Consider the following 72089-nt stretch of genomic DNA (forward strand, 5'->3'; position numbering starts at 1 on the left):
TTTTCACTTCTTGTAGGTTATCCACAGGGCTACGATCCGCACATGGTCATTACTCACTCCTGTGGACGCCAGGGAGCCTATGGTTACTGGGTGTGTTCGATGAGAGATGATAACACAGGGTATCTTCAACCGGTTTAGATGACGTCATGTTAATAGGATAGGTGTTTAGTCATCTATATTTTTTGCCATCTCCGGCTTGGGCATGAGCGATGCCTTGTATCGTTGATTTTTCTTTTTACATCAGACTTATTGGACTCAGCTGAGACTTATTTTAAATTTTAATATATGACTGTATGCATCTCTCGATGCAGAGGCCGGGACTGAGCCTCCTTTTCTAAAAAATCATCAAGGCTCCTACTTGGCTCCATTGTTTGACCATTGGCCAAAATGACGAAGCTTGCCAAATCACACCACCCTTCCTCAGGTCGCTTATGCTATACCACAATTATACTGTATGGGAGTAGATTTCTGTAGACGTGCAGTAGCAGTGATGATCTCTTGCCCGTGTGAGATTGCGTGTGTGTGCTTGCCCCTCTTTCTTTCTCGGTTGGTACACACAACCCGTCTGGACTCTGCGTGCACTCGAGATATCTTGCATCTGGATAAGTCAGAGATGAGTCGACGGCGGGCACGAATAATTGCCGCTGCTTACTCGTACCACGACGACGACGACAACGACGATGATGATGCCGTCTCGCCGTGGCGTCTGCGAGGCTTGCGATCATCCTAGGCGAAAGGCGAGGACGTCACCGGCCAACCCGGAATTCACCACGCCCGACAGCGGACACCGTCCACGCCACCACTTCACCTCTCTTGCCTTCTCGTACTGGTGCGATGCAGCATCGATGTTCCAGGCCATTTTTACTTTTATTACTCGCTCAGTCAAAGTAACCAACGCATCTATATAGAGAAACCAAAAGCGGAAAGAAGAAAAGGGAAGGCCAGACCAAACAAAGGCGTACGGGAAGATGAAAAGCCCGGCGCTCGCCGCAGGCACTTGCGTGCGAAAGTACCCCCGAATCCTCTTTGGGCCACGAGACCGAGACGGACACCTTCGTTTGGGTGGATCGTGATCATCACAACATGTAAAACAGACCCTTCAAATCCGGCCCCTCCAACGTTTATGTACACTGACCGGTCATGCCTTAAATAATAAAGTAAACATTTGGATACTTTAAATTTCATATCTCGAATCCATACAACTCATGCAACTACTACGTTCACGCACACACGTCGTCCGGCTACTCCGTCACTGCTAAGTATATCATCGGACTGGCATGTTTGGCTATGGTGGAGATGATCCACGACTGCCCTTGTCCTTCCCGGCGCCCTTGTCATCCTTGCCGCGCAAGTACCGGTCGAAGACGCAATACGGATCGAGTCGGGGCTGTTCTCGCCGCTGCTGACTTCCTTCTCCTTCTTCGGTGGCAGTCCGCCATTTCATGGATCGCCCGATTCTGCTCGCGGGCAAGGGCGCGCGTGTTCCGCCGTTGCCGTTTCTTCAAAATGCGTGCGCAGATGGATTCCTCCTCTTCGGCCGCCCGTGCCCCCGCATCAACCGCCTCCGTGAGATAGGCCTCGGCGATCCTTATCCTCTCCTTCCCACATCGGGCAGCCCGTTCTCGATGGGACTCGAAGTCCGCGGGCCCAGTCGATGGATCCACCCGTCTGAACATGGATGATCCCGCCCGAGAGGAACCGATCACCCTTTGTTCGGACCCTGTGGAGTCGCGGCGGACAAATCCTCCCGCCGGTCAGGCATTGTCCTTGCGCAAGCGGCGGAGTGCAATGCGAACCGCCATTACCTCCTCCACTCCGGACGGGACGACCCCCAAGTCGACGGATCTGGACTAGTCAGAGTCGGATCCACTAGTGGCCCTGTCGGAGAAGGTGTGAGATCACCGGAGGTGAGCTTGGGTGGCGGATGGTAGTGGAGTGAAGTGGCTAGGATTTGATCCGACCAATGGACGATGCCATATATATGTGGGGTCGATGTGGGCCAGTGTGGGCCAGGTGGACGTGGCCTGGCGTGCCCGAGCTCCCCCATATACGTTCCATATTTGGGCTGGAAATGGGGGTTGCCGGTCAGCCCGGGCGTTTGAGGCAGGTTTGAGAGGCCCATATGAGTCGATTTTTTGTGACTGGGTAGTGATCGAGCGGCCTCCCCGGGCATTTGAGGAGGGTTTGAGGGATCCGGTTGTATATGCTCTCATGATGCTGATGATGGGCACCTCGTCCCAGTAAAGCTTGGGAGGCATTCGCGATGACTCTTCTCCTCCCATTTTGATAAAATTCAGTCTTTTGACTCTTTTGACAAATTTAAGCATGGTAATTAAGCGGTAATGGAACTTGGGTATTCCGCTTTAAGTGGTAGTACCTCTTTCGGGGGGCGGTAGTACCTCTTCAAATGCAGTGGCAATACTGCCATGTACGGTACTATCAACCACTCTGTCGTACTGCACTAGCCCTGCCTCCCGTATCTTCGATAAGCGGTAGTAGGAGCGGTAGTAGGTGCGGTAGTACCGCTTGGTCCGGTACTACCGCCCTGTCTCTGCGGTATTACCGCTTGAAGTTCTACAATGCGTGTCTAAGCGGTAGTACCGTTCCGTTTGTGTGGCTCTGCGAGCACATAATGGTTGGATTTGCACTATCACTATATAAAGGGGTCTTCTTTCCCAAGTAGACTCACCTTTTATCCCCTCAAGTTGCTTCTAAGCTCATTTTCTCTTGTTGATTCTAAGCTCATTTTCGTTCGATCTCTCTCCCTAGTCATATAGACTTGTTGATTTTTTTAGGGTTTTAGGGAAAAGCCTCAATTTACACTTTCACCAAGAGAAATTTAAGCCCCCCACTAATCCTTTACGGATCTTGTTACTCCTGAGTGTTTGAGATCCGTAGATGGAAGAGGTCACCTCGAAGGCACAATTCATTGTGTCGAAGCTTCATGGTGGTGTTGGGAGCTTCCAAATAAGTTGTGGAGATTTCTCCAACCTTGTTTGTAAAGGTTCGGTCGCCGTCGTTAAGGACACCACTAGTGGAATCAAGGTGCATTGTGTGAGGGAGTGAGGAGAATACGGTGACCTTAGTGGCTTCTTACGGAGTATACTGTCTCCATACCGCTCTAATGGTGGCATACTTCCCTCAAAGGGAAGGAACTTCGGTAACGCATCCTCATCTTCAATGACTCAACTTGTGGTTACTTCTTACCTTTACTGTGTGCAAGAGATTATTGTGTTGTATCCTTTGCTTACTTGCTAGTTGTGGTTGTTAGCATAATATATGTTGTTCACCTAGTTTCATATCTAGACAACATTTTTGTTGTTAGCATAATTTATTAAAAAGAGCTGAAAATTAGATTTGCCTATTCACCCCCTCTAGTCAACTATTTCGATCATTTCACTAGGGTTATGCAGGAGCGAGTGAGTGAGTCAGGCTTCACTCCACATGCTAGCGCCTTGAAGCCCTAGCTAACTCCGTGCCAGCAACTGTGATAAGACGGAGAGGGGTGATGGTGGTGGTGGTGACAGGTATTCTTCGAAATGACTGGACGTAGGTGGCACGTAGACATTGAATCGGGTTGAAAGTAAAAGTCGTCAAAAAGTGGCGAAATGCTCCCAAAACCAATTCATTTGAGTTTATAATACACGATTAAATTTACATGTATTTCCACAATAAACAAGATTTTTATATGCATGTGTAATGTGAATATTATTTTTCAGCCCATCTCACAACCAATTAATAACCACCAAGTTTCAGAAAGTTTCCAAACACGTCTTTTAAACTGTGAAGGAGGGAATACCTTTTTCTCATGATCTTAAAATGCCTTAATCAAAATGGTGTGCTCGTCAATCCATGGTCATGGAATTTTCATGCATACACGTACATGTACACGACCACGACACCATGCGTCAATGGCGACGGTGTTGGCGCACATCAATGCATGCGCACGCGACGGCTACAATGCGACTTTTAGTCCCACGATAGGCTCATGCTACGAGCCGACACCTGGGAATGGTTATTAGAAAACCGGGTGTAACGGTTCGGTTATTATTTTGGGTTTGATTGGTTTAGGTTTTACTGAACTGAGTTTTTTTAGTTTGGTTTTGGTTTGGGTATGTGCAGAAATCAGTTTGGGTATAGTTGGTTCTGGGTTTAAACGGTTGTAAATTATGGGTCAAAACCGGTTTCTAGGCATTGGTTATGTGCAATAACCAACGATGACTGAGAACGAATATCTTTGATCCGCATGCATGTTGTAATGCACTAATTATGTATTATGGGGAAATACCACATGAAAATCGGAAGTGTTTGCTTGTGCTTTGGCTAAGTAATCTTGTTTTAATACACTTGTTAGTGAGCTATTCACACGTGAGCATTTTTTCTGCCTTTTGTTGTGTGTTGACTTTATCTAAAGGATAACTTTGTTCAAACTGTTGTAGATGCATTATGCCTTTTCTATCTCATTTGATTCTTAACTTATCAATTTGTGTAATTATATGTACATTAAAGCAAACCCATAGTTATGTATTGGTTTTAAACTCACTGTTATGTATTGGGTATAATTGGTTTTGGGTGAAAAAAATAATGAGTTTAATTTTGGTTGGGCTGAAAATGATATTAAATGGGTATGATTTAAGTTTGATTTTGAGAGATAAATATATGAGTATGATTCAAATATGGTTCATGTATGAAACCGTTCTCAGGTTTAGGAGCCGTTGCTTTTCTTACTAGATTTCTTCGTACGTTGTACGTTGCATTCGATCGAAGTTGATGTGAAGACGACGGCGTCGTCGTGAGAATCCATTCGCGTTGTTGTACCAGCACGCGGTAGGTGTTGCTCTGACCAGGCCATTTAATTGTAACCGCGTACCACATTTGTGCGCATAGTTGTTGCTTGAATTATGGGTTGCAAGTTGACCGGCCTTAGTTTTGCATGCGTAGCCGTCGTTCGAATTTAGAATTGCACGAGTTGACTGGCTTCTGCATGTACTATTCTACTACACTTGGCATTTGGAATTGCAATTTGGCAGATTTAAGTACTTGCATGCATCCGTGTGTTTAGTTGACTCTCGACATTACAGATATTCTTGCCTTGGAGAAGCTGGGATGAAACATGATCCTATACCTAGGACGGCTTTAGTTTTTCTTCAGACGCATCAAATGTTCGAATCGTACCACATCCGTTACGGAGATAGTAGATGATGGCTTAGGGGATGTGTGGGCACAAATTTCTTCAACACCAGCATACTGATATTGCATGCTAAAGGCAGTAGACATTCGGCTCAAGTTTTCTCCACGGGTGACGCATGAGAACAGGAAACTACCAACGTCACGGCCCACAAATTTAACCTTCCCACCAAGTGTGGATGATCTCAGGTCAACGAGGGGCATGGCATGGAAACTACCCATCATCCAAGTGTCCGGCTTAAACAAAGCATTGTGACAAACAATGACACACACACGGACACGTCACGCCGTCGCCGTCGTCACGGTGTGAACCTTGAAAACTTCAGTGCTCGCTCCACAACAGTGAAGTTTTCCACAAGCGAGAAAGCAGCCAAGCATGCGTATCCTTGTCTCTCCCTCCCTAGTCGTGTTGACTCATCAAAAAACCACTTGGCTGTGATTGGGTACTGGTTAATCTGGCGTGCATTAGGTGCGTCTCAACGGACGGCTCATAAAGAAGAGTGGTTCTCACGTGCATGCACAGCCGTTTGTCCCATTAGATCGTAGATTTGGTCATTAGTTTTGATCGGTACCGGTAGGATGGAGTTAGGATCCGCTGAGGTACAACTAATCAAGAGGAAACCTGTGCCGTGTACTGTGGATGCATGATTTCCATAGGCGGCACACGTTCAAGTGTGGTACACCAGAAGCTATCGGATTAGAGCATCTATAACCGGACCCTTCAAACTTTCCTCAAACGTCCGGTCAGGCCATTCGGTCACTGTCCGATCACAAAGATTCGACCCAGACAGATCTATCAAACATGACTCAAATGTCCGGGTTGATCGGCATCCCCTATTTTCAGCATAAATATGGGATAACTATGGGGGAGCCCGGACATGTCCGGGCACGCCTGTATCCTCGGCGTTGTGTGAACGCCGCGTGACGCCGCTTCGGGGTTGGGGTCGGCTATTTAAGCCGGTCGGCGCCCCCACCCCCCAGCCCTAGCACATCCGCCTCCTCCCTCTTCTTCGCCGTCACCCGATCACTTCCCTCTTCATGCCCGTCAGCCATGCCACCACATAGCCGGCATTACACGATCCAACACCGTCTCTTCCTCCTTCAGCAGGTCTGAATCCGAAGGGAAGCGGGGCTACCTCTGGAACCGAAGGTGGATTTCAATGAGGGGAAGGAGATGGGGGAGGAGCCCGAGGAGGAGCAACAAGCGTCGGAGGAGGAGGCGCCTCCACAGGAGCCGGAGAAGGGACCACCGACGTTCGTCAATCTATGGCTGGAGCAGCTGGCAATCCTCAACTCCATCCGCTCCGGCTCGGCTGCGGTGGCCAGGCGTCCGATGCAAGAAGCACGGGTGGCGCAAGAGGCGGCGCACGCGGCTCAGGCTCCAGCGCAGGCGGATCAGGCTCTGCGCAAGCCATCTCTGACGAGGAAGAAACTTAGTACACTATTTAATACGTAGGATATATTCTGCCGATAATTCAATCCGGAACCCGACCTCAGATGCACCCGGTGAACAATAAAATCGAAAAAATCAGATTTGTTGTTTAATTTTATTTTTTTGGTAAAAGGCACATGAGTGTGCGATGTTCGTGCCAAATTTCAAACATTTGAGCATTTGAGCAGCTATCAGCAAAAAGACAAAATCAAATCAAAATATTGCAAAACATCGAACTTTTTCACAGATCCAAATTATCTTTTTTGCTGAGACCTTCCCATATTACCAAATGTTTTTAAATTTGACACGAACATCACGCATTCAATCATCTTTCATCATAAAAAAAATCATATTTTTTTTAGTATTTTAAATAATTTTACTGTTCATGTCCAGGCTCATCTAAGCCCGGTAGCCAAATCGTGTTGTGTGAATACAAAAGATGAAATACGAGAGAGTTGAATATGAAGAGAAAAAATTGTGACGTGATTTGAGGAGCGAATTTACAAGGTCCCGCTGTAGAGGCTCTCACGTAAGTATTGCATGTCGACACGAGTGCATTTAGAACGCACGAGTTTCACCAGTACTTGTTACAAGAATTCTAGTGGTCCTCCGGGAATTTTTCGGGGTTTCAAACGTGGAGATATCGTACTGCTTCGCTCGTGGCACAGCAGCAAAGGAGTGTTTGCTAGTTTCTTTGTGTACCAATAAAGATAGCCAAAGGCGTATTTTTCATATCATCACCACTCATCGTATAGAAATAACTTATGAGACTTGCATATTTATTCATCCATCAGGAAAGAGCTGATTTATTGTGTATCGGCTCCATTGTTGTTGGATCCGTGCATGGCATGGGCGTAGACGATCTCAACAGGCAGATGCTCAAGTCTGTGTGAGCTCATCCGTGTGACTGAAAACTGTACTCGGCCACTTGTCCCCTTGGTTAAATATACTTCCTCTGTTTCTAAATATAAGTTTTTCTAGAGGTTTCACTAATAGACTACATACGAATGTATATAGACTTACTTTAAAGTATAGATTCAATCATTTTGCTCCGTATGTAAACCCCTACTGAAATCGCTTAAAAGATTTATATTTAAAAACAGAGAGAGTATAAATTAATTTATTCTCAAGGCCAAAATGAGGAAGCTTGCCAAATCACACCACCCTTCCTCATATCGATTATTTGCGGAGAAAAGAAACCAGTCCTGCACGGCAATGCAACCGCACAATTGTACCCGTATGGGAGTAGATTTATTGTACATGTACAGCAGCAGTGAAAATGCCGTGCTTGCATATCTTATCTGCACTGCACGTTCGGATAAGCCAGAGACGAGTCGAGGGGGCACGAATAATTGCTGCTGCTGCTGCTGACTGGGATGACGACCACGATGATGATGGTGCCGTCTTGCCGTGGCGTCTGCGAGGCTTGCGATCATCCTAGGCGAAATGCAAGGACGTCACCGGACTCATCGCCGGCCAACCCCGAATTCTCCATGCCCGACAGCGTCCACCGTCCACGCCACCACTTCACCAGCAATGGCCCGGGTCCTTTTTACTTTTACTACTCGCTCGCTCGTTCGCGGATTTTTTCACTGTTTTGATCCTTAAGACGTAAATTCATCACAAAACGAACTGGGTTCGAAAGTATTTCACGTTTTGACCCTTTTGAAAACGCCAGAGACCGTGGCGTTGCAGGACTTAGCAGAAACGCCAGTCTACTTGACGTTGCAGGCCTCATGTGCAACGCTAGTCTACTGGACGTTGCAGACCAAAGCTGCAACGCCAAGGGGGCTGGCGTTGCAGACCAAAGCAGAAACGCCAGGCTCACTTGCGTTGCAGGGCTCATAAGTAACAGGCCCGCGGCCCCTTCCTCCACCTCCACTTCTTTCTTCCTCCTCTTCCACGAAAAAGCTCTCCCTCCTCCTCCAGACCCCCCCCCCTTCGATCTTCCTCCTCCCCCAACCGTTTTGTTGGTTCTTTGAGGCAAATCGAAGAGGCCGGTAAGCTCCTCCAATCCCTCCAATTAGTTTTTGCAATGATTTTTTATTTGTGTAGATTTCTTTTGCACTAGGTGTACGTATGTTTTGAAGTAAAATTTATTTTGTGATTGTTAATAGGTGTAGTTTATGGTGTCTCTATGTGTAATTTTTGGTGGCTATATGTATAAACTAGATTTTGTTCATATTATCCGCATAAGGTTTATGCCTAGGTTTAGTTCATATTATTCGAAGAGGTCCGTAATAATTTTCTTCATATTATTTAGGATGTTTCGTCCCGACCAATATCCGGGTCTTGATGACTACTATGAGCAGAAGCATCGTGCGGTGCTAGTTGAAAGAGGAGAGGTAATAATGATTTTATTGATGATTATTTTCATATACTCCATGATTTGTATATTTTCACAAGTTGAGCCCATTAACAAATTATGCCTTTGTTTGTTTAGGTTCCTCCACTACTTCGTTTGAGGGGGCACAACCCCAATGAAACTCTTGTATATGACCCTCGTTACGAGCCATATTTTAGAAGAATGGATCTTCTTCAATTTGTGCTCAACTTTAAAGGCACACCACCATGGTTGAACGCCACTGCCCTAACAGCACTTACGGATCGATGGAGGCCGGAGACGCACTCTTTTCACCTTACTCTTGGTGAGATGAGCATAACCTTGGAGGATATTGCTATGATCTCCGGGCTTCCTATCGAGGGCAGGGCTCTTACAGAGAAGGTTAGGGCCGCCGGGTGGCGACAACGGGTTGCAGCATTGGTTGGTGTTGAACCCGAGCCATGGACTGATGAAACTAGGAAGGATCCTAGGCCATCCGGTGTGTTGTTCTCTTGGATACAGAGACATTTTCACAGATGCCCAAGGGATGCTAGTCCGTTTGTTGTGGAGAGGTTCGCGAGAGCTTATCTCTGGAATCTTTTGACCCAAGTGGTGTTTCCGGATGGCACTGGGGACACAGCCTCATGGATGTTCTTGGATCCGCTTCGTGACTGGGATGTGAAGTGGAGTTGGGGTTCAGCGGCACTAGCCTTCTTGTACCGTTAGGTATGGCTTAATATCATGCATTTTCATTTTATTCAATGGGATATGACGCATTTTCATTTTATTAAATCTGTAGTTGGATGGAGCATGCATGAGGAGTAAGCCGACGTCCTGTCTTGGAGGTTTCGTCTGGGCCCTACAGGTTTGGATGTGGGAGCGTATCCCTGTTGGCCGGAACTTCAGCCTTGCTCCAGAAGAACCCTGGAAGTACCCGTTTGACGGGGACGAGGAGCGATACCCCACTATCGCACACACATGGGCTAATGTCCAATGGACGAGTATCGCGGCTATGGGGCAGTATAAGGCATACATAAGCGAGCTTGACATGCTAACTTACGAACAGGTAAATGCTTTATCAAATTTGCTGATTTTTTTCATGGATGGTTGAGTGACTTGTTGTTATGTAGGTTAATTGGAGGCCGTACACGGTACTTAGGCAGTATCCTCTGAGCAACATGTGCCTTCGTGACCAGCATCTTTGGCGTGTGCGGTGCCCAATGATATGCTTTTATGCGGTGGAGTGGCATCTTCCTCATCGTGTTTCAAAGCAGTTCGGGGTACAACAACGCACCCCGCCGGATTACGTCGAGACAAGTGTGAAGCTACATAAGTGAGTCTTTTGTATCACGTGTTTCTCCTGTTGATCAATGTCTAACATGAAAAAATGAAACTGATGTAGTATTCTAATGCTTTGTAGGACAAACCGGCAAAGCAATAAGTCTGTCATCAATTGGGAGGAGCACCACATTACTTGGGTGGACATGTGGAATGCTCAGAGACAACATCGAGTTGAAAATGATGAAACACCAGACACTAACGAGGCGGCATACTTAAGGCATTTGGAGTGGATGCGTACAGAGTACAGAGTTATCCATAAGGCTGCCTGGACTCGTTCCGATTGCTTGGACTTACTGCCGAGTGAGACTGCTGATGCTGCATTCAACAATTCAATTAGGGAGACAGTTGGAGCGCATCTTGACTATGGTCCTCTCCTTGACCGAGTGGTACGTCCCTCCTTTAAAATATAAACAAGTGTCATTTATTCGTGGATGGTATGTCACATGTGTTTTATCCAGGGCACAGAGCTATGGAGATGTATCAACGAGAGTAACGTGGTCCTTGCCCGTGCCCCATGTCCACAAACGGACGGACTTGTTAGAACTACTCTGCAGGTTTGATGCCTTGTTAACCTTTGTTTTGTCATACCTTTGTTAGCATATTAACATGTCATTATCTTTTCCTTGCGCAGAAGGTCGCCAATCGGTGCCGCACACTAGCGGCTTTACTTTCTTGCCACGGTGTTTCGTCCACCGATGTGAGGGCACGTGCGCAGTACACGATGGATGTGCAGTCTTCCGCTCGTCCGTCTGCCAGCCGGCCACGGGCCTCTTTCGCTCGTCCGTCTTCGAGTGGAGCACATGTTTCTTCTAGCCGAGCACATGAAGAGGAGATTGAAGAAGAAGATGAGTCCGACAACGAGGCCGCGGATCAGGACTACATTGAGTTTGGGGCTTCGCAGATGGAAGATGCTCCGCAGTCAAGTCAACCCACTCAGCCGACGGAAGCAACGCGTCGAGCTAGCTCAAGGAACATCAGACGTCCTGGCTGGCAGAACACTCCAGAAGGCTACGTTACTAAAGGCAAGATGGCTGCAAAGAGAGGGAGGAAGTGAGTGTTATGATGTTGTCTGTTGAACTACTATGTTTTCTGTTGAACTATGTTGTTTGTCGAACTACGTGTGTTAAACTATGAACTATGATGTTATGCTGAGTCTTATGATTTCAATTATGGTGTTATGCATTGAATTATGGTGTTATGTTTTGATGAATGGTGTTATGCTGAGTCTTATGATTTAAATTATGGTGTTATGCTTTGAATTATGGTGTTATGTTTTGATGAATGGTGTTATGCTGTGAATTATGGTCTTACGACTTAAACTATATCCTATGAAATATGTTTGTTGATCAAAACAGTGTTAAAATCTTGTTTTGGGGTACTGGACTAAGGAAACGTCAGGAAGCATGGCGTTTCTGGTTGGGTCTGCAACGTCAGAAGGTCTGGCGTTTCTGCGCTGGGTGCAACGCTGGCCAGGACCCCAGCACTGCGGTACTGGACTAAGGAAACGCCAGTGAGCTTGGCGTTTCTGCTTTGGTCTGCAACACCAGCCCCCTTGGCGTTGCAGCTTTGGTCTGCAACGTCCAGTAGACTGGCGTTGCACATGAGGCCTGCAACGTCCAATAGACTGGCGTTTCTGCTAAGTCCTGCAACGCCACGGTCTCTGGCGTTTCCAAAAGGGTCAAAACGTGAAATACTTTCGAAACCAGTTCGTTTTGTGATGAACTTACGTCTTAAGGATCAAAACAGTGAAAAAATCCGATGGATTAGTCATGGAGAAATCGAAGGTGGAAAGAAGAGAAGAAGAAGAAGGGAGAGAGAGACGAAACAAAGGCGCAGGGGAGGACGAAAAGCGCGCCGCAGTTGCCTGCGAAAGTACCCCCCGAATCCTCTTTGGGTGGATCGTCGTCGTCATGATGGCGATGATGGACGGGCACCTCATCTCCACCCCCATAATAAAGCTCGGGAGGTTACGGTCACTCCTCCTCCCGTCTCATCCGCCTCCTCCCATACTTGCCACATGGCTACCCATGGTCATTTTCTAACCCGCGCCATGTCTTGGAAAGAAACCTGTCAGGAGCTGGAGCTTGAGAAAAAGACTAGTAGTACAAAAGAGAGAGCTGACCCTGACCTAAATGACCGAGTTTTACAAATGTTTGGCACAAGATTGAAAACCCCCCACCACAATTGGGTCCAAGTTTTCAATTTTTCAGAAAAAAAATCCCAACAGAAAACACACATTTTGGCGGGTGTTAGATGGCATCCCACCAGAAAACACACATTTTGGCGGGTGTTAGATGGCATTTGCACAACTATGATGTTTTTTTTGCAATTTACTCAAACGGAGGCGGCCGGCACAGGAACCGAATCATGCCATGAAACTTGATGATAATTTCCTTCATCCCTTTTTAAGATTATAGTACCATGGTTTCTGATCTACTGGCAGCCCTACAACATCCACAAAGGGGAAGATTCCGTGGTAGCTGAAAGATAATCATTGCGGTGTGCACTCACTCAAGAGGACGGCTTTATCAGGTTGTTGTTGGTTACTACACTGCATCAGATGCTACTACACCCTACAACAGCTGCCCATTGGTTCAGGGTGAATATCAGCCCGCCTTTTCGCTTTAGCACTCAATCCTGCTTTCAAGGGGCTTCCACATCAAGCATGTAATCACACCATAATGCTACATCACCAGACAAAGCTCAGTGCAGAATCAGCCGAAAAAGGCGACCGTTTTGTTCTTCGAAAACATTTGTCATTGCACATCAGTAGCACAGTTTATTCCAACAAACAGCAGGAGACCAACTCACATGCACATCTCACTAAACACTAATGCATGCATGCCTGTGTACAGGCATGCATGCTTCTGCCAATCAGCCACCAGACTCATCAGATGTCTGCCTTGGGGTTTATGTATTTATTCCTTCGGTTCCGTTGTGCATCTGCTGAATCTGGCGCTTATCAAGGGGGTTGAATCTTCTAACTAGTACAACAGCCCCGCTTCGACGCTATCCGGGCAGGGGCGCGCTGTTTACAGCCTCTTCAGGCTCTTCTTCCTGGCATCCATCTTCTTCTTCTCGGCTGGGATTTTGGCAGCAGGCGGCCCGTCCTTCTTGTGTTCCGCTGATGAGCCTACAGAAAGATCACAAGGAGCTGCGTTCTGATCCTGTATGCCGAGAACTTTGGTTGAGGTGGAGGTGGATACTTGTGCTGGCGCCGCCGATGGTATGTTCTTGCTCGGAACAGTGCTATTGCTCTGACCCGTGTTTAGAGCTGTTGTTGACTCGCAAATGGCTCCAGTCTTGGACTTATTCTTTTGCTTATGTGCATGAATGCCGGTGTACAGCCTGCAGAAAGGAGCAGGGGGAAATCATCAATGCCTAGGTTAAAGCTCTACTTGACACTTCAGCACCATCTTTGATCTGATCTGGCAGAAATGGTAGCCATGAGATTCATGACCATGTGCCAAAATTGCTTTGTACGAGAAGATCTGCGAGCATCACACTAGGATTGAAAAATACATAGTCGAAGGTTGACCTTGCAAGGCGTGCATACTCCTCGTAGTTTTCAAGCAGCATCTTTCCAGCTTGTTCATTAAGGGCAGATTCGGGAAATGGTTCGATCAGAAGGCATCTTACTACCTGTAGGACATGAAAAAAAGGAGCTCCTAGTTAGTGTCCCGCATGCTGTGAGAGCAGACGGAACTTTATTCTCAGGCCATAGCTATCATGCAGTCCTTTTAAATCTAAACTCAGTAATCTCTTACAAAGAGATCACACATTGCTCTCAACAGAAGAATGGCGAATTGTGCGGCAGCTTTAGCTCACCAGCAGAACATGTCTCAATCCAAGACTAGGGTTCCAATCCTTTTTCAATGTGTTCACACATATCTCACCACTAGTTGCTATGTTTGGATGGAATATTTTTGTCGAGAAGTATCCTGCAAATCAAAGGAGGGTGCAGATTTTCAGTCAGAGGCTTCATTTGAAGAAAGAACTGAAGTACAGACGGAGAATGCAGATTTTCAGTCACAGGCTTTATTTAAAAAAAAAAAAAAAAAAAAACTGAAGTACAGACTGTTCTGATAGTTCTAGACCTTTTGGGGGAGAGTGAGGGAAGTCACGGGACAACAATAGCTTCATCCGGAATACTCCATTCTCATATGGAGTACCAGCTGCATCACGCCCAGATACAGATTTTTAGAACACTGAGATTGAAGTAGTGCAATACGGAGAGAGAGAAAGAGAAACTTGAAACGCTTGAGGTTCTGTAGCATGCACAGGCAAAAAGGGACAAGATTCATTGATGCTTAACTCTAATATAAACAATATGTTAAAAGTCTTTGAAAACCAAAACACACATAAATTACGAGGAAGGTCAGCATAGCTGCACAGGCACATAAATTCAATTGTGCACGGACAGAACAATTAAATTTATGTGCCTGTACAATAGCATTGGTCAGCATAGCTGCACATGCACATAAATTCAATTGTGCACGGACAGAACAATTAAATTTATGTGCCTGTACAATAGCATTGGTCAGCATAGCTGCACATGCACATAAATTCAATTGTGGACGGCCAAAACAAATAGCAGCTGAATACATCTTTGATGGGTCTTACCAGGGCCCTCAATATCAGCAAAAATGGTGCTGAAGTCATCATCATTAACAATAACTTTAATCCCTTCCGGAGGTGATTCATCAAGATTCTTCAGTTCTTTAGCCAATTGCCTGATGACATTTGGTGGAAGGTTCTCATTTGTTGCCTTCGAAAAAACACACCATTAGAAACAGAAAAGGAGAAAGCATTTCAATTAAGTCTTTCAGCCACTCACCATGGAAGCAATAACAGCAGACAGCTCTAAAGGTTCTCTGCGTGCAGCTTCACTTAGAAGTTATCTTGTTCCGAAATAGCACTCTAATGGTCACAAAGATTTAGCCCTGTGCAAACAGCGTGATCATCCTATAAGGCAACAACATTTAGGAGATTAGATATGACTGATTCAATATGATATAACAACTCAGTAGACTTATCTGCAACATAAGAAATCAACACCTGTAATATGTTATTTATGGAGAAACTGTAATGCACCATTAGTACATGACTTTCATGCAACAGTTATCGTTGCAAGGGCTTTACATACATCTTACAAGTAGTACATCCAATATGAAATAAGTGAATAACCGCTTCACATGCTAAGTCATAGCGTTGGGGGGGGGGGGGGGGGGAAGGGTCCGACCACTTTGGGTCTATTGTACGCAGCCTTTCCCTACATGTCTGTAAAGAGGCTGTTTCCAGGACTTGAATCCATGACCTCATGGTCACAAGGCAGCAGCTTTACCACTGCGCCAAGGCCTAAGCAAATTACAAATTTTGTAAAATTACTAGCACGGCTAAGGTATTTTGTAAAGCAAGTACGAATAATGAATCCAATGAAATATTGCGACTAGTTAGATTTGCAAAATTGGTATTTTGGAAAAAAACACTTTATTGCAAGTCTAAAATAGTCATTCCAGCAAACTAATTTATGCACTGTTAATCACTTTGACCTTTAAACAACAAAAGGAACATTTACTACTATAAATAACATATTTATGCCCCCTCATGTGTGCAAACTGTGAGCACACTCACACGTAACGTGAGTGCTGAACTAGCAATTAAAAGATGCTACAAATGGATGGTGCACCATTAACGCCTGCAAGCGACAAGTATTATTCCTACATAAAGGTGGTCATACACCTATTGTCTAACACGGTGGCAAGAACTCCAGGAGTGGGGCTACCGACCATGGCTCGAACCCTGGTAAAATCACGAATAAAAAGCTCGAACCCTGGTAAAATCACGAATAAAAAGGCCCCCGCACTTGCTGTGTATACCTGCGACGCAGCGGCAGGTGCAGGCTCTTGTTCGGGCTCTTTTCTCAACCTTACATTGCTATGCATTTGGGTCTAATTGGTCATTTTTTGGGGCCTAAATAAATGCATTGTTACACATAAATGTTTGCGGGGCGAGGAAACCAATTAGACCAGACCATATAATCGGCGATTCGGTATTAATTAGGGCGCGTGCCTTGCCCCATGCTACCGCGTTTCCGTCGATTCGCTTTGCTGGCGTGGCAATGTGCCATTTGCCGGCATGCCAATTTATTGCGAACTAAACAGGCATGCTGGCGCGTAATCTCGCCCACACTAGACACGCGCGAAAATGCTCACACACACACTCACCAATGCAGGTTCAGTCCATCCAGCAGCCGGCGTGATAACAGGGCAACGCCCATGCTCACCACTGCAGGTTCAGCCTATCCAACTGAACATTGCGAGCACAATGCAGGCCTGCCCCGTTTCTTGCACAATTACTACTACCTAAAAAGGAACTATGACGAACCGAACCGAACCGAACCTCCCTCTCGTTGTTACGTCCAGGAAGGAAAGAAGGATGGAAGGATGCATCCGCTAAGGCGCCACATTGGTGGTGTGATGTTAACCGCGGGTGAAACGAAATCTGAGAGTTAACCGGGACCCCGTATCTCGGCCGGAAGGGAAGGAACCAACGGCTCACCTGCTCCCGACGCTGCCCCCCTCCCTGCTCGCCCAGGCCTCCGCCCCCGGCCGGCGGTCCGGGGAGGGGAGGGATCGAGTTCGAGCCGGCGGGGAGGGAGCGGCCGATCCCCGCGCTCGCGCTCGCTCTCCCTCGCGGTGGCGGCCGCGAGGGGGAGAATGCGGTCGAGAGGCGGCGCGGCTGGAGAGGCTGCGCGGGTGGAGGAGGGGCGCCGGGGATCGATGGGGCGAAACCCTAGGCGAGGCGAGGCGGAGGGGAGCGCTCCCGATTTGGGCAGACCGGGACGGGGGCAGTAAAAATTGGGAGAATCGGGACTGAAATGATGGGAGAGGGAGAGAGACAGGGGAGGGGAGGGGAGCGGTGGGTGCGGTGCGGGCGATCGGACCGTTGGCGTCACGCGGGCCCGGATGGGCATGGGCGGGCCGCGGGCCTGCCGACGCGTTCGGTTGGTAGCCGTTGCGTTGCCTTGCGTGTGGTGGCCGGCGGACGGCCGACGGCACCGGGTTTTGAAATTCCGACGGCCGCCGACAGCGTTGAAGGCGGCGCGTTACCGGCGGTCGTGCCCTCGGACAACGGCGAACGGTGGAACCGGTCCAACAATTACGGCCAGTTCGCTTGCACTATTTTTTCTTTCCGGGCGAGCGACACATAGTTCGCCCCTCGTTACTCCGCACGGCCCATTATCATTCTCTCCTCGCATCGTTCGGCCTGATGGGGCCCACCAAAAAAAAAAAAAACAGCATTCCCTCCCGAACCATGACGGCTAATAAGTCTTGCCTGCTGCGCGGTGTACCCTCGCCTCGCCTCTAGCGATCTGCTAAATGTTTCGGGAAGGTTCTTGGGACCGGTTCAAACCGGTTTTAGAATACATCGTTTGGTTTTGTCTTCTACTATGTTTTTATCCTCTTTTTTTTTTGCAGATACATGTGGGAATTTTCCAATACAGGTTGTGGATTTTTGTACATATGATGCGCATTTTCTAAGACACGCATTTTAATAATTTTTTGAGTAAAATATATTTTTTTGTTGCAAATACACGTTGAGCATTTTAATGAACAACATTTGTGTAGAATTATGGGAGCATTTTTATACGATATATTGTTTTATTAAATGCCATGGACATATTTTATAAATGGGTGCACGCATCTCACAAATGTCATGCATATTTTTAAATTATGGTTTTTAACATTGTACAGTTTTCAAAATGTGTGATGAATATATTTTTGAATTGTGTGAACATTTTTTTTATGTCAGCAATAATGGTATGGAATATTTTCCTAAATTATTCGAACACCATTTTATGTTTTATAAATATATTCAAAATGGTCAAAAACATATATTTGAAATGTGTGAACATTTGTTTAATATCAGCAATAATGGTATGGAATATTTTCCTACATTATTCGAACACCATTTTATGTTTTATAAATATATTCAAAATGGTCAAAAACATATATTTGAAATGTGTGAACATTTGTTTAATATCAGCAATAATGGTATGAAATATTTTCCTACATTATTCGAACACCATTTTATGTTTTATAAATATATTCAAAATGGTCAAAAACATATATTTGAAATGCATGAACGTTTTTTAAATGTCACCATGTTTTTGCGAATGCTCTCACCATTTTTCTAAAAGTTGTGCAGAGTCTTTTTTACACTCATGATATTTTTGGGAACTCACCATGGTCATTTTGTTACATTTAAGTATTTCATATTCAATCTCAGAATTATAGTCATAAAAGAAGAAAAATCCCAGTGAGTGCAGCGGTTCGATGTCCAAGCCCATCTGCATCCGATAAAAAAAGAAAAATTTATAAACTTTTTTTGCATGGTAGAAAATTTAATATGCAAGGCCCGCTCCAATTTTCAGTTTATTTGAACATCTGAGCAACTCTTATCAAGAAAGACAAACCGGGTCAGGATGATACATGAACAGCAAATTATTCCCTCCGTCCCATAATATAAGAACGTTTTTAACATTACACTAACATAAAAAATGTTCTTATATTATGGGACGGAGGGAGTATCTTACATACCCCAAATTTGTCTTTTTTACGAGAACTGCTCAGATGTTCAAATGATTTGAAAATTAGAACGGACCCCATGCATCAAACTATCTATCATGCAAAACCAATATGTGATATAAAAATAATTCTAGTGTTTGCGTTGATCTTTTTTCTTCAGTGTGGGTGCAGATGAGCCTGGACTCAGAAATGAATTTTTGAAACCCGGCAAAACATTACGTGCGCTTGCAAACCAGCCCTACTCCTGCACTAGGTTGGGCGGGTCCATTCAGGTAGCATGAGCAGTTCTTTTGCCTCGCTTCAAGTGAGAGAAAGATGCACCCTTTTTTTACACAATGATAGAGACTATTGTGCGTCAATGTGCAGAGATGGCGAGGGAAAATATGCATGCAGTTAAGCCTATACGGTCTTTATGAATAATTAATAAAATGATTGAATGCGTCAGAGGTCGAGGGTATATCATTCCTCTTCAAGAAAAAAATGCAGTGAACGGCTGGCCAAACTTGGATGCATTCCAAATATGTTTTATATATCTGAATTCCTAAAGCCAAGAGCTTTAGAATAAGACCAAACTTGGATGCATTCCAAACATGTTTTACTTTCAACATTTCAAATGATTGAAATCGGGTTTCTGAAACAAGCAAAATATGTTGTTTGAAATAAATTATTTGCATTGAGTGAAAGCAATTTTGAAATATGTTTTTCTCAACTGAGCGAAGTATGTTTTCTCAACTAAGTGAAATTATTTTCTTCAGATGAGTAGAATATGTTTGTTCAAATGAGTGAAATTTGTTTTTTGAACACAAAGAATTGTTTTTTTTAATTACTGAAAGCAAACTTCTTGAAATGAGTGAAACTAGTTTTTTGTAACGATAAAAATTGTATTTTCTAATGTGTGAAAATATGTTTCCTCAACTGAGTGAAATATGTTTTCTCAACCAGGTGAAATTATTTTTCTGAAATGAGTGACATCACATTCTTCAAATGAGTGAAATCAGGTATTTTGGATATAGGTGAAATAATTTAAAACAAAATGGAGTGAAGCAAGTTTTTGGAATAGGAATCTGATTTTTGTGTACCTCTTTATTTATGTGAAACTCCTTGTTTCAGTTTCATTTTTTTTTCATTTTGTCTTTTTTATTCAAAATGAGTGAAAATTAATTTACCGGAACGAGTGAAATGTATTTTTGAAACAAGCAAAACTGTGTTTTGAAATGAGTGGAATATTTTTTGAAAATAAGTGAAGCGTCTGTTTCATAATAAGTGAAATCACCGTTTAAAAATATGTGAAATTAGTTTGTTCTAAATGAGTGCAATCACTTTATAAAATCAGTGAAACATGCACTTTAAAATAAGTGAAACTAGTGTTTAAAAATGAGTGAAATTAGTTTTTTTAATGAGTGAAATCATTTTTAAATTAGTGAAATTATTTTTGAAAAGTGTGAAAATGTATTTTAAAATAAGTGAACCCAGTATTTGAAAATTAGTGAAATTAAATTTCTTAAATTAGTTAAAAAATCAAAATCAGTTTTATGAAATACTGAAATAATCTTATGTGATATGTAAGTAATTCCATTGATAATTGAAATATATGAAATAAAAAGCTGTTCAAATATATTCAAGATTGATTTTGTTTTAAAGGTCGTCTCAGCATGAATTCTAATAAATAAATAATTTAAAAAATGAATATAGTATTCAAAAGATATCAATTATTGAAAATGTTGACGATGAAAATAATACGTACATGTTAGATGTATGGGAGAGAGAATGCATGCATGCATGCACGTTATTTCTCTCCATCCTAACTTTCCCTCCCTCCCTCTCTCTTCTATGTAAAAAGCTGACGCATAATATGCAAGTCTAGCATTGCCCCAGAGCATTGCGGTGTTCAAATCTGGCACACATGTTGCTGTAGCGCCATGAAATCCAAAAAAAGTCGTGGTCACAACGATGCAATTACAGTATCGCTTCTCTTCCTAATTACCTGGTCTGCCAGGCTTCGACCAGTTCTCTCTTCTCTGACGAGACACACGAGGGCCGCATCAGTAAGTACGTCCCTCGCTTTGTCTGCAGGCTGCACCACGATCCTATATGAACTCCTCCAACCAACAGCCTTGACACAAAGCACACAGGGCAACCTAAGCTAGCTACTACTAAACGCAAGCCGGAGCTGCTTCAGTTACCATGGCGAACACCGCCACCAAGGTCGTGGCGATCTTCGGCGTCCTTGTCCTCCTGCAGGCGTGGTGCGCCGCCGGCCGTCACGTCGAGGTGATCAAGGGCTCCAGCCAGCGCGTCCACGACGCTCCTGCGGTGATGTCGCTGACCAGCTTCGAGAAAGGGGACGGGGACACCGGGCCGGCAGAGTGCGACGGCAAGTACCACAGCGACGACCTCTTCCTGGTGTCGCTGACCACGGCGCTGTACGGCGGCGGCGTCCGGTGCGGCAAGAAGATCCGCATCGCGATCCCACAGCCGCAGGGGCTCGCCGTGGAGGCCATGGTCGTCGACGAGTGCGACGTCGGACAGGGCTGCGGCGTGCGCGAGATCAGCACGTCCGCCGCCGTCTGGAAGGCGCTCGGGATCGATGTTAGCGTCGGCGAGGTGACCGTCACCTGGTCGGATCTCAGCTAAATTAAACATGACCTACTCAACGCTGAGACTCTTCGCGGTAAATTAATCGAGTCGTCTGCATGAACTCGTTAATGTGTTGGCGTCGTTACTAGTAGTACTACTTACCTGTGTTCACGGCAGAGTACGTAGCTGAATAAAACTACAGTACATGCGTATATGCATGCATGATGTGGTCGGGATGATCTACTTACACATGTAAGCGTCAGTCCGTGTAAAACAATCTCAGTTTGGTAGTCCTTGATGAGCAATACATACCCAGCAAAACTTTTTTTTAGTATGCGTAATGCATGTGTCGACAAACAACATTGATCTTTAGATCATCGTCATCTGATCTCATCTCGGCGCACCGAACCTGTGCTCGAAGTACTAATATTTGGTTTCTAGCCACATCTTGTCACACTTTGCCACAACTTACCTTAGGCAAGTTTGACCAAGTTAGGTGGGTGTTTGGTTTTCGCCACACCTAAGGCAAATATTTTTTAATGAGTACTAAACCCCACATGTCATAGACACAAAAAGTGTGGCAAAATTCCCTTAGACAAGCCAATGTGTGGCTAACAATTTGAACAACTCAAGTAAAACAAGTGTGGCAAGTGTGACAAAAATAATGTGATAAGATATGGCAAAGATAGTCACAATTCAAACAGCCCGTTAAAGTACTGCTTGGCTGATTACGCCTCCAAGACAATCTTTTATATGGAAGTGTTTTATATGGATTGTTTTGGTCTCGTCGAGACAAACAATTTTGATATTTTGATTATCTTATTAATACAAGATCATATGTAAATTTTAGTGCAGCGCAGTGTGTAGGGAGCAAAAAGTGACGCCCGCCACAAGACATACAAATATGGCTTGATGTCTGATGGGTAAAGGGAGTTATCGCCTAATGGCCTATTGGACCCTCACGATGGACTCAAATTAAAATAAATATTTCGACACAAAATTTGATCTTTTCGTCGAAACTGATAACTTCGCTTTTGTGCTCATGTCCAACCGAGATCGTATTTTGCCTGTAGAACCCAAAAACCCAACTATTGTCTCGGCAATAACTAAATCCAAGTTTGGTCTGTTTTGGAAGGATTTGGATCTGATTTAAATTATTTCATGTAATTTAGAATGTTCATAGTTATACAAGATGCTCAGGAATATTTTAGCAAATGTTCCTTTTTTTTCAAAGTAACAAACAAAATTTCCCTTCTATGCACTAATACATGACCAGGAAAAACCAGATGCACATTATTATTCTCCCACCATGGTTTGGCCCAAGAAATGAAAATCAGCATTCCCATGACAGCTAAGTCTCGCTTATTGCACGCCGCACCCTCATATCTCCTCTGTCGATCTGCTAAATGTTTTGGGAGGGTTCTTGGGACTGGTTTGCACCAGTTGTAGAATCTTTTGTGTAGTTTTGTATTCTGTAGTTCTATGTCTCTTTTATTACTTTTTGTGCAAATTCATGTTGAATATTTCCAATACAGATTGTATATTTTTTGTATACATGTTAACCATTTTATAAAATAAACATTTACTAATTTTATGAATAAAATATATTTTTAACAAATACATGTTGACCATTTTTTGAACAGAACATTTGTTTAGAATTAAGAGAACATTTTTACAAAATGTATTATTTCATTAAATGTCACGAATACATTTCATAAATGGGTGAATACATTTCATAAATGTCATGAATACTTTTAGAATTACGTAATTTTCTTTGTATTCTACAATTTTTACAATATGTAATGAATACAGTTATGAAAAACATTTTTTTGATTATCAAAAAAATTGCTGTAAAATATTTTTCTAAATTACACAAACATTAGTTTTACATTTTATAAACATTTTTAAATAGTCAAAAACATGAATCGTTTTGTGTGTGAATTCCACAGACTTTTTTTTACGCTGCAATATTTTTTGAAACACGCCATGGTCGTTTTATTAAATTTAAGTATTTTATACAACATTTCAGAAATATAGTCATAAAAAAGAAAAAATCCAGCAAAATAGGACGTGCGCTTGCAAACCAGCAGTACTCCTGCGCTAGCTTGGGTGGGCCCATTTTTATTTTGGGGGGTAACTACATTTTCATTAGGCAAATATCCAACATACAATATCTGTGGCACACGACACAGAAGCAGAGTGGACAAATATTCCGGAATAACAGCATATCCATGCCCATATAAAATAAAAATTTCAATAATGTACTTAAGGGGCGGGCCTCTTTAGGAAGCGCGAGCGCTTCTTTTTCTTCGCTGCAGGCGAGGTAATGGAATTCCCTAAGCTCATTGTGTCAAGATGTCGCTGTTTCACAACTAGCGATCGACGAAGCAATTGCAGTGGGATCATTTTCCATGTTAGCTGTTTAGCGTGTACACGGATCATGGTTTTAAGAAGGTTCAAACTCCGGGATTTTCAGTCTTAGGAGCCTTCTCCTGAACAACTATTTGTGTTTTTCTGTTTTGGTTTTGGCTTCATTTTTTTTTTGTTTATCTATTTATTTTTTATTTTATGTTTCATTTTAAATTTTCATTTGTTTACTTATTTATTGTTCTTTTTATTTTTCATGGTCAAGTTGATTTACTTTTAATACTATTTTCAAAATTACAAATTTGATTTGGATTTTCAGAAAAAAAAACTTTGGAAAATGTGTTCACAAATTCAGAAAATGTTCAGGAATTCAAAAAAATTGAGTATCAAAAAACGTACATGATTGTTTTTAATTTTTTTACTTGAAATTTGTTCGCAAGTTCAAATAATATTTAGGAATTTCAAAGTATGTTCAATTTGTTCGCGGTTTCAAACTTTCCTCAGAAATTCAAAAAATGTTCGCTTTTATGAAAATACACAAGAATTTTATTTTTTCCGATTTTAATTTTTTTTTAGAATTTCAGGAAATGTACCAACTTTCGCAATTTCAAATTTTGTTTAGAAATTCAAAAAAAATCGTCGCGTTCCAGAAATGTACGAGATATCAATTTTTTGTTGAGAATTTAATGGAATGTTTCATTTTTTTAACAAATTGGAAAAAACATATTCTTTGTTTTAGATGTCATGATATGTTCTAATTTTCAAATATTTGATAATATTTTGAGAAAAGTTTGCAGTTTCAAAATCTCATACTTTTTCAAAAATTCAAAAAAAAATGTTTTTTTAAGTACTTTCTTCATCAATTTTTCTGCTTTCTCAAATTTTTCACATATTAAAAAAATGTTCCTGTGTCTGAAAAATTGTTTAGAAATTCAATAAATGTTGGAACTTTTTCTTTGGCGATGATGTTGTTTAAGTTCGTGTTGCATGCCTTTGATTGGGCTTGATCTGCAACATAAGACACGCTATGTTGTGATGATTTTGGATGAAACTTAAGTGATGTGGTGCCTTTTGGATGAACTATATGCATAGTTCTAATTTGAATTTCTCGAGCCGCGCAACTATATGCGTGTTTGTGGTTTATATGTTGTGCATCTAGAATTTAAATCATTCGAATGGTTGATGAAATAGTGTGCAATTATTTTAAATATATGTGGCAAGGCTGACAAAATTAAGCCAAAAAAGTATCATCCTCTAAATATGGGGGATCAGTTAGGTCTGGCCACATACAGAGGAGCAAAATTATCATATTCAGCCATATCCTCCTCTATATCATAGGGTATCGGTTACAGTTGTTTAAGGTAGCACAGTATGTTGTTTTTGTTATCGTTTGTTCACCAAGTTCAGTGGCGGAGCTTGCTCATTCAAAAACATGTGTATATATTGACATTAGATCAATTTATCTAATGAAAACCAGCCAATGGCCCCTCCATGACTTTAGCCGAAGCTCCGCCACTGATCAAGTTGGTGTAGTCTACCATAGAACCCTAGCTACTTAACTCTCAAAAACTATGCATGGGAGTCATGAATTGAACAGAACGAGTGCGACATCCAGAAGGGCTGCAGCGGCAGCGAGATCAGCACGTCAGCCGCCGTGTGGAAGGCCCTTGGGGTTCACGCCGGTGCCGGCCAGGTGTCTGCCACCTGGTCGGATCTCAACTGGAAGTCCAAACATACATTGAAATCAAGTCAAAAACAACGTGCGCATCGCATGATGTGTGCGAGTAATCTCTGCTTACGTGCAAATGTCAGTCAGTGCAAGATGATCTAAGTCTGCTAGTGGTCGCATGGACTATTAGCAATGCACATCCATCAATATACTTCAGCATCATCCCTTTTTTTTTTTTACTTTATCAGATTGTTAGTGCCGCCTACAAGATTGCTAATGCCAGTTTCATCGCCCGTATAGTTCCCAGTGTTTCACTATCCCCTGAAATTTAATCAAGCAGTAATGTATGCTCATAATATGGCTCGTACAATGAAACAAGTTCAACATCACGACAGATAGCAAACAAAAACAGGTTTAAATCACTTGAGTTTGATGAGTATATATTATAGCCAGAGTTTGATAACTTTGCCATACTACATTGCAGTGGCTGCAACTCTGTCTTTCGGACAAAAAATTTCTACCACCTATTGGGAAGAAAATGTTCTCCACCATTCAAGTTTACATCGAACCATTAAATCACAAACGGGCTCAGGAACAGCAGCACCAGCAAAGTGCAGGACCAGGAGAGGCCCAGCAGCGCATTATTATTCACCCTCCACAGTTCGGCTCAACAGGGCCCAATGGTTGGGCCCGGACAGAAGAGAAGCAAATATATCACAAGCATTGACAGTCTGGTTTACTTATAATCTCTTCAAACTCTTCTTCCTCGCATCCATCTTCTTCTTGTCGACGGGGACTTTCACGGCCAGTGGCCCGTCCTTCCTGGGCGCTGCCGATGCTCCACCTAAGACAGCAGAAGGGGCAGCATGCTGATCCTGCGAATTCAGGCCAAATGCCTTTATCCCAGTAGAGGTAGCAATTGGCGCGAGAAGAGTGTTATACTGATTCTTATTCAGAGCTGCCGAGATAGCTCCATTCTTGGGTCTGAGAGCATGGATACTGGTATATAGCCTGCATATGGAGCACAATCACGAGATCAGGAACTAGCCACAGCCGAACCAGATGTTTCAGAAAGAGTTCTGGTCTAGTTTGCCAGAAACGGTAGCATTCTAGGTATCTGCATTGTTTGAATACACAATCCTAGCACTGTAGTCTTGACCAATAAGACCAAAGGCACCAAATGACACCATGCTGTCAAAATAAAGTTGAAGACTACTGACCTTGCATGCCGTGCATACTCCTGATAGTTCTCAAGTAGCAACTTCCCAGCTTGTTCATTGAGGGCAGATTCAGGAAATGGCTCAATCAGGAGGCATCTCACTACCTGTCAGCAAGCAATTTGTAGTAAGTACATCGCATCCTGTGCAGGCATTTCGAACTTCTTCCATAATCAAATACTAGAAAATGCTTGCAAAACAAATCATGCACCACTCCAACAACATTGGTTGATATGCGTTGAACTTCAAGCTTACCAGCAGAACATGCCTTAATCCAAGGCTAGGATTCCAATCCTTCTTCAATGTGTTAACACAGATCTCACCACTAGTTGCAATGTTTGGATGGAAAATTTTAGTTGTGAAAAATCCTGCAGAAACAAGGCCAACAGATTTTCAACTAAAGCTCTACTTCAAGAAGCAACCTAGAGTATGGACGATGATGGAAGTCTGACAAGATAGATACCTTTTGGAGGAGACTGAGGGAAGTCACGAGATAATATTAGCTTCATCCGGAATATTCCATTCTCATATGGAGTTCCAGCTGTACATGCCCAAGTTCAAGAATGCAATATCAGAAAGTATAGTGTAATAGGAAAGAAACGCTGCTTCAAGACTTCATGTTCTTTAATTCAAAGCCAGAAGCCACAAGTTCCATCAGATACTTAACTAGTGATGAATAAAAATGTGACGGACAGATAAGAATAAAAAACGGCACCATCATGCAAGTAGCAGATCATTAGCACATAATTTATATCAGCTTTTGAGTCACTTATTGACTAACCCTCAAACGGCTTTCCAAACGAATCTAACTGCAAAGCGCACAATATGGGAGGTGTAAAGAAATGTATCCTGATATAATCTTACCAGGGCCCTCAATATCGGCAAAAATAGTGGCGAAATCATCGTCATTAACAATAACTTTGATCCCTTCTGGAGGTGAATCATCAAGATTCTTCAGTTCTTTAGCCAATTGCCTGATGACAGTTGGTGGGAGGTTCTCGTTGGTCGCCTTCAGTGACATGAATAGACCATTAGAATCATGAAGACAGCATATAACTCTTTCCAATATATGTTCTCTTGAACAATCAAAACTGAAAAAAGTTAATCTCACCATGGAAGCCATAACAGCAGACAGCTTTAAGGTGTTCGCTAGCTGCTGACTTATTTTTGGATGTACCCTTTAAAGACAACAAAGCCTCAGGACTGTGCAAAATTTGTGATCACCAAACTGAACCTACAAGAAAAAGTATGTAGGAAATCAGATACAATGAATAGTTATAGAACAGATATAAAATAAAAAAAAAATAGAAAATTGAGTGTGAAATTCAAACTGATAGCATGAGAGGGGTGGTTTTTTGGGTGGTGGTGTGGGGGGTTGTTCTGCTTTCGTAACGGCATATCTTGGTAAGAAAAAAGAGCACCTTACTTGAACTGTAGTATACTACAATTATTATTGTGTGGATGTCCATAAACTTACCAAACATTCAGATTGCGAACAACCGCTATAAGTAACGACTTAATGCCACTACATGATATATATGACTAATGCCTGCAAGCGGTGATTAATGCCCCAAATTATTGCAGTACTGTTGGTCTATGAAGATGCCCATTATGCAGCCTACTTTATCCTCTCTGACTATCATGACACAGAAAAAATAATTCAGTTCAATAAAAACTCAACCAGCAAGCACTAGCACCCGTGGCATATTTATATTTCTATTTATTAAAAGAAACAACTGAGCACCGCGGGGAGTACATGCCTCGAACCCGGGTGGGTGGAGCGAGCACAGAGGCTGTTAGCCAACAACGCAACGGTCAATTCTTAATGATTCCAACTACGAATATCACCTTTTATCCATTATTCCTTGCACCGTATATATGCAAGTTAGCGTGTGCTCGCACATGCTAGGCGCACGTGTGAACGATATGGCAGTAACTTAATGCTGCTAAACGATGGTGCTGCGCGTGTGAATGAAACATCGGTAACTTAATGCTGCTAAACAACGGTGCTGCGCGTGTGAATGACACATCTGTAACTTTATGCTGCTATCATAATTGTGTCCGTTTCGGACGGAGATGTTTACGCGGGTGAATTTATTCAAAAAGGAACCGTCAACTTCTGCCCGCCGTGTTTTCCCCACCATCCTTACACGGCGCAGCCCCTTCCCGCCAATGCGCTATCCTGCAGGCGACACCAGACAAAACGCACGCAAGACCATTGCTACATACAGGGGCTGTTGCCGATTGTCCTTGCGTTCCTGCAATGATCAGAGGACCCCTGATGGACCTTGCTAATTCCTAACGAGCAACGGAGGCGTTGTGCATCTACTCGGCGTGCAAGGACAAGGGCGAAAACGTAACGCCCTTCCCAGAATTCACGGAGACGCCTCTGCTAATGAACGGGATCGGATCAGATACCAGACCAACCGGTCCGAGCAGGCAACCGGCGTCTCCTACCCACCCTTTACCACCCGCAGGACGGGGAGCGAAACACCAGCGCGGAACTGTACAATATATCCATTCTGCAAGACAGCCCGACTTCTCGTCGCTTACCGGGCACCAGACAAGGCGTCGGAGGAGACCGCCCGCTCTCGCCGCTTGCCGGATCCGCCGCAGGAGGGGTCGGGAAGGGGTCGGTCGGCCGGGTGCGGTGAGGGAGGGCTTGGAGGGAGGGTGGATTGCGGCGAGGAGGAGGCGGCCGGCGGCGGTGAGGGCCTCGTCGGCGGGGGAAACCCTAGGCTTCCGATTTGGGGGAGACGGGGGTGGGAGAAGCAAGCAAGTTAAAAAGTGATTGGGATTTTGAGAGGGACTCGACAGCCGACCGAGATCCGCAGGGAGATCCGACCGTTGACGTCTCGTGGGCCCCGCCCGGGCTGGCCCAGGAGCCCGTGCGTGTCCCGGGCCGTCTCTGCCGACGCAGCAGCCGAAGCTGAACATGTACGAGGGCCACCAACCCACGAGCACGAGGGATTTTTTTTTTCAAAGAGAAGGAAATGATAAATACCGAACGTTCGGAATTCGATCATGTCAAATTGAACGTTTTCAAAGATAGTTTTAGTGACGCGAGGACGACAAGTTTAGTTGACACGCGCGGTAATTTTCCGGCAAAAAAATACATCGAGCACGGAGTTGTCATGCTTGCCATCTAAACTTGCCATCCTCGCGCCACTTAAATTACCGTAAAAAATGTTCACTTGTCAAAGACAAATTCCGAATGTTCGGGATTTATAGGGGACCATAAAATATTATTCTAGGGGCAAAATCTGTGAGACCTAGCTCACTGGCTTCGTAAAAAAATCCCTTGTTTATTCTTTTTCAGGAAAAAAATTGTGTTGCTGAAAATTAGTTTCACAATGATACTCAAGCCGTCCTCTCGACCAGAACCAAGCCAAACACCAGTTTGACCCTGCAATCTACCAAACCTTGCCATGTAATGACTTAGCACTATTCCGAGTACGCCTAATATGAGCAATACAACAAGTACTTGTGTAACCCGTGTCTTAATCTCACTAATAAGGAAAGCTTACCTTGATATGTTATATCATTGCTGACAATCATCGATATGGCCTCCAAAAAATCATACTCAACAGCGATTGGCAGGTTACTCCATTGTAAGGCCAAAACAATACCCTCCTAAAGCGCAAGGATTTCAGCCTCAAACACATCATTACACGTGAACAAGTGATGTCATGAACAAAAAATTATAGCTCCAGCATGATCTCTCAAGACCATCCCAGCTCCACCAACTCGCTCCAAATAAGTTCCATCCATGTTTAGATTCACTCGTCCAGCACTTGGAAGTTACAAGCGACATTGTCGAAATAGGCGCAGTGTTATCACATGTAGTAGGTACGAGGGGAAAAGATGATGCATCACAGGAATTTTATTCTAGGCGGTCAAACCTTGACCCAAGTAGATAGAGTGCAGAGAATCTAAGTAGCTAACGAGAAACCTTGAGGAAACATCGACAGGGGGCGACAGTTTGCTGTGGAGAACTTTGTTTCGACACCAATTAGATTCATGAACCAATCATCTCCTGTGTGTCGGATATGTGTTAACTTAGGAAGCTCCCATTTCTTTACCGTTGACGACCAAACACACGTGTGTTTAAGCAAACACATAAGACATGGAATGCATCTTTTGGTTCCATACTCCAAACTAGATAGATATTAGAAACCTTAAGTTTTTGTTTCTCTTTGTTACTCCAGGTTGCCAATGAGTTTGTGACCAACCTCCATGCAGAGTTCAAAAACTTTTGGAGGCACTCGGCTGGATCACGGTGACTGTGAAACAACACGAGAACGTTCCGAATGATTGCTAGAAGTGAATTTCCTCGAAAGCAAGATGATACACACTTTGAAAAGTGAAAGTGTCATTCTTTTTTGGTGCCCAAGCTAAGAAGTCTTCGTCCATCCTTGGATAAGGTCGGATCTTTTTTATTTCACAAATATCAATGGGAAGAAAATATTTGTAGTAGCTTGCCATTGCCCTAGTTGTCGTGAATATCTAACAGGTCTAAAACACATTGAAGCCACCCGTAGGTTCATGAACATTCCATCTATCCCTTCAGATGCTCACCTTATGACCATTTGCTAACATCTACAATAGGCCTTTTTTCAAAGTGTCAAACATGATTGATAGGTTGCCATGTTAGAGACGGACTACCCGTAAAGAAAGTATCCTCCAACCTTCCATTTGGGAAGTATTTTGTCCTACTCACCCTTGCACATGAAGTATCGGGAAAATCCAAACAACATCATGCTTGCCTTGCCAATAAGCTTGGTTGAACAAGCAAAAATAACTGAAACTAAGAGGACCTTGTTTCTTTGGCTTAGCCATTTTATTCCAAGCATACCAATGATTCTTGTGTTTCCCTTTTTCAGCACCCTAGAAGTAGTTACGTTCCATCCAGTTTAGAACATCACATACCTCCATCAAAATCTTACACACACTCATTATACTAGTGGGGATTTCCTGCGAAACCGCCATAATAAGCACCTACTTGCCATCTTACGTTGCATGCCCATCCCAGGAGAAGAGTATCTTTGTTTGTTTGACTTGAAGATTCTGGAAAAAAAAAACAAATTCTTTGACATTCTTTCATCAGGGGTAGGTAACCCCAAATTTTTCTCCTCAAAACTTGCAGAAGTCACTTGGAGGTGGTTTTTAATAGATTCAATTGAAACAACTCGGCAAGAGATTTCCAAAAAAAGAGCACTTTGTTGGATAAAGGTGATGTCTCGTAGCCTGACCATAAGCTTCAAGGATATTCTTAACATGAGTAGCTTGTCACAAATTTGCCTTAAAACGATAATGTTTCATCCACAAATAACACATGTGAGGCACCGGGGGCCCTTGTCAGATGTAATGGAGTAATATTACAAGAACCAGTACCCATATTGATAAGATCATCATCAAATATAATAGAAATAAATATGGGATAACAGATCACCTTGCCGAAGACCACATGACAGTGCAAAAGAATCAAAGATGGATCCATTAAATTCCATGGAATATCTCAAAGAGGTGACACAAGACATTATCCAATTGATCAATCTAGGAGCGAAGCCAAGCTTTTGCAGCATTTGCCTAAGGTAGTTCTAGTTCACCCCATCATAAGCCTTTCACGAATCAAGTTTGTAAGCACGAAGACTTTTGGTTGGATAATTTTCTTTCTTTACGGTAAACAGACTTCGAGAAGGAGATATAATATCATCAAGCATTGGCCTATGTCTGCTAACTAGGCACTTTTCAAACCACCTTTTATAAAACATTACACGAGCTAATGGATCCATTATCCTAACAGGATTAGGGAATTTTGGGATCATAACAATTACGATATCATTAACCTCTCGGGGCATAATACATGTCCTAAAAAATTCCTTTACTTCATCGATCATGGAGTCTTTCACTGTAACCCAATTATGCTGGAAAAACCGGGCGCGGAACCCATCATGTATCCGCGCCTTCGAAGGCCAGTGTGAAAAAGTGCATCCATAATTTCCTTATCTATAAAGTCAACACAAAGTGCCACATTATCCAAATCACTAACAATTGGATCAATGATATTGATGATTGGAGACGGATCAAGATTTGGACCAACGAATAATGGAAGCAAAATGACTTGACGTCACAGCCCCCATCTCTTTACTGTTAGTGAAAACATTGCCACAGTATGGACCATTTGAAACATGAAATCTAGCAAGAAATTAAGAAAATTTGATATATTGCATGCAATATAGTGAAATTTAACAAGTTTATACTACCTCCGCCCAAAACATTCTTGTCTTAGATTTGTCTAGATATGGATATATCTAACACTAAAACGTGACTAGATACATCTGTATCTATAGATAAATCTAAGACAAGAATTTTGGAAAGGAGGGAGTATATATTACACCCTAGCTATGCTAAATTAAACGAATTTAAAATCTAATCTAAACTAAAATCATATATAACACTAAGCTCCCTAGTTTTTAAGGCCTCACAATCAACTGAAGTCTCTAATTTAAAATTGGGTAATTCAATTTTGACCGAGTCAACAATTCACAATGGGATCTCTCATTCATTTTTCAATACACCCTTCCGCTATAACACTAAGTTCCCTATCTTTTAAGGCCTCACAGTCAGTTAAGGTCTTCCATTGAAAATGGGTCATCCAATTTTGACCAAGTCAATAAGTTTACAAGGAGTTCTCTCATTCGTTTTTGAATACACTATGCTCACTAATTTTAGAGCTTTTCCCTTTGATTGAGGTATACAATTCTACTGCCTTGATTTTGACTTGTCAATCCTTGGTTATGGCAATGAAATCTCTGTCTTCGTTAAGCTCTTCCATTTTAAAGCCCCATCATTCAACTAGGGTCTTTAAATTGAATTGGATGTACAATTGATTGGATCGTTGACCCGGGCTTCATGATGGGATCTCTCAATAAATGGATGGTGTGGCCTTGGTTGACAAAATGAACACGTTTAGCATCAACATAACACACACGTCCAACAACGTAAATACATTTCTCATGCTTCACGTCCAACACGTTTAGGTACCCTACCAACTTTTTAAAGAGCCGTCCATACTGAGCAGTGGCGACGTTGGCCATGCATTATGTGTAGGTGGTCGCAGGGATGAATTTAGGGGAGGGGGGAGAGGGGGGGCTAGATCCCCTTAACAAATTGATCTATTATGATTATGGTGGTTGCAGTCAATTTTTTTTATTTCATATAAACTTTGTCTTTTTCATAAACAAACTTGCCCCCTTACACTATACGTGAATGCTGGCTTCGTCGTCTGGTCGTCGCCGGTTCCCAACGGGGGCGAGCACTGTTCTCGACCGGACGGGCATGCGCGGGAGGGGCGCGCTAGTTGAACCAAATAAGTTGACTCGTATCACTACACCGGAGTGTGAGATGTGACAAACCGAAGGTCCCATGCACGTGTCGGTTGAAGCTTCAATCTATAGCGCTGGGCCGGAATAATGTATGGACCCTCTTGATTTGATCTCTTATACACTAACGATGAATAATACCCCGCCGCCACGGTACGTGCTTCTTGGTGAGATCGGCAAACCATTCTGTTGGTGAGCAGCCATCATGGTCTGCATTACGTTCTTCTTGGAGCACAGTGCGGGGACACGAGGTATGTGGTACCTATCGATCCAATATAGTACATGCACATGCTCTGATTCATCTGCTCTTCGTTCACTCCGGTATTACTACTCCCTTCGTTTCTAAATATAATATCTTTTAAGAGATTTTATTAGGACCTAATACATACGAAGCAAAATGATTGAATCTACACTCTAAAATATGTGTTGATGACAAGAGATTTTTATTCTTCTTCCATAAAATCAAACACAGAGGATTTACATACGAAGCAAAATGATTGAATCTACAATCTAAAATTTGAAAGTTATTGTGTCAGCAACACACTTAGTCTTATTAGGGTCCACATATGTTTTTAGAACCCTATGAATCAAGAAACCAAACGAGGTCTTATCAAATTCATATAGTTTTCAAATCACATATGATTCAAGATGGCATATTTTTTACATTTATGTGTTTTTGAAAACCATGTGAAACAGAGAGGTCCTCAGAATACATATTTCTCCACCACTCGTATGGAAAGAAAACTTGCAAGGAGAGCATAAAAATTTGAAATTATTGGTCCAACCTGTTAATTATTCATCAAGAATTCCTAAGATAAATCTCAAACACCACATATGTCCCATTCATGCATGGCAAGAGTGCACAATGTTTAGCCTCACTCCGCTAGTGGGGAGTGTGATAGACTAACATAAAAGGTGAATTGTTCTACACACCAATGAAAGCTCTGGAAAAGGACTCATATTTACACACGCTCTCCTTCATCGCCCGGCACATCATTCCTCGCCTCACATCATGCCGATTTATGCTAGGACCTATGTCACGTTTGTGTGCTTGGATAACTACCATGTTCCATGCACTGCATGTTTTATGAACGAGCCAAGCCGATCTGTGATAGGACCCAAGTCACATGTAGATGCTTGGATAAGAACCATATTCAAGGCTAATGGCATCCTCTTAAGAGGTATTGTTCTGACTGTTCTTTGCGACAAAATCATAGTTCATAGATCAGTTCATCTGGATGCGCTCGAGGTCAAGTTTGGAGTACCCAAGGAGGTCAAGTTTGCAATTACTCTATAGCTCAAGAAACAAGAGTTTTCTACTGTTAAACATAAAATAAATTGTTTTCACACACGCGTATGCATGCAGGTCGTGTTTCGTGGACGAGCCGAGTCGGGTTAGGACACATGCCACGTGTATACAACGCCTTTTTCAGCCACACAAGAAAATGTCGAAACATTTCCATTATTGTTAGATGTCTATCATGACATAGTATGTGTCTAGATATACTCTTCATAATCCGAACTAATTGATGTAAAAATTTACGGACAATGTATAGAAGCTGCATCAATTAATTAACAATGTCTATCATGAAATATTGAACAGAAGACGCCACCGGCTTCCAACGGCACACGAGGCACGCGTGATGATGCCAAACCTTGTACGTAAGCCCAGCGCGATAAGGCCATGCTCAGCAAGCACGCACGCACGCATGCTAGGCGTCCAGATACATACCTGGATGGACGCATGCATCCGCCACCCGCCGGGCGCGCGTCCGTTTGCGCTGGTGTGCACGGCGACGCCGGGCACCGGTCGAGCCCCGCAACAAGCCAAGAGCTTTCCTGCGTTAGCAAAGAGACGAAGCCATAAATTTCCGGGCATACATGCAATGCATGCAGCCATTTCTCGTCCACCGCGCGCGCACGCACGCACCAACGACGGCCGCCGCCGAACGAGGTTGAGAAAGCCACGGCGCGCGTGAGCTGTGGCCGTGAGCCAGACGATCCATGCACGTACCTACCTGCGCCACTAGCGACGATCGGTGAGTGTGAGTGACCAGCGGAGCAGCCGCTTTCTTGTCACGGAGCACTGAGCTCCGGCACCGGTGGTGGATCTCATCTTCTCTCCCAACGGCGCGGTCCAGATTTAGCCCAGGCAGCGGGGTCCTCGCACCTGTCCTTGGTTCCATCCGGTCCCCGGCAAAATGACAGCCTCTGCTGACGGGCGAGCGTACGACGGTAGGCGCCACGCGGGCGGCCACTGCCGCCCACGGCCGGATCAGATGTCAGTGAACCAACCGCACCAGCCGCAGCAAAAGCCGGGGAGGGTAGCTCGCGTGTTGGTGAGTGCGTTAATCGCCCCTCGCCTTCGCCACCGGAGTCCGTTAAAGCCCACCGCCCCGCCCTCGCCCCGCGCCCGCATATCCATCCATCTTGCAGCCAGCCAAGAAAGCAGGCCACTCCTGACGAGCGCTCTTGGATTTTGCGGCGCCGGGCGAGGGGAAGGAGGGGTGGGCATGGAGGGGTCGTCGTCTTCGGCGGCGGCGTCGATGGGGGCGGTGGGGAGGGCGGCGAGGGCGGGGGCGAAGGTGTGCGGCAAGGAGGAGAAGGTGGTGGGCGTGCAGAAGGCGCCGGGGAGCTGCCCGTACTGCGGCGGCGGGGTGGTGGCCACGGACGTGGAGGCCAAGTGGGTGCTCTGCTTCCTGCCGCTCTGCCTCAAGAACAAGCGCAGGTTCGCCTGCACCGCCTGCGCCAGGCGCCTCGTCACCTACCCCGCCATTGTCCAAGACTAGCTAGCTTACCTTCCTCTCTCTGTCTCTCTTTCGATTTGATTTCCTTGGTTTGGTTATCCGGAGAATGATTAGAGTACCCAAGATTTTCATCATTACAAAAATAGCAGATCGGACAACTCAAGATCGACCGATCGATTTGATTAGCGGATTCTCTAGCTAATTGTTTCCTTGATTGATTTGGAGGCATGCAGTAGCTGGATACTAGATGTTTGCTGCTCCGTTGCTCGTGCGTTTTAGTCTGGCCACAGTACTTTTTACTGCTGCTGATGGATATGGATGAAGGGGCGTTTGTTTCCGGGACTTTTTGGTCTTTTTATTTTCATATATATATGAAACAAACATAAGAGACTTTTAGAAACTAAAAGAGGGTATTTGGGACTAAATGAATAAAGTCCTTGTGAAAGTGTCTTTTTAAAACTTTATGACATTTTTTTCCAACAGTGACCTTACTTTTAGCATGTCATTTAATAGCTTTTACTCCCTCTATACCGTAATATAGGTCGCTGGAGTAGCTCGGTACAGAGGGAGTAATACACTACTAAGAGTAACATGGTCTTTTTGTATATCATTTAATAACTTTTAGTCCTTGTTTAGTTCATGAAAATAAATGGGTATGCACTAGAGATTTTTTAATTAAGACTAAAAAAATCCTAAGACTTGTGAAACAAACAGGCATGAGGCTATACAGGAGAGCCTCGGTCCGAATCACGACGTGTGTGATCTTTGTGGATGTGCCTTTTCACTCCTGCGCGACGTGTGTGTGTGAAATGGTTGCACATCCATGTTGACGTTGTAGGAAATCTTGCGATGATGCTGATGCTGATTGCCCTGAGTCTGGAAGTAGAACATTCGTGCTTGACCTCCGGTACGGTGCATACATCCGTCTCAAAATAAACACTTAACTTTTTTGCGGGAATAAATACTTAACTTTGTATTAGTATAAAGTTATACTCCATCCGTCTCAAAATTCTTGTCTTAGGTTTGTTTAAAAATGTATGTATCTAAATATTAAAACTTGACTAGATACATTCATATATAGACAAATCTAAGATAAGAATTTTAGGACGGAGGGTGTACTAAATTTGTGACATTTATTTTAAAAAACATAGGGAATAGTAGAACCTGCTTCACCTCTACGACGGTCCATACATATGTCTTGATCTAAACGCGCTTATATTTCTTTACAGATGAAGTACTTAACTCTATATTAGTATAGAGTTGTACTAAACTTACGGCACTTATTTTAAAACGGAAGAATTAGTAGTTACTTTAGCCGACTGGCCACTTGTGGCCGATCGCCGTAATAATCGACTATGATGATTTTAGTCGAGAAGAGCAGTCTAATAGAACCGTCATCTCGTGCACATTCGGCATAATTTTTAGAGCACGCTCCAATATCGAGCCCAGTAGCCTCTATCACATGGGAGACATTTGGAGTGCACTCTATGTCAAAAACGGTTTCACGCAAGCGTTATTTCCCCTTCACTACACTTCCCGGGTGCCCGACCGCCTCCTCTCCCTCACCACTCGGCCGTTTGTGGCGGTTTCACGTCGTTCGCAATTCACTATCATTTATGTAGCCTTAATCCCCATGTTCTAGTTTGTTGGATTTTTGGATTCCGCTACTTCACTGTCCATTCAGCCACCCGCAACACCTGCTTCTCCGACGGCTGACAGACAACGCCTAGACGAGTACCTCTTCCACCCCTATCAGCGATGATTCATGCACATTTTTTTAACCAGGCATAACCCCTTTCCATTAACTGAATAACAGAAATACAAGATCTATCCAGAATTTAAGGAGTCGGGAAAGAGAAAGCGAGTTCAAAACATCGCCGGGAACCCAATAGATGAGCTGGCCCACGAGATACCTACAATGAGGCGAAAACCCAATGACACCCGACCACAAACCAAGTCTAGGAATCCTTATCCATGGAAAACTAGGACCCAAGCTCGGAGGCGAAAAACCAACCAAATGCTCACACAGTAGCGAGACATAACATGTGACGATAGAAGAAGCGTCTCCTAGCATGTCGCAGAATCACCATTTCGCACACAATCGACCTAATTTTTATAGTGCGCTCCAATATCGAGTGCGTATGCCTCTATCGCCGGGGGGGGGGGGGGATTTGGAGCGCACTCTATGCCAAAAATGGTTTGACTTAACCATCATTTTCCTCTCTTCCTGAATGCTCCGCCGCCTCCTCTCCCTCGCCATAGGGCCGCCTGTTGCCGCTACAGTGTGTCCCCAATTCACTCCAACGATGCCATTGATGCAACCTCGACCCTTGCGCCCGAGTTTGATGGTTTGGGGTCGGATTCCACAACATCAATGAACGTTGAGTCGGCCGCACCACCTGTTTCTCCGACAACCGTCTGACAGCCCTAGGCCGGTACCTCGTTGACCCTATCGGTGATGACTCAGATGCATAGGTGGCAAACATTATTTTGCCACCCGAGGCGCCGACAGCCCCTTCAAGCCCCGTAGCAAAGAGACCTAGGTGGAAGAAGGGGTGGGCCGCGCCTGTGCCCCTATTCCCTTCATCCTGACAGCGAGTGATACTTGGGCGTCATTCCAGTTCGAGGTGGGGCCAAAAATGAGATTAAAAAAACTATGTCTAATATTTGGATTACTTTGTTTAAATACGATTTGACTGTAAAAATATGTTGACAACTGTGCAATAAAAGGGGAGCGGAGCGGAATGAGAGTGAAGGAAGGCTAGGATTTGGTTTCGAATGGGAATTCTATGGGGTCGGGATGGGCTAGAGGTGGGCCGGTCCGAGTCGCCTCATATATATATATGTTCTTTATTTGATATGGATATGAAAGATGTCGGTGAGGCGGGACGTTTAATGACGGTCTAAGGTGTCTCGTTGGATTGGTTTTTTTGTTACTGGACCGCCCACTGAATGTTTGAGACGGGTTTAAGGGCCTGGTTAGATTAGTTGTCCTCATGATTTGGAACTAGTTTAATAGATGCTCGTCTTGATTCGCCTGAATTGACCGTTTGCTCCGTCGCTCGTGTGTTTCAGTCTCGCTACAGCACTTTTACTGGTGGTGATGGACGAAGCGATGCAGGAGACAGGGAGTAGTCTCCCTCCGTGTCCCCACGTGTGACCCATGGCCTAACTTCCGCTCGTAGCGCCGAGTCTGAACTGAAATCTTGAAATGGTAGCACACGTCCGTGTTGACATTAGCAAATCTCACGAGTCGCGATCGAGCAAATCATGAGGCTGATGCTGATGCGCAGGTCATGAACATCAACGTTCATCAATAGCCACAAAGCATCGTACCGCAGTAATTTCATTTTTGAGTAAACACAGTATTGTTCTTAGTGGAATTTGACATCAATTTCGATGATGAAGGCAAATTTAAACAATCAAACACAGTTTACACATAAATTAATTAATAGTTTTTTTATCAAGACGCTAAAAAACGTCATGCAAAAGCAACGACCATCTTCATCATCGTTCTTGCTCTCCACAACCGCAAAACAACTTCACGCAAAAGCCACCATCACCTCCGTGACCATCATCGTTAACATCATCACTCTTCACCGCCGCCACCCATCCCCCCACCGTCACCTAAGCCATCAGACATTGCGGCCATCATCCTTCTCTTCAAGATTTCTCTTCTTGCCATATTATGACATTCTTTTGTGAGGTCGTCCATTTCATTGCGGCTCATAGTCATGATCTTGTTCTCATCCGTAAGAAGCTTGGCCAAGGTCCTATTCTCCTCAGCAAGGGCTTTCTTCTCCTCAACGGCGACCTTGTGCAACCCCTCTTCCTTGAGTAAGAGCCACTTTTCTTACTTTTCTTGCGCTTTCTTCTCGGTCAACTCCTTCTTTACCTCCAATTTTCTTAATCATCAACACCTCATTTTATTGCACCATGATATCTATCTTATCACGCAAGCTTGATGCCTCCGATTACCTCTTGATCTTCTCCTTGGCCTTCTTGTTAACAACAATAACGATATAAGGCGTGGAATAGAGGAGCGAGCACATACCACTCTCTTTCATGTACCAACCCATCCCCCGGCCCCTCCTACAAGGTGCTCCCAACGCGAAATAAATTGCTGACTTGATTAATATCTAGGTAGTATGTGAAAATAACTAGGAAGTTCAAAAATATTAGTTAAAATAAATATACACAGGTTGCAGAAAAATACTCATGAATTTTAGAAGAAACAATCCAAAATTCAAAATTATGAATTTGAAAAATTGTCAATACTTTTTTAATACTCTAATTTCGAAAAGTACATGAATTTTGAAATATATTCAAGAATTTAGGAAAACAATAAATTTTCATTAGTTGAAAAAATATTCATGGATTTAGACAATATATGCACGTGTTTTAAAACACGATCAAAAAATAAAAATATCAAACTCAAAAATATTTATAACTAAAATTTAACGTAGAAAACTTTTAGAAGTTCAGAAAATGTACACGAAATTCTAAAAATACATGAACAGAAAATATAGAAGAAAAGGAACCGCCAACATCCCTCGCATTGGTACGGCCCATGGAAAATTGATTTTGTGGAATAGATCGTAGCCCAATAGTGAGAAATAAACATGCTTGATCTATTAAAATATCTCTTGGAAAAATCTATACGTTCATCCGTTACCCATCTTTTTAGCTATGCGACTTAAGGCGTTTAAAAAAAAATTGGGTAATGCTTGTGCGGGTGAAAAAGTGACAATATCGTTGCTCTAATCTAATTGCAGACTCTTTACCGAAGCCTTTGGAGTATTTTCTCAAGCAGAGATTGATACCCTAAAAAAGTTGTTTTCAAGAGGTTTCATTTTAGTTCTTAACTATAGGAGTTATTCTGTATTTTCTTGCATCTTAGGTCTAAATCTGTGTACCCATATTTTTTATGAGTATGAATATAGTTTTAAGGATTCGCTATTTCATATCTAGATGGTGAAATAGCTATCTCACATTTAAGTATTTCATTGTTAGATTTGTTTTGTCTTCAAAACTAGTGCACAAATTTTTTGTCCGCCTTCCAGCGCGCGCGCAGCCCCACACGGGACGTGCCTGCGACGTGCCGGAGTGGACTGGCTTTGCCTTTCAGTTTTTTCCCAATTTCTGTCTGTTGTTGAACCGTCTCGATTCGCTGCAGCTGTTGCAGATTATAAGGTCTTTTGTCCTTTTTCATTTATTTTTTCTCCTCCTTGTGATGCTATGATATGTGCGAAACGACTCTTTGGCGTATACTCCCTCCGTTCGAAAATACTTGTCTTAGAAGTAGATGTATCTAGACTTATTTTAGTTATAGATACATCCATTTTATAAAATTTTTAAAACAGGTATTTCCGGACGGAGGGAGTATATCATATGTTGTGTACATGCATCTTCTTTGTATGTGTATATACCGTATGGTAATTCGAAAAGTGTTCTTCTACATCCGAGCTTAAATGAACTTGGGTGAATATTAAATTTAAAAAATATTTTTAAAATGTACATAAAAAACTGAATATTTTTAACAGCAAACTTTGACAAATGTTCTAATAGCTTGCAAATTTTCAGTACGAAATCAATTATTTTGAAGCCGCGGCAAAAAAAAAAAAAACTAGTGCTCCAAATGCCGCGTTGTTGATTTATAGGATAGATATCTTGACATACAAGTTGATCCTCTAGGAGGTTACAAGAGATAAGAGAGAGAGGTAAAGAGATAAGAGGAAACCTAGTTTAAACTAGTTTCCTATACCTATACAATTTATCTAAGACTCCCCCTCAATCTAAACTTCTACTTGCTAAGATTAAGATTGTATTTGAAGTCATCTAACCTTCTCATTGTGAGAGGTTTTGTGAATCCATCAGCAAGTTGGTCACCTGTTGGAATGAACCTTATATCAAGTAACTTCCTAGTTACTCTTTCTCTGACAAAGTGAAAATCAACTTCAATATGTTTTGTTCTTGCATGGAAAACATGATTTGCTGAAAGATAGGTTGCACCAAGATTGTCACACCATAATCTAGCAGCTTGTGGAACCTTTACTCCAAGCTCATGTAATAGTGTTTGAATCCACATTACTTCAGCTGTTGCATTAGCCAAAGCTTTATACTCAGCCTCAGTACTTGATCTTGAGACTGTTGCCTGTTTTCTTGCACTTTGAAAGGATCGATATGGTTGGCTAGAGGGGGGGAGGTGAATAGACAACGACCACTTTTTAATTAATCTTAGCAAGTTAAGGTAAACAACATACGGGTTCACAAATAATACAACAATGAGGTGAACCCTAAAGAAGCTAACAACGAGAGCTATTAATACAAGTAAGATATAGTCACAAGCATAAGCAAATACAAAGTAAAGGATAGAGATAACCACAAGTGGAACCGATGGAGACGAGGATGTGTTACCGAAGTTCCTTCCCTTTGACAGGAAGTACGTCTCCGTTGGAGCGGTGTGGAGGCATAATGCTCCCCCAAAAGCCACTAAGGCCACCATATTCTCCTCACGCCCTCGCACGATGCAAGGTACCGTGATTCCACTATAGGTGCCCTTGAAGGCGACGACCGAACCTTTACAAACAAGGTTGGGGCAACTCTACACAAAGCTTGGAGGCTCCCAACTAGACCACGAAGCTTCACCACAATGGAATATGGCTTCGAGGTGACCTCAACCGTCTAGGATGCTCAAACACCCAAGAGTAACAAGATCCGCAAGGGATTGGTGGGGGAATCAACTTTTCTCTTGGTGGAAGTGTGGATCTAGGCCTTCTCAACCAATCCCTAAAGAATCAACAAGTTTGATTGGCTAGGGAGAGAGATCGGGCACTTTTGAGCTTGGGGCGCAACAATGGAGCTTAGAGAGGTAAGAGATAGGGTTCCACAGCTAGAAGAACCCTTTATATAGTGGGGGGAAAATCAGACCGTTTTCCCACTCTCTGCCCGAGCTCCAGCGGTACTACCGCTGGCTGCAGCGGTACTACCGCTGGCTGCAGCGGTACTACCGCTGGCACTCTAGCGGTACTACCGCTGACCAGGGGCGGTACTACCGCCGCCAAGCGGTACTACCGCTGGGCCCCTGGTAGTGCAAAAGCACTACTACCGCCAAGAAAGTCTTCGCAAAAAGGTCCGTCCACGAACAACCGCTAGGCAAGCGGTACTAAGCTCTTGGAGCGGTACTACCGCTGACCAGGGGCGCTACTACCGCCAGCTAGCGGTACTACCGCTGGGGACCATTTTGCAAGGAGGAAGGAAACACAGTGGCGGGGGCCGCTCCAAAGATGAAGGTAAGGGAAAATATGTGAAGTGTGCGCATGCAAAGATAGATTCCACCCAAACCTTTCCACTACGGATCCCCTCTTAATAGTACGGCTTTCCTATGACTCAAATAAAGAGAATCGTAGAGAGCGCCGTGCTTCCGTTCCATGAATGAGGAGACGAGTCGTCTTGTGCCGTTGACGTGTGTTATCTGAAACCTTAACACACACGGTTAGTCCTTTATGGTACTGTCATCAATCACCAAAATTACTTAGGAATAAACTATGCCCCAACAATCTCCCCCTTTTTGGTGGATTGATGACAATACCGGATTTGCACATAGAATAATATGAGAACAAAAAGATAGAGATATATGACAATACGGGGCATATGACTCACAACATATGATGGAAATAAATCTCACATAAGTTCATGTCTCACAAACGATAGCAAACTAGAAGCAAACCACGAAAGAAAGCAAAGCAAAGCAAAGTTCGACTATGAAAGCAAATCCAGCTCCTAGACTCTCTCCCCCTTTGGCACAAGACACCAAAAAGGGGCACACCTAACGCTACAGGTAGTTACTCCTCATCCTCAGCATCACCAGACTCGTCGGTACCCTCCTGATCGTCCTGCTCCTCCTCATCGCCAGACCACTGGTAACCTTGAGCCTGCATCCAAGTAGCCTCTGGAGTGATGTCGTCCTCTGATCCGCTGGAGATGTCCACATCAAGAGTCCTGAGAACACGCTTGTGCCTCTGGCGGCTCTCCTTCTGAGCCACGTGCATCTGGTACTAACCCTTAGCCTGCATACAAAATAGAGTCTTCATCTTATCTTGCAGTTTGATGGCCCAAGATGGCATGGCAGAAGAGCGGGACTGAGAGGCGGTTCCTCTGTCAGCAGCAGTCTCTGTGTCAGTATCCATGTGCTGAGAGGAAGTTGATGGGTTGGCCCATTTCTCCTTGACGCGAAGCTTGATCGGGTCGTGCCGAATGTAGTCAGACTGAGCGTAGAGCACCTCCTCTGGAAAAGTTTCTTGCCACTTCTGACAAATATAAGCGAACAGATAGGGCCCGTAGATGGGAACCTTACGCATGATGATGCAGTTCCAGAGCTCCGTGAACATCACATCAGAAATATCAAGAGGGGCAGACTCCTTAGTCATAGCCTCCTCACAAAGCAGCAGCATCTCAGCCAAAGAGCCATGAACCTCGTCAAAGTTACCAATGCGAGGGAAGAGGGTGTTGCGAAGGATCCGATGCATGATGTCCAGATGTTTGGGGAGCACACCCTTCCTCACATAGAGTTTCTGCAATCTGTCCTTTGCGGGGGGCCTATCGGTGGGGGCTTCAGCATGAGGACGCAACCCAAGTGGAGTGTCAGCTCCCTGGAAGTCAACCTTGAGGAATTGCATGAATTCACGCCAGGTACCGGTCATATTCTGAGTCCCTGTCATCCACACCATAGAGCGCTCTTCATCAGGAGAGAAGTGGACCGTGACATAGAACTGAGCAACAGTAGTGGGGTCAAAATCTGTCTTGAAAGTGATGATGTCCTTGATGCCCAGTTTGTCAATCAGAGAGAGGGCATCACCAAAATAGTCCAGGTTCCGCTGAAGATGAGCTAGGTCAATCCAATGAACGGGGACATAGTTCTTCTTGAACTGCGCGACAATATCACGGTAGATCCTGCACTGATCCTTTGCCCAAACATGGTCAACATTGTTGATCACAGCCTTCTCTTTGAGATAATGGTTCTGAGTGCGAAACTGCAGAAAGTCCTTGGGGGGCATTGTTCGGACATTGATCCCCTTATCCTTGTGCGCGGACTTCTTAAAGGACCGCTTTTTGGGTTGCAGACCCCTCGGGAGCCTCTGGGTTGCGAAACTGCTTTGACTGCGTGTCCCGTGGGGGGTTCGAACGGCGAGAACTACCTATGACACAAAACACACAGCGAAAAGAGGCGACAAAAAGAGTCAAGGCAATGAACTAGAAAAAGCACAAAAATAAACACTCATTGCCAAGCACATGAAGAGAATGCACAGTGAATCCTCCTGGCGGTAGTACCGCTACCCCTGGCGGTAGTACCGCTGGGGCCTAGCGGTAGTACCGCTACCCCTGGCGGTAGTACCGCTGGGGTTTGACTTTCAGATCTGACAGATAAAAATAGACCTCATGCATAGGGCTACACGATTTTTACGAGGGACATGGGCTGTATATGAACACTAAGAACTCCACCCCAGCCCTACTCACATGAGGATCACAGGTATCACCGAAATAAGTACATGCCTAGGCAAGAGAGAGAAAGTTTTAGATCTAATCCATACATAGTTCAAGTGCTAGATCTAAAACAAGTAAATCCTAGGGCATGGCAAAATAATCAGCAATGATTCATAGGACCTACACTCCCCTCAAATATCTCCTTCATGCCATCCAAGAACAAGGCACAAGATCAAAGACATGGATCCAATTGTTGGAGAACTAGATTATTGACTCTAGTGCAAGTGGGAGACTGTTGGAAATATGCCCTAGAGGCAATAATAAATTAGTTATTATTATATTTCTTAGTTCATGATAATCGTTTATTATCCATGCTATAATTGTATTGATTGGAAACACAATACTTGTGTGGATACATAGACAAAACACTGTCCCTAGTAAGCCTCTAGTTGACTAGCTCGTTGATCAAAGATGGTCAAGGTTTCCTGGCCATAGGCAAGTGTTGTCACTTGATAAACGGGATCACATCATTAGGAGAATCATGTGATGGACTAGACCCAAACTAATAGACGTAGCATGTTGATCGTGTCATTTTGTTGCTACTGTTTTCTGCGTGTCAAGTATTTATTCCTATGACCATGAGATCATATAACTCACTTACACCGGAGGAATGCTTTGTGTGTATCAAACGTCGCAACGTAACTGGGTGACTATAAAGATGCTCTACAGGTATCTCCGAAGGTGTTAGTTGAGTTAGTATGGATCAAGACTGGGATTTGTCACTCCGTGTGAACGGAGAGGTATCTCGGGGCCCACTCGGTAATACAACATCACACACAAGCCTTGCAAGCAATGTAACTTAGTGTAAGTTGCGGGATCTTGTATTACGGAACGAGTAAAGAGACTTGCCAGTAAACGAGATTGAAATAGGTATACGGATACTGACGATCGAATCTCGGACAAGTAACATACCGAAGGACAAAGGGAATGACATACGGGATTATATGAATCCTTGGCACTGAGGTTCAAACGATAAGATCTTCGTAGAATATGTAGGATCCAATATGGGCATCCAGGTCCCGCTATTGGATATTGACCGAGGAGTCTCTCGGGTCATGTCTACATAGTTCTCGAACCCGCAGGGTCTGCACACTTAAGGTTCGACGTTGTTTTATGCGTATTTGAGTTATATGGTTGGTTACCGAATGTTGTTCGGAGTCCCGGATGAGATCACGGACGTCACGAGGGTTTCCGGAATGGTCCGGAAACGAAGATTGATATATAGGATGACCTCATTTGGTTACCGGAAGGTTTTCGTGCATTACCGGAAAAGTTTCGGGCTCATCGGTAGTGTACCGGGAGTGCCGGGAGGGGTGCCGGGGACCATCGGGAGGGGTGTCACGCCCCAAGGGGTCTCATGGGCTATGGGAAGAGATAAACCAGCCCCTAGTGGGCTGGAATAAGTTCCCACTAAAGCCCATAAGGTTTGAGAAGGAAAAAACACAAGGTGGAAAGAGTTTCCAAGTGGGAAGGTGGAATCCTACTCCAAGTAGGATTGGAGTAGGACTCCTCCACCTCCAATTTCGGCCAAACCTTTAGGTTTTGAGGCTGCCTCCTCCCCTCCCTCCCACCTATATATACGGAGGTTTTAGGGCTGATTTGAGACGACTTTCTCACGGCTGCCCGACCACATACCTCCATAGTTTTTCCTCTAGATCACGTTTCTGCGGAGCTCGGGCGGAGCCCTGCTGAGACAAGATCATCACCAACCTCCGGAGCGCCGTCACGCTGCCGGAGAACTCTTCTACCTCTCCGTCTCTCTTGCTGGATCAAGAAGGCCGAGATCATCGTCGAGTTGTACGTGTGCTGAACGCGGAGGTGCCGTCCGTTCGGTACTAGATCGTGGGACTGATCGCGGGATTGTTCGCGGGGCGGATCGAGGGACGTGAGGACGTTCCACTACATCAACCGCGATCTCTAATCGCTTCTGCTGTACGATCTACAAGGGTACGTAGATCACTCATCCCCTCTCGTAGATGGACATCACCATGATAGGTCTTCGTGCGCGTAGGAAAATTTTTGTTTCCCATGCGACGTTCCCCAACAGTGGCATCATGAGCTAGGTTCATGCGTAGATGTCTTCTCGAGTAGAACACAAAAGTTTTTGTGGGCGGTGATGTGCGTTTTGCTGCCCTCCTTAGTCTTTTCTTGATTCCGCGGTATTGTTGGATTGAAGCGGCTTGGACCGACATTACTCGTACGCTTACGAGAGACTGGTTTCATCGTTACGAGTAACCCCCTTTGCTCAAAGATGACTGGCAAGTGTCTGTTTCTCCAACTTTAGTTGAATCGGATTTGACCGAGGAGGTCCTTGGATGAGGTTAAATAGCAACTCATATATCTCCGTTGTGGTGTTTGCGTAAGTAAGATGCGATCCTACTAGATACCCTCGGTCACCACGTAAAACATGCAACAACAAAATTAGAGGACGTCTAACTTGTTTTTGCAGGGTATGATTGTGATGTGATATGGCCAACGATGTGATGTGATATATTGGATGTATGAGATGATCATGTTGTAATAGAAATATCGACTTGCACGTCGATGGTACGGCAACCGGCAGGAGCCATAGGGTTGTCTTTATACTAACGTTTGTGCTTGCAGATGCGTTTACTATTTTGCTAGGATGTAGCTTTAGTAGTAATAGCATAAGTAGCACGACAACCCCGATGGCAACACGTTGATGGATGATCATGGTGTGGCGCCGGTGACAAGAAGATCGTGCCGGTGCTTTGGTGATGGAGATCAAGAAGCACGTGATGATGGCCATATCATGTCACTTATGAATTGCATGTGATGTTAATCCTTTTATGCACCTTATTTTGCTTAGAACGACGGTAGCATTATGAGGTGATCTCTCACTAAAATTTCAAGACGAAATTGTGTTCTCCCCGACTGTGCACCGTTGCGACAGTTCTTCGTTTTGAGACACCACGTGATGATCGGGTGTGATAGACTCAACGTTCACATACAACGGGTGCAAAACAGTTGCACACGCAGAACACTCGGGTTAAGCTTGACGAGCCTAGCATGTGCAGACATGGCCTCGGAACACATGAGACCGAAAGGTCGAGCATGAATCGTATAGTTGATATGATTAGCATAGAGATGCTTACCACTGAAACTATTCTCGACTCACGTGATGATCGGACTTGAGATAGTGGATTTGGATCATGTACCACTCAAATGACTAGAGAGATGTACTTTTTGAGTGGGAGTTCTTAAGTAATATGATTAATTGAACTAATTGTCATGAACATAGTCTAATGGTCTTTGCGAATTACGATGTAGCTTGCGCTATAGCTCTACTGTTTTTATATGTTCCTAGAGAAAATTTAGTTGAAAGTTGATAGTAGCAAACTTTGCAGAGGATTGTCCTCGTTGCTGCGCAGAAGGCTTATGTCCTTAATGCACCACTTGGTGTGCTGCACCTCGAGCGTCGTCTGTGGATGCTGTGAACATCCGACATACACGTTTCTGATGACTACATGATAGTTCAGTGCAAAATACTTAATGGCTCAGAAGCAAGGCGCCGAAGACGTTTTGAAACGTCACGGAACATAAGTGATGTTCTAAAGAGATGAAATTGTGATTTCATGCTTGTGCCCTTGTTAAGAGGTACGAGACCTCCAACAAGATTCTTTGTCCACAAAGTAAATGAGAAAAGCTCAATCGTTGAGCGTGTGCTCAGATTGTCTGAGTACGACAAACACTTGAATCAAGTGGGAGTTAATCTTCCAGATGACATAGTGATGGTTCTCCAAAAGTCACTGCCACCAAGCTGTGAGAGCTTCGTGATGAACTATAACATATCAAGGATAGATACAATGATCCTTGAGCGATTCGTGATGTTTGACACTGCGAAAGTAGAAATCAAGAAGGAGCGTCAATAGTTGATGGTTTGTAAAACCACTAAGTTTCAAGAAAGGCAAGGGCTAGAAGGGATACTTCGTGAAACGGCAAAACAGTTGCTGCACTAATGAAGAGACCCAAGATTAAACCCAAACCCGAGACTAAGTGCTTCTGTAATGAGGGGAACAGTCACTGAGGCGGAGCAACTCTAGATACTTGGTAGATAAGAAGGCTGGCAAAAGTCGAAAGAAGTGTATTTGATATACATGATGTTGATGTGTACTTTACTAGTACTCCTAGTAGCATGAGGGTACTGGATACCGGTTCGGTTGCTAAGTGATTAGTAACACGAAATGAAAGCTACGGCATAAACGGAGACTAGCTAAAGGCGAGATGACGATACGTGTTGGAAGTGTTTCCAAGGTTGATATGATCAAACGTCGCACGCTCCCTCTACCATCGGGATTGGTGTTAAACCTAAATAATTGTTATTTGGTGCTTGCGTTAAGCATGAACATGATTGTATCGTGTTTATTGCAATACGATTATTCATTTAAGGAGAATAATGGTTACTCTATTTTCTTGAATATTCACCTTCAATGGTTTATTGAATCTCGATCGTAGTGTTACACATGTTCATGATATTGGTGCCAAAAGATACGAGTTAATGATGATAGTACCACTTACTTGTGGCACTGCCGCTTGAGTCATGTTAGTATAAATTGCATGAAGAGGCTCCATGCTGATGGATCTTTGTACTCACCTGATTTCGAATCACTAGTGACATGCAAATCATACCACATGAGCAAGGCCTTGTTTTCATTGAGATGAAATAAGATAGTAACTTGTTGGAAGTGATACATTTTGATGTATGCAGTCCAATGGGTGCTGAGGCACGCAGTGGATATCATTATGTTCTTACTTCACTGACGATTTGAGTAGATACAGGAGTATTTACTTAATGAATCACAAGTCTGAAATGTTGAAAAGTTCAATTCCGTTTCAGAGTGAAGTTCGTCGTAACAAGAGGATAAACTGTCTACGATATGATCATGGAAATGAAAATCTGAGTTACGGGTTTTTGGTACGCAGTTAAGACAATGTGGAAATTGTTTCGCAGTTCATGCCACCTGGAACATCATAGTGTGATGATGTGTCTAAACGTCATAGCCACGCACTATTTGGTATGGTGCATACTATGATGTCTCTTATCGAATTACCACTATCGTTTATGGGTTTTGCATTAGAGACAACCGCACTCACTTTAAATAAGGGCACCGCGTATTTCCGTTGAGATGACACAGTATAGACTGAGGTTTAGAGAAATCTAAACTGTCGTTTCCTGAAAGTTTGGGGTTTCGACACTTATGTGAAAAAGTTTCAGTCTGATAAGCTCGAACCCAAAGCGGATAAATGCTTCTTCATAGGGTATCCAAAACAGTTGGGTACATCTCCTATCTCAGATCCGAAAGCAAAGTGTTTGTTTCTAGAAACGGATCCTTTCTCGAGGAAAGGTTTCTCTCGAAAGAATTGAGTGGGAGGGTAGTAGAACTTGATGAGGTTATTGAACCATCACTTCAACCAGTGTGTAACAGGGCGCAGGAAGTTGTTCCTGTGGCGCCTACACCAATTGAAGTGGAAGATGATGATGGTGATCATTGAGCTTCGAATCAAGTTACTACAAACCTCGTAGGTCGACAAGGTCGCGTACTGCTGGAGAGTAGTACGGTAACCCTGTCTTGGAGGTCATGTTGTTGAGCAACAATGAACCTACGAGTTATGGAGAAAGCGATGGTGGGCCCAGATTCCGACAAATGGCTGGAAGCCATGAAATCCGAGAGAGGATCCATGTATGAAAACAAAGTGTAGACTTTGGAAGAATTACTTGATGGTCATAGGACTATTGAGTAAAGATGGATCTTTAAAGGAAAACAGACGATGATGGTGATAAGTCACTATTAAGAAAAGCTCGACTTGTCACAAAGATGTTTTCGACAAGATCAAACAGTTGACTATGATGAGACTTTCTCACTCGTAGCGATGCTAAAGGTCTGTTAGAATTATGTTAGTTGTTGATGCATTATTTATGAAATATTGCACGTAGGATGTCAAAACATTGTTTCCTCGACGGTTTCCTTGAGCAAACATTGTATGTGATACAACCAGAAGTTTTTGTAGATCCTAAAGATGCTAGCAAGTATGCAAGCTCCAGTGATCCTTCAATGGACTGGTGCAAGCATCTCGGAGTTGGAATAAGCACTTTGATGAGATGATCAAAGATTTTGGGTATGTACAAGGTTTATGAGAAACTTGTATTTCCAAAGAAGTGAGTGGGAGCACTGTAGAATTTCTGATAGGTATATGTGGTTGACATATTGTGGATCAGAAGTAATGTAGAATTTCTGTAAAGCATACAAGGTTATTTGAAAGAAGTTTTCAAAGGAGTACCTGGATTACGCTACTTGAACGTTGAGCATCAAAGATCTATGGAGATAGATCGAAAGCGCTTAATAGAAGTTTCAACAAGATGCATGCCTTGACAAGTTTTTGAAAGAGTTCAAAATAGACCAGCAAAGAAGGAGTTCTTGGTTGCGTTGTGAGGTGTGAATTTGAGTAAGACTCAAAAACCGACCACGGCAGAATAAAGAGAATAGACGAAGGTCGTCTTCTATGCCTTAGCCGTAGAAATCTAAAGTATGCCATGCTGTGTACCGCACCTGAAGTGTGCCTTGACTCAAAGTATGTTGAGAGGTACAGAGAGTGATCCATGATTGAATCACTAGCAGCGGTCGAAATTTATCCTTAGTAACTAATGGACTAAGGAATTTTTCTCGATTATGGAGGTGGTTAAAGAGTTTGTCGTAAAGGGTTACGTCAATGCAAGCTTTGACACTAATCCGGATAACTATGAGTAGTGAAACGGATTCGTATAGTAGAGTAGATATTTGGAGCATTTCCGAATAGCACGTAGTAGCAGCATCTATAAGATGACATAAAGATTTGTAGAGAACGCACGAATCTGAAAGTTTCAGAACCGTTGACTAAAACCTCTCTCACGAGCAAGACGTGATCAGACCCCATAATTATATGGGTGTTGGATTCGTTGGAATCACATGGTGATGTGAACTAGATTATTGACTCTAGTGCAAGTGGGAGACTGTTGGAAATATGCCCTAGAGGCAATAATAAATTAGTTATTATTATATTTCTTAGTTCATGATAATCGTTTATTATCCATGCTATAATTGTATTGATTGGAAACACAATACTTGTGTGGATACATAGACAAAACACTGTCCCTAGTAAGCCTCTAGTTGACTAGCTCGTTGATCAAAGATGGTCAAGGTTTCCTGGCCATAGGCAAGTGTTGTCACTTGATAAACGGGATCACATCATTAGGAGAATCATGTGATGGACTAGACCCAAACTAATAGACGTAGCATGTTGATCGTGTCATTTTGTTGCTACTGTTTTCTGCGTGTCAAGTATTTATTCCTATGACCATGAGATCATATAACTCACTTACACCGGAGGAATGCTTTGTGTGTATCAAACGTCGCAACGTAACTGGGTGACTATAAAGATGCTCTACAGGTATCTCCGAAGGTGTTAGTTGAGTTAGTATGGATCAAGACTGGGATTTGTCACTCCGTGTGAACGGAGAGGTATCTCGGGGCCCACTCGGTAATACAACATCACACACAAGCCTTGCAAGCAATGTAACTTAGTGTAAGTTGCGGGATCTTGTATTACGGAACGAGTAAAGAGACTTGCCAGTAAACGAGATTGAAATAGGTATACGGATACTGACGATCGAATCTCGGACAAGTAACATACCGAAGGACAAAGGGAATGACATACGGGATTATATGAATCCTTGGCACTGAGGTTCAAACGATAAGATCTTCGTAGAATATGTAGGATCCAATATGGGCATCCAGGTCCCGCTATTGGATATTGACCGAGGAGTCTCTCGGGTCATGTCTACATAGTTCTCGAACCCGCAGGGTCTGCACACTTAAGGTTCGACGTTGTTTTATGCGTATTTGAGTTATATGGTTGGTTACCGAATGTTGTTCGGAGTCCCGGATGAGATCACGGACGTCACGAGGGTTTCCGGAATGGTCCGGAAACGAAGATTGATATATAGGATGACCTCATTTGGTTACCGGAAGGTTTTCGTGCATTACCGGAAAAGTTTCGGGCTCATCGGTAGTGTACCGGGAGTGCCGGGAGGGGTGCCGGGGACCATCGGGAGGGGTGTCACGCCCCAAGGGGTCTCATGGGCTATGGGAAGAGATAAACCAGCCCCTAGTGGGCTGGAATAAGTTCCCACTAAAGCCCATAAGGTTTGAGAAGGAAAAAACACAAGGTGGAAAGAGTTTCCAAGTGGGAAGGTGGAATCCTACTCCAAGTAGGATTGGAGTAGGACTCCTCCACCTCCAATTTCGGCCAAACCTTTAGGTTTTGAGGCTGCCTCCTCCCCTCCCTCCCACCTATATATACGGAGGTTTTAGGGCTGATTTGAGACGACTTTCTCACGGCTGCCCGACCACATACCTCCATAGTTTTTCCTCTAGATCACGTTTCTGCGGAGCTCGGGCGGAGCCCTGCTGAGACAAGATCATCACCAACCTCCGGAGCGCCGTCACGCTGCCGGAGAACTCTTCTACCTCTCCGTCTCTCTTGCTGGATCAAGAAGGCCGAGATCATCGTCGAGTTGTACGTGTGCTGAACGCGGAGGTGCCGTCCGTTCGGTACTAGATCGTGGGACTGATCGCGGGATTGTTCGCGGGGCGGATCGAGGGACGTGAGGACGTTCCACTACATCAACCGCGATCTCTAATCGCTTCTGCTGTACGATCTACAAGGGTACGTAGATCACTCATCCCCTCTCGTAGATGGACATCACCATGATAGGTCTTCGTGCGCGTAGGAAAATTTTTGTTTCCCATGCGACGTTCCCCAACACCAATCCCCCAATGCTCCTAACCCTAGAACAAGAACATCAACCAAATAGAAGAAGGGGAGGAGATTTACCGGGATTCATGGCCCTTGGAGGAGGAAGGAGAGGTGGAGCAACCCTTCCAATCCAACGGAGAGAAGGAGCTCCACGAAACGAGATCAAAACAGGGGGATTTTGGGCTAGGGGAGGGAGGAGCCGCGAGAAAGAAGAAAGAGCCTGAGAAAAACGGGCTCCCCCTCCTTTATATAGCCAAGGGGTACGGGCCAGCGGTAGTACCGCTGGGGTCCTGGCGGTAGTACCGCTCCCCCTTGAGACAGCCCTAAAAATTTCCTAGCCGGTCGTGTTAGATGGGAATCCTGGCGATAGTACCGCCATACCTAGCGGTAGTACCGCTGGGGTCCTAGCGGTAGTACCGCTGGGGTCCTGGCGGTAGTACCGCTGGGGTCCTGGGGGTAGTACCGCTACCCCTGGCGGTAGTACCGCTGCAAATGTCACAAAGCGGCCTAGGACAAGAGAAGAATTTGGGCAAATGACAAGTAAGTAAAAACGAGATAGCACCTAGAAAAATGTACTGACTTGTCATTGTATATCCTTTCTTCTATACAAAAGAAAGGTGGGAGGGGCGGTGGCCGAGGCCACCTATGTTTGAGACAATGGTATGACACCGCGAAGAATTATCCTTGGGTTCATGACCAATGCTCGTCTTTGAAGCACAAGTGCCATTTGACAATGGCTAAAGTGAAAGACTAGATTGATTTATGCATAATGGGGGGAGGGAAAGTTCATTGAGAGAACAACACTCCCCCTATGTCCATGCCTACATCTAGACCAAGATGGAATGCAAAGTGAGGTGCAACATGCCTAGTTTCAATCCACATTACTTGAATCAATGATATTTAGCTCATGCCTTAACTCCCGGAACCTTGCTTCATCTAGAGGCTTAGTGAAAATATCAGCAAGTTGCTCTTCAGTGTGGATGAAGTGAACCTCAATATCACCTAGCTTGATATGTTCACGAATGAAGTGATGACGAATATCAATATGTTTGGTTTTGCTATGTTGCACTGGGTTGAGGGAAATCTTGATGGCGCTTTGATTGTCACATAGAAGAGGCACTTTGTCACAAGTGATACCATAATCCTTTAAAGTTTGCCTCATCCATAGCAATTGTGCACAACAACTTGCAGCTGCCACATACTCAGCTTCGGTGGATGATAATGAGACGCAATTCTGCTTCTTTGACGACCAACTTACCAATGAGCGACCAAGGAATTGGCATCCTACAGACGTTGACTTCCTCTCCACACAATCTCCTGCCCAATCCGAGTCAGAATAGCCAACTAGATTGAAGTTTGCTCCTTTGGGATACCAGAGGCCAAAGTTTGGGGTATGAGCCAAATATCGAAAGATTCGCTTAACAACCATGTAATGGTTTTCTTTTGGTGCGGGTTGAAACCGTGCACATATCCCTACACTCAACATAATATCCGGTCTAGATGCACAAAGGTAAAGGAGGGATCCAATCATGGAGCGGTATACCTTTTGATCCACTGCTTTACCATTGGGATCACTGTCAAGCTTGCATCTTGTTGGCATGGGGAACTTGACCAGTTTGACATCTTCGAGCTCGAACCGTTTGAGCATGTCTTGAGTGTACTTGGCTTGTTTGATGAATGTCCCTTCTAGACCTTGTGTAATCTTGAACCCGAGGAAGAACTTCAACTCTCCCATCATGGACATCTCAAACTTCTCAGTCATTAGTGCAGCAAATTCTTCATTGAAAGAAATGTTAGGAGAGCCAAAGATAATATCATCAACATATAGTTGGCATATGAACAAATCCCCTTTAACCCTCTTAGTAAAAAGAGTGGGATCTATCTTCCCAATTTCAAACCCACGATCTTGTAACAACTCAGTAAGTGTTGGAATTATGCCCTAGAGGCAATAATAAATATAGTTATTATTATAATTCCTGTATCAAGATAATCGTTTATTATCCATGCTATAATTGTATTGAATGAAGACTCATTTACATGTGTGGATACATAGACAAAACACCGTCCCTAGCAAGCCTCTAGTTGGCTAGCCAGTTGATCAAAGATAGTCAGTGTCTTCTGATTATGAACAAGGTGTTGTTGCTTGATAACTGGATCACGTCATTAGGAGAATCACGTGATGGACTAGACCCAAACTAATAGACGTAGCATGTTGATCGTGTCATTTTTTTGCTACTGTTTTCTACGTGTCAAGTATTTATTCCTATGACCATGAGATCATATAACTCACTGACACCGGAGGAATACTTTGTGTGTATCAAATGTCACGACGTAACTGGGTGAGTATAAAGATGCTCTACAGGTATCTCCGAAGGTGTTGGTTGAGTTAGTATGGATCAAGACTGGGATTTGTCACTCCGTGTGACGGAGAGGTATCTCGGGGCCCACTCGGTAATACAACATCACACACAAGCCTTGCAAGCAATGTGACTTAGTGTAAGTTGAGGGATCTTGTATTACGGAACGAGTAAAGAGACTTGCCGGTAAACGAGATTGAAATAGGTATGCGGATACTGACGATCGAATCTCGGGCAAGTAACATACCGAAGGACAAAGGGAATGACATACGGGATTATATGAATCCTTGGCACTGAGGTTCAAACGATAAGATCTTCGTAGAATATGTAGGATCCAATATGGGCATCCAGTTCCCGCTATTGGATATTGACCGAGGAGTCTCTCGGGTCATGTCTACATAGTTCTCGAACCCGCAGGGTCTGCACACTTAAGGTTCGACGTTGTTTTATGCGTATTTGAGTTATATGGTTGGTTACCGAATGTTGTTCAGAGTCCCGGATGAGATCACGGACGTCACGAGGGTTTCCGGAATGGTACGGAAACGAAGATTGATATATAGGATGACCTCATTTGATTACCGAAAGGTTTTTGGAGTTACCGGGAATGTACCGGGAATGACGAATGGGTTCCGGGAGTTCACCCGGGGGGGGGGGGGGGCAACCCACCCCGGGGAAGCCCATATGCCATGAGGGTGGCGCACCAGCCCTTAGTGGGCTGGTGGGACAGCCCAAAAGGGCCCTATGTGCCATACAAAGGAAAATCAAAGAGAAAGAAAAAAAAGGGAGGTGGGAAGGAAGGGAAGGACTCCCACCCACCAAACCAAGTCCAACTCGGTTTGGGGGGGGGAGCCTTCCCCCCTTGGACTCGGCCGACCCCCTTGGGGCTCCTTGAGCCCCAAGGCAAGGTCCCCTCCCTCCCACCTATATATACGGAGGTATTGGGGCTGATTTGAGACGACTTTTCCACGGCAGCCCGACCACATACCTCCACGGGTTTTCCTCTAGATCACGTTTCTGCGGAGCTCGGGCGGAGCCCTTTGGAGACAAGGTCATCACCAACCTCCGGAGCGCCGTCACGCTGCCGGAGAACTCTTCTACCTCTCCGTCTCTCTTGCTGGATCAAGAAGGCCGAGATCATCGTCGAGCTGTACGTGTGCTGAACGCGGAGGTGCCGTCCGTTCGGTACTAGATCGTGGGACTGATCGCGGGATTGTTCGCGGGGCGGATCGAGGGACGTGAGGACGTTCCACTACATCAACCGCGTTCACTAACGCTTCTGCTGTACGATCTACAAGGGTACGTAGATCACTCATCCCCTCTCGTAGATGGACATCACCATGATAGGTCTTCGTGCGCGTAGGAAAATTTTTGTTTCCCATGCGATGTTCCCCAACAGTGGCATCATGAGCTAGGTTCATGCGTAGATGTCTTCTCGAGTAGAACACAAAAGTTTTTGTGGGCGGTGATGTGCGTTTTGCTGCCCTCCTTAGTCTTTTCTTGATTCCGCGGTATTGTAGGATTGAAGCGGCTTGGACCGACATTACTCGTACGCTTACGAGAGACTGGTTTCATCGTTACGAGTAACCCCGTTGCTCAAAGATGACTGGCAAGTGTCGGTTTCTCCAACTTTAGTTGAATCGGATTTGACCGAGGAGGTCCTTGGATGAGGTTAAATAGCAACTCATATATCTCCGTTGTGGTGTTTGCGTAAGTAAGATGCGATCCTACTAGATACCCTTGGTCACCACGTAAAACATGCAACAACAAAATTAGAGGACGTCTAACTTGTTTTTGCAGGGTATGCTTGTGATGTGATATGGCCAACGATGTGATGTGATATATTGGATGTATGAGATGATCATGTTGTAATTGAAAATATCGACTTGCACGTCGATGGTACGGCAACCGGCAGGAGCCATAGGGTTGTCTTTATAACTAACATTTGTGCTTGCAGATGCGTTTACTATTTTGCTAGGATGTAGCTTTAGTAGTAATAGCATGAGTAGCACGACAACCCCGATGGCAACACGTTGATGGAGATCATGGCGTGGCGCCGGTGACAAGAAGATCGTGCCGGTGCTTTGGTGATGGAGATCAAGAAGCACGTGATGATGGTCATATCATGTCACTTATGAATTGCATGTGATGTTAATCCTTTTATGCACCTTATTTTGCTTAGAACGACGGTAGCATTATGAGGTGATCTCTCACTAAAATTTCAAGAAGAAATTGTGTTCTCCCCGACTGTGCACCGTTGCTACAGTTCGTCGCTTCGAGACACCACGTGATGATCGGGTGTGATAGACTCAACGTTCACATACAACGGGTGCAAAACAGTTGCGCACGCGGAACACTCGGGTTAAGCTTGACGAGCCTAACATGTGCAGACATGGCCTCGGAACACATGATACCGAAAGGTCGATCATGAATCATATAGATGATATGATTAGCATAGGGATGCTTACCACTGGAACTATACTCAACTCACGTGATGATCGGACTTGAGCTAGTGTAAGTGGATCATGAACCACTCAAATGACTAGAGAGATGTACTTTTTGAGTGGGAGTTTAGCAAATAATTTGATTAAGTTAAACTCTAATTATCTTGAACATAGTCTAAGTCCACTTTGAATATATTTGTGTTGTAGATCATGGCTCACGCGACAGTCATCCTGAATTTTAATACTTTCCTAGAGAAAGCTAAGTTGAAAGATGATGGAAGAAACTTTGTAGACTGGGCTCGTAATCTTAAGCTAATCTTACAAGCTGGGAAGAAGGATTATGTCCTTAATGCTGCGCTAGGAGATGAACCACCCGCTACGGCTGATCAGGATGTTAAGAACGCTTGGTTAGCACGTAAGGAGGACTACTCAATAGTTCAATGTGCAGTCTTGTATGGCTTAGAACCGGGACTTCAACGTCGCTTTGAGCGTCATGGAGCATTTGAGATGTTCCAGGAGTTGAAGTTTATCTTTCAGAAGAACGCCTGGATCGAGAGGTATGAGACCGTCGATAAATTCTATGCTTGCAAGATGGAGGAAAACTCGTCTGTCAGTGAACATGTGCTCAAAATGTCTGGGTACTCAAACCGTCTAGCTGAGCTGGGGATTGAACTCCCGCAAGAGGCTATCACTGACAGAATCCTTCAATCACTGCCGCCAAGCTATAAAGGCTTTGTGTTGAACTACAACATGCAAGGGATGAACAAGTCTCCCGGCGAGTTGTTTGCGATGCTGAAAGTCGCAGAGTCTGAACTCCGTAAAGAGCATCAAGTGTTGATGGTGAATAAGACCACTAGTTTCAAGAGAAACGGCAAAGGCAAGAAGGGTAATTCGAAGAAGAGCGGCAAGCCTGTTGCCAATCCACCGAAGAAACCCAAAGCTGGACCTAAGCCTGAAACGGAGTGTTACTATTGCAAGGGTATGGGTCAGTGGAAGCGCAATTGCCCCAAGTATCTGGCAGATAAGAAGGCGGCCAAAGAAAAATCAGGTATATTTGATATACATGTTATTGATGTGTACTTAACCGACTCTCGTAGTAGTGCCTGGGTATTCGATACCGGTTCTGTTGCTCATATTTGCAACTCGAAACAGGAACTGCGGAATAGACGAAGGCTGGCGAAAGATGAAGTGACGATGCGCGTAGGAAATGGTTCCAAGGTTGATGCAATCGCCGTCGGCACAGTTTCACTTCAGTTACCATCAGGATTGGTGATGAACTTCAATCATTATTATTTAGTGCCTGCGTTGAGCATGAACATTATATCTGGATCTTGTTTATTGCGAGACGGTTACTCTTTTAAGTCAGAGAATAATGGTTGTTCTATTTCTATGAGTAACATCTTTTATGGTCATGCACCTAATGTGAGAGGATTGTTCATATTGAATCTTGATAGCGATACACATATACATAACATTGAGACCAAAAGAGTTAGAGTTAACAATGATAGCGCCATATTTTTGTGGCACTGCCGATTAGGTCATATTGGTGTAAAGCGCATGAAGAAACTCCATGCTGATGGACTTTTGGAGTCACTTGACTTTGATTCACTTGACACGTGCGAACCATGCCTCATGGGCAAGATGACTAAGACTCCGTTCTCCGGAACAATGGAGCGTGCAAGTGACTTGTTGGAAATCATACATACCGATGTGTGTGGTCCGATGAGCCTGGAGGCACGCGGCGGATATCGTTATTTTCTCACCTTCACTGACGATTTGAGTAGATATGGTTATGTCTACTTGATGAAACACAAGTCTGAAACATTTGAAAAGTTCAAGCAATTTCAGAGTGAAGTGGAAAATCATCGTAACAAGAAGATCAAGTTCCTACGGTCTGATCGTGGGGGTGAATATCTGAGTTTCGAGTTTGGTACTCACTTAAGACAATGTGGAATTGTTTCACAGTTAACACCGCCTGGAACACCACAGCGTAATGGTGTGTCCGAACGTCGTAATCGTACTCTATTAGAAATGGTGCGATCTATGATGTCTCTTACTGATTTGCCGTTATCGTTTTGGGGTTATGCATTAGAAACAGCTGCATTCACTTTAAATAGGGCACCATCAAAATCCGTTGAGACGACACCATACGAACTGTGGTATGGCAAAAGGCCAAAGTTGTCGTTTCTTAAAGTTTGGGGATGTGATGCTTATGTCAAAAAGCTTCAGCCTGAAAAGCTGGAACCCAAAGAGGAAAAGTGCGTCTTCGTAGGTTACCCAAAAGAGACACTTGGGTACACCTTCTATCTCAAATCCGAGGGCAGAGTGTTTGTTGCTAAAAACGGAGCTTTTCTCGAGAAGGAGTTTCTCTCGAGAGAATTGAGTGGGAGGAAGATAGAACTTGACGAGGTTGTCGAACCTCTCATCCCTCTGGATGGTGGCGCAGGGCAAGGGGAAACCTCTGTCATTGCAACGCCGGTTGAGGAGGAAGTTAATGATGATGATCATGAAACTCCAGTTCAAGTTTTTGTCGAACCACGCAGGTCGACGAGACCACGTGCTGCTCCAGAGTGGTACGGTAATCCCGTCTTATCAATCATGTTGTTAGACAACAATGAACCTGCAAATTATGAAGAAGCAATGGTGGGCCCAGATTCCAACAAATGGCTAGAAGCCATGAAGTCCGAGATAGGATCCATGTATGAGAACAAAGTATGGACTTTGGAGGTACTACCTGAGGGCCGCAAGGCTATTCAGAACAAATGGATCTTTAAGAGGAAGAAGGACGCTGACGGCAATGTGACCGTTTATAAAGCTCGACTTGTGGCAAAGGGTTTTTCACAAGTTCAAGGAGTTGACTACGATGAGACATTCTCACCCGTAGCGATGCTTAAGTCCGTGAGAATCATGTTAGCAATAGCTGCATTTTTCGATTATGAAATCTGGCAGATGGATGTCAAAACGGCGTTCCTTAACGGTTTCCTTAAGGAAGAGTTGTATATGATACAACCCGAAGGTTTTGTCGATCCTAAGAATGCTAACAAGGTGTGCAAGCTCCAGCGATCCATTTATAGACTGGTGCAAGCATCTCGGAGTTGGAACAAACGCTTTGATGAGGTGATCAAAGCATTTGGGTTTATACAAGTGGTTGGAGAATCTTGTATTTACAAGAAAGTGAGTGGGAGCTCTGTGGCGTTTCTATTATTATATGTGGATGACATATTACTCATTGGAAACAACGTGGAGTTTTTAGAGAGCATAAAGGATTACTTGAATAAAAGTTTCTCTATGAAGGACCTAGGAGAAGCTGCTTATATTCTAGGCATTAAGATCTATAGGGATAGATCAAAACGCCTGATAGGACTTTCAGAAAGCACATACCTTGATAAAGTTTTGAAGAGGTTCAAAATGGAACAGTCCAAGAAAGGGTTCTTGCCAGTTTTACAAGGTACGAGATTGAGTAAGACTCAGTGCCCAGCAACTAATGAAGATAGAGAGCATATGCACTCCGTCCCCTATGCTTCAGCCATAGGTTCTATCATGTATGCAATGCTGTGCACTAGACCGGATGTTAGCCTGGCCATAAGTATGGCAGGTAGGTTCCAGAGTAATCCAGGAGTGGATCACTGGACAGCGGTCAAGAACATCCTGAAGTACCTGAAAAGGACTAAGGAGATGTTTCTTGTGTATGGAGGTGACGAAGAGCTCGCCGTAAAAGGTTACATCGATGCAAGCTTTGACACAGATCCGGACGACTCTAAGTCGCAAACCGGATACATATTTATTCTTAATGGGGGTGCGGTAAGCTGGTGCAGTTCCAAGCAAAGCGTCGTAGCAGATTCTACATGTGAAGCGGAGTACATGGCTGCCTCGGAGGCGGCTAAGGAGGGTGTCTGGATGAAGCAATTCATGACGGATCTTGGAGTGGTGCCAAGCGCACTGAATCCAATAACCTTGTTCTGTGACAACACGGGTGCCATTGCCTTAGCAAAGGAACCACGGTTTCACAAGAAGACCAGACACATCAAATGACGCTTCAACCTCATCCGCGACTACGTCGAGGGAGAGGACGTAAATATATGCAAAGTGCACACGGATCTGAATGTAACAGACCCGCTGACTAAACCTCTTCCACGGCCAAAACATGATCAACACCAGAACTGTATGGGTGTTAGATTTATTACAATGTAATTCACATGATGATGTGAGGGCTAGATTATTGACTCTAGTGCAAGTGGGAGACTGTTGGAATTATGCCCTAGAGGCAATAATAAATATAGTTATTATTATAATTCCTGTATCAAGATAATCGTTTATTATCCATGCTATAATTGTATTGAATGAAGACTCATTTACATGTGTGGATACATAGACAAAACACCGTCCCTAGCAAGCCTCTAGTTGGCTAGCCAGTTGATCAAAGATAGTCAGTGTCTTCTGATTATGAACAAGGTGTTGTTGCTTGATAACTGGATCACGTCATTAGGAGAATCACGTGATGGACTAGACCCAAACTAATAGACGTAGCATGTTGATCGTGTCATTTTTTTGCTACTGTTTTCTACGTGTCAAGTATTTATTCCTATGACCATGAGATCATATAACTCACTGACACCGGAGGAATACTTTGTGTGTATCAAACGTCGCAACGTAACTGGGTGACTATAAAGATGCTCTACAGGTATCTCCGAAGGTGTTGGTTGAGTTAGTATGGATCAAGACTGGGATTTGTCACTCCGTGTGACGAAGAGGTATCTCGGGGCCCACTCGGTAATACAACATCACACACAAGCCTTGCAAGCAATGTGACTTAGTGTAAGTTGCGGGATCTTGTATTACGGAACGAGTAAAGAGACTTGCCGGTAAACGAGATTGAAATAGGTATGCGGATACCGACGATCGAATCTCGGGCTAGTAACATACCGAAGGACAAAGGGAATGACATATGGGATTATATGAATCCTTGGCACTGAGGTTCAAACGATAAGATCTTCGTAGAATATGTAGGATCCAATATGGGCATCCAGGTCCCTCTATTGGATATTGACCGAGGAGTCTCTCGGGTCATGTCTACATAGTTCTCGAACCCGCAGGGTCTGCACACTTAAGGTTCGACGTTGTTTTATGCGTATTTGAGTTATATGGTTGGTTACCGAATGTTGTTCAGAGTCCCGGATGAGATCACGGACGTCACGAGGGTTTCCGGAATGGTCCGGAAACGAAGATTGATATATAGGATGACCTCATTTGATTACCGGAAGGTTTTCGGAGTTACCGGGAATGTACCGGGAATGACGAATGGGTTCCGGGAGTTCACCGGGGGGGGGGGGGGAACCCACCTCGGGGAAGCCCATAGGCCATGAGGGTGGCGCACCAGCCCTTAGTGGGCTGGTGGGACAGCCCAAAAGGGCCCTATGCACCATACAAAGGAAAATCAAAGAGAAAGAAAAAAAAAGGGAGGTGGGAAGGAAGGGAAGGACTCCCACCCACCAAACCAAGTCCAACTCGGTTTGGGGGGGGGGGGAGCCTTCCCCCCTTGGACTCGGCCGACCCCCAAGGGGCAAGGTCCCCTCCCTCCCACCTATATATACGGAGGTATTGGGGCTGATTTGAGACGACTTTTCCACGGCAGCCCGACCACATACCTCCACGGTTTTTCCTCTAGATCGCGTTTCTGCGGAGCTCGGGCGGAGCCCTGCTGAGACAAGGTCATCACCAACCTCCGGAGCGCCGTCACGCTGCCGGAGAACTCTTCTACCTCTCCGTCTCTCTTGCTGGATCAAGAAGGCCGAGATCATCGTCGAGCTGTACGTGTGCTGAACGCGGAGGTGCCGTCCGTTCGGTACTAGATCGTGGGACTGATCGCGGGATTGTTCGCGGGGCGGATCGAGGGACGTGAGGACGTTCCACTACATCAACCGCATTCACTAACGCTTCTGCTGTACGATCTACAAGGGTACGTAGATCACTCATCCCCTCTCGTAGATGGACATCACCATGATAGGTCTTCGTGCGTGTAGGAATTTTTTTGTTTCCCATGCGACGTTCCCCAACAGTAAGATACTCATACCACGCGCGTGGGGCTTGTTTAAGGCCATAGAGTGCCTTATTGAGTTTGTACACATGATTGGGGAGCTTGGGATGTTCGAATCCTGGGGGTTGTTTGACATAGACCAACTCATTCAAAGGACCATTAAGAAAGGCACTTTTCACATCCATTTGTTGTAATTTGAAGTTATGATGAGAAGCAAATGCAAGCAACATGCGAATAGATTCTAGACGAGCAACAGGGGCAAAGGTTTCACCGTAGTCGATACCCTCGACTTGGGAGTAGCCTTGTGCCACCAATCTTGCCTTGTTTCGAATCACAATTCGATTGGCATCTTGCTTGTTCTTGGATATCCATTTGGTCCCGATGACATTATGTTCCTCCGTTGGCCGATGCACTAAATCCCAAACTTGGTTGCGCTCGAAGTTGTTAAGTTCTTCGTGCATGGCCATAAGCCAATCTTTATCATCGAGCGCTTCCTGTACCTGTTGAGATTCACAATACGAGACAAACGCGTGATGCTCACAATAATTCCGAAGCTGTTGACGGGTGGATACTCCCCTTTTTAAACTGCCAAGTACATTCTTCATAAGATGTGAGTTGACTCTCAGCTTGTTCGCATTCTTGGCTGCTCGACGCTCCAAGAGTTCTTCATTAGATAACGGGGGAGCATCGACTTGTTTCCTTTGCTTGCCCTTGCATCTTGAGCCGGCTGTTGGTGCTCCAGAGGGGAATTGTGAGACAGTCTCCTGATCATCTTGTCCTTCGACTTGAGCAGGTTCACTAGTTTGTTCTTGTATTTGTGGTTGCTCTTGATCTTGATCTTGTGCTTCTACTTGGTATGGATCTCGGGGTTGCACTTGATCTTGATCATGAGCAGGTTCGGAGTCTTGGGGTAGTGCTTGAATATTCTGAGACACATCATCTTTGTTGGGCAATTTATCTTGACCTTGAGCTAGTTCATTTTGTTGAGAGTCTTCTCTTTGTTCATTGGAAGCGTGTGGGGCTTGTGGAGGTGATGGCTCCACTTGAGTAGAGCATTGTCCTTCTCCTTCTGCGACAAGGGGTTCCTCAATGGGGAGTATTTGACCAATCCCCATTCTTCTTATGACTTGGGGAGGAATTTCATCACCTACATCACAAAGACCACTTTGCTCCACTTGGGAGCCATTATTTTCATCAAACTCTACATTACACGTCTCCTCAATTAGTCCGGTGGACTTGTTGAGGACACGGTAAGCATGAGAGTTTGTAGCATAACCAACAAAGATACCCTCATGTGCTCTAGAATCAAATTTAGCTAACCGTGCTCCTTTCTTGAGAATGAAACACTTACAACCGAATACCCGGAAGTACTTGAGATTGGGTTTGTTTCCAGTTAGAATCTCATATGGAGTCTTGTTCAAGCCTTTGCGGATGTAGAGCCGATTGGATGCATGACATGCTGTGTTGATGGCCTCTGCCCAGAAGTTATATGGAGATTTGAATTCTGCCATCATTGTCCTTGCAGCGTCTATCAAGGTCCGGTTCTTCCTTTCTGCCATGCCGTTTTGCTGAGGGGTATATGGTGCAGAATATTGGTGTTTTATTCCCTCATCACCTACAAACTCATCTAAGGTGTAGTTCTTGAACTCGGTGCCGTTGTCACTCCTAATCATCAAGATCTTTGCTTCATGTTGACGTTGCGCTTCATTAGCAAAGTTGATGACTGTTTGTTGAGTTTCACTCTTCTTTTTAAAGAAATATACCCAGGTATATCTTGAGTAGTCGTCAACAATCACTAAGCAATACTTTATGCCTCCAAGACTATCAAATGATGGAGGACCAAACATATCCATATGGAGAAGTTCCAATGGCCTCTTAGTGTAGATAAGAGTCATTGGACGATGAGCAGTTTCATGAATCTTTCCTTCAATGCAGGCACTGCAAACACGATCTTTAGCAAAGCTCACATTTGTTAGTCCACGAACATGGTGTTGGAAATATTCCCTAGAGGCAATAATAAAATGGTTATTATCATATTTCCTTGTTCATGATAATCGTCTATCATTCATGCTATAATTGTATTAACAGGAAACAGTAATACATGTGTGAATGAATAGATCACAATGTGTCCCTAGCAAGCCTCTAGTTGGCTAGCTCGTTAGTCAATAGATGATCATGGTTTCCTGATCATGGGCATTAGATGTCATTGATAACGGGATCACATCATTGGGAGAATGATGTGATGGACAAGACCCAATCCTAAGCCTAGCACCAGATCGTGTTGTTCGTATGCTAAAGCTTTTCTAATGTCAAGTATATTTTCCTTCGACCGTGAGATTGTGCAACTCCCGGATACCGTAGGAGTGCTTTGGGTGTATCAAACTTCACAACGTAACTGGGTGACTATAAAGGTGCACTACGGGTACCTCCGAAAGTGTCTGTTGGGTTGGCACGAATCGAGATCGGGATTTGTCACTCCGTGTGACGGAGAGGCATCTCTGGGCCCACTCGGTAGAACATCATCATGAGCTCAATGTGACTAAGGAGTTAGTCACACGATGACGTGCTACGGAACGAGTAAAGCGACTTACCGGTAACGAGATTGAACAAGGTATAGGTATACCGACGATCGAATCTCGGGAAAGTTCTATACCGACAGACAAAGGGAATCGTATACGGGATTGATTGAATCCTTGACATCGTGGTTCATCCGATGAGATCATCGTGGAGCTAGTGGGAGCCACCATGGGTATCCAGACCCCGCTGATGGTTATTGGCCAGAGAGGTGTCTCGGTCATGTCTGCCTGTCTCCCGAACCCATAGGGTCTACACACTTAAGGTTCGATGACCCTAGGGTTATAGGAAATTGTTGTACGAGGTTACCAAAAGTTGTTCAGAGTCCCAGATGAGATCCCGGACGTCACGAGGAGCTCCGGAATGGTCCGGAGGTAAAGATTGATATATAGGACAGATGGTTTTGGACACCAGAAGTGTTTCGGGCGTCACCGGGGGACCACCGAAGGGGGGCAACGACCCCGGGAGGCTAGATGGGCTAAGTGGGGATGGGAACCAGCCCCTAGGTGGGCTGGTGCGCCCCCCACCCAGCCCATGCGCACCAGAAAAGGGGGGAAGGGGGGAACCCTAGCTTAGGTGGGCCTAAGGCCCACCAGAGGGGTGCGCCACCCCTCCTCCTTGCCCTGGCCGCCACCCCCTCTCCCATCTAGGGCTGCCGCACCCCTTGGGGGTGGGAACCCTAAGGGCTGCGCCCCCTACCTCTCCCCCTATATATAGATGAGGGTTCGGGGCTGTTTGACGCCGTTTCATCTCTCTCTCGGCGCAGCCCTGCTCCTCTCCCTCCTCCTCTCTGCCGGCGCTTGGCGAAGCCCTGCCGGGAGACCCCGTCTCTCCACCGACACCACGCCGTCGTGTTGCTGGACTTCTTCCCCAACCTCTCCCTCCTCCTTGCTGGATCAAGGTGCGGGAGACATCACCGGGCTGCACGTGTGTTGAACGCGGAGGTGTCGTTGTTCGACACTAGATCGGAATCGCCGCGAGTACGACTCCATCAACCGCGTTCTAGCAACGCTTCCGCTTAGCGATCTTCAAAGGTACGAAGATGCTCTTACCCCTCTCTCGTTTCTGGTCTCTCCATAGGAAGATCTGAACATGCGTAGGATATTTTTTGAATTTATGCTACGTGGCCCAACAGTGGCATCCGAGCCAGGTTTTCTATGCGTAGATTCTATGCACGAGTAGAACACAAAAGTTGTGGGCGATGATTTGTCAATTTGCTTGCCGCTACTAGTATTATTCTTTTCCGGCGGTATTGTGGGATGAAGCGGCCCGGACCGACTTTACACGTACTCTTACGTGAGACTGGTTCCACCGGCAGACATGCACACCGTGCATAAAGGTGGCTAGCGGGTGTCTGTCTCTCCTACTCTAGTCGGATTGGATTTGATGAAAAGGGTCCTTATGAAGGGTAAATAGCTTTGGCATATCATCGTTGTGGCTATCACGTAGGTAAGAAGGCGTTCTTGCTAGAAACCCAAATCAGCCACGTAAAACTTGCAACAACAATTAGAGGACGTCTAACTTGTTTTTGCAGGGTTTGACATGTGATGTGATATGGCCAAAGTTGTGATGTTGCGTGTATGATGTATGAGATGATCATGTTATTGTAAAAGGTTTCACGACTTGCATGTCGATGAGTATGACAACCGGCATGAGCCATAGGAGTTGTCTTAATTTATTGTATGAGATGCAACGCCATGTGCTTACTACTTTTACTTCATTGCTAACGGTTAGCCATAGTAGTAGTGATAGTAGTAGTTGGCGTGACGACTTCACGGAGACACGATGATGGAGATCATGATGATGGAGATCATGGTGTCACGCCGGTGACGATGATGATCATGCGATGCCTGAAGATGGAGATCGAAAGAGCAAAGATGATAATGGCCATATCATGTCACTATATGATTGCATTGTGATGTTTATCATGTTTTACATCTTATTGCTTAAAACGTCGGTAGCATAATAAGATGATCCCTCTTAAAATTTCGAGAACGTATTCCCCTAAGTGTGCACCGTTGCGAAGGTTCGTTGTCTCGAAGCACCACGTGATGATCGGGTGTGATAGATTCTAACGTTCGCATACAACGGGTGTAAGCCAGATTTAGACGCGCGAAACACCTAGGTTGACTCGACGAGCTTAGCATGTACAGACATGACCTCGAATACAAGAGACCGAAAGGTTGAACATGTGTCGTATGGTTGAATACGATCAGCATGCAGTTGCTCACCATGGTGACTAGTCCGTCTCACGTGATGATCGGACACGGGTTACTCAACATGGATCATGTATCACTTAGATGACTAGAGGGATGTCGATTTAAGTGGGAGTTCATACTTAATTTGATTAAATGAACTTAATTGTCATGAACTTAGTCTAAAAGTTGTCTTTATAAATATTGTAGATGTCCAACGTCAACCTCAACTTCAACGCATTCCTAGAGAAAAACAAGCTGAAAGATGATGGTAGCAACTATGCGGACTGGGTTCGCAACCTGAAGCTCATCCTTGAAGCAGCTAAAAAGGTTTATGTCCTTAATGCGCCGCTAGGTGACCCTCCCGCTCCCGCAGCAGCCCAGGACATTCTGAACGTCTGGCAAGCGCGGAGTGATGACTACTCTCTGGTCAGGTGTGGCATGTTATACAGTTTAGAAACGGGGCTCCAAAGGCGTTTTGAGCAACACGGGGCATATGAGATGTTCCAGGAGCTGAAGCTAGTCTTTCAAGCTCATGCCCGTGTCGAGAGATATGAAGTCTCCGACAAGTTCTTTAGCTGTAAGATGGAGGAGAACAGTTCTGTCAGTGAGCACATACTCAAAATGTCTGGGTTACACGGTCGTCTGACTTCACTTGGAGTCGAACTTCCGGATGATGCTATCATTGACAGAATCCTCCAGTCTCTCCCACCAAGCTACAAAGGCTTTGTGCTTAACTACAACATGCAAGGGATGGAGAAAACCATTCCCGAGTTGTACTCAATGCTCAAGTCTGCAGAAGTAGAAATCAAGAAAGAGCATCAAGTGTTGATGGTCAACAAGACCACTAGTTTCAAGAAAGGCAGGGGTAAGAAGAACTTCAAGAAAGACGGCAAAGCTATTGTCGCGCCTGGTAAGCCAGATGCCGGGAAGAAGAAAAAGAACGGACCCAAGCCTGAGACTGAGTACTTCTATTGCAAGGGAAAAGGTCACTGGAAGCGGAACTGCCCCAAATACTTAGCGGACAAGAAGGCCGGCAACGTTAAAGGTATATGTGATATACATGTTATTGATGTGTACCTTACCAGCGCTTGTAGTAGCTCCTGGGTATTTGATACCGATGCTGTTGCTCACATTTGCAACTCAAAGCAGGAACTGCGGAATAAGCGGAGACTGGCCAAGGACGAGGTGACGATGCGCGTCGGGAATGGTTCAAAGGTCGATGTGATCGCTGTCGGCACGCTGCTTCTACATCTACCGTCGGGATTAGTTTTTAAACCTTAATAATTGTTATT

The 72089-nt window shown here is 44.4% G+C and overlaps 3 protein-coding genes across 3 annotated transcripts; 1 reads left to right on the forward strand and 2 right to left on the reverse strand.

Moving 5' to 3' along the window:
* Positions 1-12990: 12990 nt before the first annotated feature.
* Positions 12991-17160, reverse strand: LOC123411810 (ubiquitin-conjugating enzyme E2 22-like). The gene is made up of 7 exons (XM_045104770.1): positions 16845-17160; positions 15121-15248; positions 14907-15051; positions 14381-14458; positions 14112-14224; positions 13822-13925; positions 12991-13631 (listed from the first exon to the last, which is right to left on the reverse strand). Exons 2-7 carry the CDS (start codon positions 15121-15123, stop codon positions 13316-13318), a joined length of 759 nt encoding a protein of 252 aa, XP_044960705.1. The 5' UTR covers positions 15124-15248; positions 16845-17160; the 3' UTR covers positions 12991-13315.
* An 8740-nt stretch (positions 17161-25900) lies between these two features.
* On the reverse strand, positions 25901-29516 carry LOC123411811 (ubiquitin-conjugating enzyme E2 22-like). Its single transcript, XM_045104771.1, has 7 exons — positions 29258-29516; positions 27816-27938; positions 27569-27713; positions 27168-27245; positions 26960-27072; positions 26708-26811; positions 25901-26498 (listed from the first exon to the last, which is right to left on the reverse strand). Exons 2-7 carry the CDS (start codon positions 27825-27827, stop codon positions 26228-26230), a joined length of 723 nt encoding a protein of 240 aa, XP_044960706.1. The 5' UTR covers positions 27828-27938; positions 29258-29516; the 3' UTR covers positions 25901-26227.
* Positions 29517-36006: 6490 nt separating this feature from the next.
* Positions 36007-37068, forward strand: LOC123411814. The gene has a single exon (XM_045104772.1). It carries the CDS (start codon positions 36291-36293, stop codon positions 36876-36878), a length of 588 nt encoding a protein of 195 aa, XP_044960707.1. The 5' UTR covers positions 36007-36290; the 3' UTR covers positions 36879-37068.
* The last annotated feature ends 35021 nt before the right edge of the window (positions 37069-72089 follow it).

This window comes from Hordeum vulgare, chromosome 7H (genome assembly GCF_904849725.1).
Source record: "Hordeum vulgare subsp. vulgare chromosome 7H, MorexV3_pseudomolecules_assembly, whole genome shotgun sequence".
NCBI classification, from domain to species: Eukaryota; Viridiplantae; Streptophyta; class Magnoliopsida; order Poales; family Poaceae; genus Hordeum; species Hordeum vulgare.

Coding starts and splice junctions, on each gene's coding strand:
- LOC123411810 (XM_045104770.1), bottom strand. Junction 14,459..14,906: donor TGCTGATATTGAGGGCCCTG/GTAAGACCCATC, acceptor GGCGTGATGCAG/CTGGTACTCCATATGAGAAT. Junction 13,632..13,821: donor GAGTATGCACGCCTTGCAAG/GTCAACCTTCGA, acceptor TCCTTTCTGCAG/GCTGTACACCGGCATTCATG.
- LOC123411814 (XM_045104772.1), top strand. CDS start 36,291: ATGACAGCCTCTGCTGACGGGCGAGCGTACGACGGTAGGCGCCACGCG.
- LOC123411811 (XM_045104771.1), bottom strand. Junction 27,246..27,568: donor TGCCGATATTGAGGGCCCTG/GTAAGATTATAT, acceptor GGGCATGTACAG/CTGGAACTCCATATGAGAAT. Junction 27,073..27,167: donor CCCTCAGTCTCCTCCAAAAG/GTATCTATCTTG, acceptor TTGTTTCTGCAG/GATTTTTCACAACTAAAATT.